The 72,089-nt window shown below is 35.7% G+C and overlaps 5 protein-coding genes and 1 pseudogene across 6 annotated transcripts; 3 read left to right on the forward strand and 3 right to left on the reverse strand.

The window, feature by feature from the left end:
• The first annotated feature begins 5,117 nt into the window (after positions 1-5,117).
• On the forward strand, positions 5,118-10,170 carry LOC110691810 (putative pentatricopeptide repeat-containing protein At5g09950). Its single transcript, XM_021868766.1, has one exon. It carries the CDS (start codon positions 5,511-5,513, stop codon positions 8,676-8,678), a length of 3,168 nt encoding a protein of 1,055 aa, XP_021724458.1. The 5' UTR covers positions 5,118-5,510; the 3' UTR covers positions 8,679-10,170.
• A 6,456-nt stretch (positions 10,171-16,626) lies between these two features.
• Positions 16,627-28,037, reverse strand: LOC110691812 (bifunctional purine biosynthesis protein PurH-like). Of its 2 annotated transcripts, none has more exons than XM_021868767.1 (14): positions 27,906-28,037; positions 27,102-27,160; positions 24,755-24,925; positions 24,546-24,678; positions 24,282-24,363; positions 22,998-23,094; positions 21,547-21,649; positions 21,329-21,462; positions 20,543-20,720; positions 19,714-19,868; positions 18,777-18,986; positions 17,750-18,097; positions 17,306-17,432; positions 16,627-17,074 (listed from the first exon to the last, which is right to left on the reverse strand). In XM_021868767.1, the coding sequence occupies exons 3-14, from the start codon at positions 24,860-24,862 to the stop codon at positions 16,923-16,925; spliced, it is 1,827 nt and encodes a 608-aa protein (XP_021724459.1). In that variant the 5' UTR covers positions 24,863-24,925; positions 27,102-27,160; positions 27,906-28,037; the 3' UTR covers positions 16,627-16,922. The 2 variants fall into 2 exon arrangements, with proteins under 2 accessions (XP_021724459.1, XP_021724460.1); XM_021868768.1 differs by having other exon boundaries at positions 16,791-17,074; positions 24,755-24,839.
• Positions 28,038-29,959: 1,922 nt separating this feature from the next.
• On the forward strand, positions 29,960-31,117 carry LOC110691814. The gene is made up of 2 exons (XM_021868770.1): positions 29,960-30,300; positions 30,564-31,117. Exon 2 carries the CDS (start codon positions 30,567-30,569, stop codon positions 31,044-31,046), a length of 480 nt encoding a protein of 159 aa, XP_021724462.1. The 5' UTR covers positions 29,960-30,300; positions 30,564-30,566; the 3' UTR covers positions 31,047-31,117.
• A 132-nt stretch (positions 31,118-31,249) lies between these two features.
• Positions 31,250-33,629, reverse strand: LOC110691813. Its single transcript, XM_021868769.1, has 4 exons — positions 33,044-33,629; positions 32,797-32,940; positions 31,806-32,681; positions 31,250-31,716 (listed from the first exon to the last, which is right to left on the reverse strand). Exons 1-4 carry the CDS (start codon positions 33,605-33,607, stop codon positions 31,432-31,434), a joined length of 1,869 nt encoding a protein of 622 aa, XP_021724461.1. The 5' UTR covers positions 33,608-33,629; the 3' UTR covers positions 31,250-31,431.
• A 1,732-nt stretch (positions 33,630-35,361) lies between these two features.
• Positions 35,362-48,747, forward strand: LOC110691705 (annotated as a pseudogene).
• Positions 48,748-62,699: 13,952 nt separating this feature from the next.
• Positions 62,700-65,727, reverse strand: LOC110691706. Its single transcript, XM_021868641.1, has 2 exons — positions 65,704-65,727; positions 62,700-63,272 (listed from the first exon to the last, which is right to left on the reverse strand). The coding sequence occupies exons 1-2, from the start codon at positions 65,725-65,727 to the stop codon at positions 62,700-62,702; spliced, it is 597 nt and encodes a 198-aa protein (XP_021724333.1).
• Between the last annotated feature and the right edge of the window lie 6,362 nt (positions 65,728-72,089).

Below are 72,089 nucleotides of genomic sequence, written 5' to 3' on the forward strand. Positions count from 1 at the left end.
AATTCGTCAAAGAGAGCATCTCCCATTTGGGTGGTACATTGCTCTATAAACGAAAATGCAAGCGGCCCAACAGAGTGTCTAGATTAAGATAACTCCACCGTTTGAAAGATTAATTGAAGCCTTGACAAATTGTCTCCCGCCTGTTCTAATGCAGTCAGAGACCGTTGTTTTGGTTGGGTAAAACCGTCTGTTGCTCAAAGGCACCACAAACGGCTAATTTGAAGACTTGAGCCTAACCTTAGTGGCTAAGTCGTTTCTGTTCAAAGTACCTACACACGATCTATGCTCGTCTGCTTATCGTTGAACTATTTGCTAAGGCATGGGCAATATGCGGATAATAATCGCTTGCTAGTTATGATGACTATCATAACCAACTAGCCAAAGCTGATTTAGAAGTTAAATCACAGCCGGTGTTTACCAGTCTCTCCATCTTAGAAGAGCATTATCCCGGATGTCTGGTAGACGGATGTCTGCTCAGTTAAAGAGCATACATCCATCTAGGGGCAAATGTTGTTAAAATTAGCAAAATGCAACATGCAAAAATTCAACGAAATTGTAAAACATCGAAATCAAATTTACAAAACCGACACAGTCGGCAAATGATCATTAATCAACCCGACCAGAAGGCCAAGAGCAATTGTCAACCGAATGAACACCCAGGAAATAGGAATATTGTTAAAATTACAAGATACACGGCACGCAGGTCGGAGATGTGAATAAAAATAAAAATAAGCTTAAGCCTGAGAAGCCGGGGGAGGCGCATCTTTGGCGGCTGATTCTGGGGTAGGAGTCTCCTGATTTTCTGCTTGGTCCTCCTCCTCCTCCCCATCAAAGCCCGCCTCAGCCTGCATGGCCTCAATCTCCTTCTTTGCCCAGTCCTCATACGGCTCGGGCTCTGGCTTGTTCTCCTCTTTGGCCAGAATGGCAAGATCTGCATATTTATAGGCCAGTTCCCACACAGAATATTCCGTATCCGGATGCACTAGGGACCAATCCATTCTCATGCGGCTCTCGCAGTCTTGCTCATTCTCCTCGATGAGCCGGCTCTGCTCAGCATGAAGGGTAGTTTCAAAGTTCTTGCTAGTAGCAGCCATCTCCTTTTTCAGGCGTTTGTTTTCTGTTTTTAAGGAGGAGTTCTCTTTCTTGGTGTCTGCCAAGGATTTGAGATTTTTCTCGGTCTTCTTAAGCTCTTCTTCAGAGTTATTGTAAGCCTCCTGAAGATTGAAGAGTTTGGTATTGGCTTCATCGAGGGATTTTTGAAGCCGTTTGATAGAGTCCGCCTGTTGCATGATTTGACTTTTAGTTTCTAATTCATGCACTATCATGGAATATTGAGCAACGTTATGGGTCTCAGACGCCTCTCTTTTAACCCGTCTTACCTCTTCCTGCTTCCTGGCATAGGCTTTCTTCAGCCCCTCCACGCACAGCATTGTCTACATGATCATAGCCAGGGTTAGAAGATCAAAATCTATATATATATATATATATATATATATATATATATATATATATATATATATATATATATATATATATATATATATATATATATATACCAAGTCTAGTGGTCATACCTCAGCCAGATTAGCCAGGACCCGGTCGGCATTGAAGGCGTTGATCCCTGAGATTGCCTCCTTCTCCTCTTTGGGGATGGACTTCAGCATGGCCCTAAAGTACTATTGTACATCCGGCCACCGGGGGGAGAGCTGCACCAGAAAGAGACGGTGAGAAAGCTACATACGCTCCTCCTATAGATTGCCGGCTGCCAGAAGAATCTTCTGGTTAGGGGTGAGAGTGTGACTTGACCCGCATGGGTTTGCCAAGCACAAGAGGGTTGAAGGGATCGGTTGTACCTTGGGATACAATAACTATAGGGCCACCTGTAGTTTTGGGTGGCTCTCCACCTTTCGATGCCTCAGAGGCATCCGGCTGTGAGATCGAATCCCAAACCAGTGTTTTTAACGCTTTTGCCCCCAATAGTCACACGGCCTGGAACCATCTGGGCAGAAGACTTTTGAGACTTGTTGGGGATAGCAACCTCACCCCCCGGTCGTGGCCTGATCAAATTTGTAAGAGACCGAGGCGCCTTGCTCCCATCCTGAATAAAAATTGGGGGTCATTATGGTCAGCCGGCATAAATTAAGACTAATGAATGCAAGAAAGGGAGTGACAGGCATTTATACCTGGCTTTTAGCCGCCAGTGCAGCCTTCTTCTTTTCCGCATTCTCCTTGCGGATGTCTGTGGCGGATCGTGCAGAGAGTCTTGCTCTCAGGCAGCATCCTTAAAGCGTTTACTGCAAAAAAGAAATCGTCTGATTAGACAATTACGCAAAAAAATCACAAGTAAAAAGTAGCGAAGGCGGCATAATAAGTGCCGGATATATCCACAACATACGTTTAGTAAACTGGGTGCTCAACCCGCAGGCGGATAAGAAAGCCTCATCTCTCATAAACTCGTGTTTGGGTATCCAATTCTTGGGTACGCTTATTAGCTCACCGGTTGAGAGGGTGGTGGTAGCAAGTTCAAAGAACCTCGCCTCTATGATTCTCTCATACTCCTCATCCGAGACCTCGGGCAATTTACACTTTTGTCCTAACAGACTTGGCTTCCGGTTGTAGGTCCTAAATTCGAAGTTCTCTTGTTTTGTGGGGCAGAGACCAGGTAGAAGCGGTTCTTCCAATCTGACCACTACACGGTTTGTCTAAGGTCATCAGGTATTTGGGGTAAGTGGTCAGAGTATACCATGCCCTCCACCCGTTTGGACTTCGACTTAAGTAGTGCATGTGGGCAAAGGCCTCCCAGCCGAGATGGAGACCCTGTATTTTGCAAGCGGCAATGTAGATTAAGATGTTAACCCAAGAGTTTAGGGTTAACTGCCACACGCCTAGGCCATATCCTCTTAAATGGCCTTTATTGTGTTGTGCAAAGGGAAGCGGAGACCGGCTAAAAAGGCTGCCTCATAGCAGCCGAAATACGTGTTTGCATTGCGTTGATCATCTTCCCAAGCTATTGTACCCAACTCAGGCGGTACCCGAATGGTATACCCCGGTCCTAGAGGCCGTTTGAGGATAAAGGTTTCCAGATGTCTTTCCATGTTAGCCCTGTCTCTGGCTGAGACCTGGATCTGGAGGGGATCACCCTTATTGTTCCAAGTGGGCCTTTCCTCTTCCTCGCTATCTATAACCAGTGTGAGATAGCTACTGCTGCTACTCTGTTCAGACCTCGACCTAGAGGCGGCCTCACTGTTGTTTCCCTCATTGGAGGGTTCTCCCTTTTTAGCATCAGAGATAGAGGCGGCATCTTTACCGCCTCCACAATCAGACCCCAAAATTCCATCGCTAGAGGTGCTTGGGGTACCTCCAGGAGATTCCCTTGCCATCTCAGCCTGACCCATCTCAGGCGGCCTTTCTTCGGAGCTTTCTCCTTTATACTCCGGATCTACAGGCGTCTTTCTAGTTCGAGCCATAGTGTCCTGCACAGACACGGAGATGGTCGAATAGGGAGATGGACAAGGGGAATCCCAGTACCCAGAGGCTGCTCCCCCATTCCTAAACTCAGCCGTACTAGGGGACCGGTTGCCCTCTAAATCGTGGTGTGTCGTGTGTGTAGTTGTTGAGTCCATTTATTTTTATAAGAGAAAAAGACACAAACTAAAATACATGAAAGAGTTGAGGGAGGTAGACACGGTACCTCAAAAATAAGCTGAAAAAACAAAGTGTCGACCGGCTGAATTAGCAGACTAAAGTCAGATGATGGCTTGCAAGGGGCACAGGCGCTTGACCAGATATACCCTCTGTGAAAGCAGGTGTATTTGCTAGGGTGTACCCGAGCGGTTTTTGGAAGTTTGAACTAGTTGAAGCACATACGATATACACGTATGTGCCTCTGGAAATTAAAGAGATTGCTTGCAAACCCCTCAGACGGTTTTCAAGGAGTTGTGCCGTCTGACAATCCAGGATGTGTTTACAGGCAGGAGCAGGCGGGTTTTTCAATACAATTCTCTCTGGACGCCGGTTGACTCTCTCTCTTTCTAAACTTTGGAAAGTGCCAAAATGAAGGGGTTGAACGGCTATATAAAGGAGGGTAATGCGAAGGGGCATCTCAGTAAACTCCCCAGGAAGGCGAACGGTTATTACCATCAGCCAATGATCTAGTGACAAGTGTCATAGATGTCACGTGGCATGCCACGTCACATTTGTGAAGGGCAAATGTTTAGGGTAAAAATACCCTATGCCACGTGGACCAATCAGTGTGTGACACGTGTCACCTTTAGAGTGGTTCATAAGAACCAATCCCTTTTGGACACGTGGCACATACTTCAAGACCCTATAAATAGGGAGATGTTTCCCAATTGGAAAACATTCACATTCAATACAACTAACCGAGCATATTAATTGCAGATCATTTACTCCTGATCTCGTAATTCGAGAATATTCTTAACTTCCGCATTTATTACAGACTCCACTCCGGTTCTAACTTGATCGTTGGAGGCAAAACTCCCCCAACCTAAGTCTCCGTTGTTTTGCAGGTACAAACGTCCGGATTCCAATCTTGGTGTTGTAACTCTCCCGAAGGACACAGAAAACCGCGAAACAATAGGGAGATTGAGTATTTATACAAAACGTAGGATAATTTAAGATTGGAAACAATCTTTCTAAAATTTATACTACTATAACTATAAATGTTAAACCTATATTCACTAAATAATATGATAATATAAATAATTTTAAATATATTATTCTCTTAATAATATAGTATGGAGAATATATCAGACATATATTTTCCGATATTGATTATATCTCATATTCTTTTGTTTTTTTTTGAAACATATTATATCTCATATTCTAATCGTGACACTTTCTATATTTTTAATATTCTAACCTTGGAAGACTCTTTCTATATTTTTATTCACAAAATATGCTTTATTAAAAAAATAAAAATAAAAAAAGTTTTCAACACAGTATATAGTAAGATTTTACAACGTGTTTGTCAAAAATGGATGGAGTATGGAGTAGTAATGTCCTTGAAAACTTCAACTTTCGGAAGATAAAAGTATATAATATTCTGTAAGATTTTACGATGTATTTGTCAAAAACAGACTAAAATAAAAATGCATAAAAAAGAAATGTTATGATATGAAATGTGTGATATTTTTTTATTTATTTTTTTTATTGATACATGGGTTGGAGCTTTGATTGGGTTGTAGTTTATGGAGATTTGAAAATTCAAAACTTGAAAACCAAACTAATTGAAAATGAGTCAAATCTAACCATAAACCAAATTTTCAACCAAGCTTAGATCATACTTTAACTAGCATTACAAAAATTCGACACGACACATAGTTAGTAGAACCTTTTGTAGATCAAGAACTAGGCAACATGAAGCAACCCGGCTTGGCAAAGTCACAAGTCACAACCATCTTTCAATCTTTGTGACCACGGGTATTAAACTTTGGCGCCAATTAAAAAGTATGAACCAATTGAACATCAAGTAGGCAAGTAAACTGTAAATGTCTCTCCGAGTACTCCAACGGAATTTCATCACTTGGTGCTCCTATCGCTTCTCTACGCTTGCGGCCACCACTTCTTCGTATCCTAGAAGCCGTTGCGCCGCCGTTGTCGACCACTATGATGTTTTTCTTCCTCTCTCCTCCTCTTATCTTCCTCCAGAACACACTTATAGCTCTGAAATTCGAGACTTTTTCGTGTATCGGTACCAGCATTCTTGTTCTTCAACTGAAGCTAACCAGCTTCATCTTGGAATTTACAAACATGGGTTTGAAGCAGATTTGTTTCTTGTTAATACCCTTATCAATGTTTATGTTAGATTTGGTGATCTTGTTTCTGCACGCAAGGTGTTCGATGAAATGTCTGAGAGAAATTTGGTTAGTTGGGCTTGCTTGATTTCGGGTTACGATCAAAATGGTATGCTGGTTGCAGCATGTGCTACGTTCAGGGACATGGTTTCTGCGGGTTATGCCCCTAATAGCTATGCATTTGGTAGTGTCTTGCGCGCTTGCCAAGATTTGGGGCCTGATTATCTGAAATTTGGTTTGCAAATTCATGGTTTGATATCGAAGACGAGCTATGCTCATGATGTTCTTGTTGGTAATGTGTTGATTTCGATGTATGGAAGTTGTTGCTTGGGGTCGGGGGATAATGCTAGGAGAGTGTTTGATGAAATAGATGGGAAGATTTCAGTATCATGGAACTCTATTATTTCAGTGAATTCTAAAAGAGGAGACACAATTGGTGCTTTTGAGATGTTTGCTAGGATGCTACATGAAGGTTCAGGGTTCAATTTTAAGCCTAATGCTTATACATTGAGTAGCTTAATTGCTGTTGCATCTTCCTCTTCACTATTTGGCTCAAGCTTACTACAGCAAATAGCCTCGCGAGTGCAAAAATCTGGATTTCTGGATGATTTGTATGTAGGAAGTGCTTTAGTTAGTGGATTGGCCAAGTTTGGTTTAATTGATGATTCATGGAAGATTTTTGAGTGTATGAGTACTAGAAATGCAGTCACTATGAATGGCTTAATGGTTGGGTTAGTAAATCAAAAGAATGGAGAACAAGCTGTTGATGTTTTCAAACGGATGAAATATTTGGTTGAAGTCAATCCGGACTCTTATGTGGTCCTATTAAGCGCTTTTGCTGAATTTGATGAACTGGAAGAAGGGAGAAGAAAGGGTAAAGAACTCCATGCTTATGCAATCAGAAGTGGCCTAAGGGATGCTAAAGTTGCAGTTGCCAATGCCCTTATTAATATGTATGCAAGATGTGGGGCTGTAGATAGTGCTTGTGCAGTTTTTGAACAAATGGACGAGAGAGACTTGATTTCATGGAACTCATTGATAGCTGGTCTTGATCAAAATGAACTGTTTGAAGATGCTGTTACTACTTTCTGCCGTATGAGGAGATCTGGAATTAGGCCCACAAATTTTGCATTGATAAGTTGTTTGAGTTCATGTGCTAGCTTGGGTTGGCTGAGGCAAGGGGCGCAAGTACATACAGAAGCACTTAGATTAGGACTTGACTCTGATGTCTCAGTTTCCAATGCACTACTTTCTATGTATGCAGATACTAGAAGTTTCAAAGAATGCCAGAAACTGTTTACTTTGATGCCAGAGCATGATCAAGTTTCTTGGAATTCTATTATTGGTGCATTGGCTGACTCAGAAACATATGGATCGGAATCTGTTAAGTATATCCTGAAGATGATGCGATCGGGCTGGAGGCTTAATGGGGTGACCATAGTGAATATACTTTCGGCAGTTTCTTCGGATTCTCTTTCTCTTTCTGAATTAGGCCCACAGGTTCATGCATTGGCATTCAATTATGGCTTTGCAAATAACATTACAGTTGAAAATGCGCTCATCTCTTGTTATGGGAAATGTGGCAGAATTGAAGACTGTGAATCAATCTTTTCAAGAATGGCTCAGAAGGATGAGGTTAGTTGGAACACCATGATATCTGGTTGCGTGCATAATGAGTATTTATCCAAGGCTGTTGACCTCGTTTGGCTCATGATGCAGAGTGGTCAGAAGTTAGACCACTTCACCTTTGCAACTGTTCTTAGTGCATGTGCCTCAGTTGCTACTTTGGAGCGTGGGATGGAAGTCCATGCTTGTCAAATCAGGGCTCATCTGGAATCTGATGTTGTGGTGGGAAGTGCAATTGTTGACATGTATGCAAAATGTGGAAGGATAGACTATGCTACAAGATTTTTTGATCTGATGCCAGTGAAGAATATATTTACTTGGAATACCATGATATCGGGGTATGCACGGCATGGGTTTGCCAACAAAGCTTTAGAGATTTTTGAACAAATGAAAGAAGAAGGTCAACCTCCAAATCATGTCACATTTGTTGGAGTCCTATCAGCTTGTAGTCATGGTGGATTAGTTGAAAAGGGTTTCAAGTATTTTGAGTCTATGAGCAGCGAATATGGATTGGAACCTCAAATGGAGCACTTTTCATGTATGGTTGACCTGCTTGGGCGATCAGGTAAATTGGATAAAGTTGAAGATTTCATCGACGGAATGCCTATGAAGCCAAACAATCTTATTTGGAGAACAGTTCTGGGGTCTTGCAGTCGGACCAGTGGTCACAACAGTGAATTAGGTAAGCGAGCTGCAGAGATGCTTTTGCAGCTGGAGCCCAAAAATGGCGCAAATTATGTACTTCTTGGTAACATGTACGCTGCAGGATCAAATTGGGAAAACTTGGCCATTACCCGGTCTGCAATGAGTTTAGCAGCAGCAAAGAAGCAAGCTGGATGCAGTTGGGTCACTATGAAGGATGGCGTCCATGTGTTTGTTGCAGGAGACAAATCACACCCAGAGAAAGATGCAATATATGAAAAACTTGGAGAACTGCTGAGAAAGATGAGGGAGGCTGGTTACGTACCACAGACAAGCTTTGCTTTATATGATCTTGAACCAGAGAGCAAGGAAGAACTCCTGAGCTATCACAGTGAGAAACTGGCCATTGCCTTTGTCCTTACTCGCACATCAAATTCCACCATCAGGATAATGAAAAATCTGCGAGTTTGTGGTGACTGTCACTCAGCTTTTCGATACATATCAAAAATTGTTGGTCGCCAAATTGTGCTGCGAGACTCTAACAGATTCCATCATTTTATTGATGGTGAGTGTTCATGTGGGGATTATTGGTGATATTTATGTCCACACAATATGAGATCTTTCAGGCCTTTCAAGTTTACAAACATGGGATGGAACCATGGAAGTGGAAATGATACTGCTGTCACTGGACTTTTATTACTTCATGTGTTTTGAGCTCAGAACACTAGTATGATGAGTTGTGGGTGAAGCAGAATAATCTTGCAATCTTGTTTTGGGGACTGCAGTTGAATTATGCTGGTAAATCAGAAGTCTACACAAACAGTGGCAAAATCAGCTCTATTCAAAAGATATAACCCTTTTCAAACCTCTAAGGTAGGCAACCACCCTCTTCTCCTCTTCATGTACGCAGCTGCCTGCCCCGTCCTGAATAAACAAACAGGAGCGAGAGATTGCTTTATTGAGTAATGGGAAGCGGCCTTGAACGGCAAGCCCTTATGGTTGCGAGCCTGAGAAGTGCTTTTTTTCGGGTCTTTGAAAAAGCTTTGTTGAATTAAACATGCCCTATCAATACAGGGTCTAGCAGAACAGGCCGAGCTCCAGCTTTGCTTGCGCTCTTCACTGGTGCTTACCGGAAACCTTAGACTGGCGACTATGCTTAAGAAATGGATATGCTGCTTTGCCATGGTTTGATTTTGGGTGAATTTTTAAATAATTTTTGTAGTGTACTGTTAATGAAGCATGGAAATGATTTGGCAACCAAAAGCAACTTGCCAAATATAAAGCAATGATCAACTTCTCAACTGCGAATCAGGTTTTCAGCAGCAGGAATAACTTACTTGCAAATGGATTGCATTACTCCTTGAGCTCAACAGGAGAGGGACCCGTTATGTCCATTGCAAGGTTATGGGACTAGCTAGAGTCTCACATCGGTCATATGGGGGACTGATATAGGGCTTATATAAGATTATGGGCTCTCCTCCTACCTTGGGGCTTTTGGGGATGGTTTCCCTGTGGCATTATGTGAGGAAAAAAAAAAAAGGGAATACTTTGCAAGGGTTAGGAGCAAGAGCTTTCTAAAACCATCTCTGGATTTGCAAGTGTCAGGAACACTCTTTTTTGTCAATCAAGCTCAAATTGAAGAATTTGTTTCTACTTAATCTAGCAGGTAAGCTGTAAGAATTTTAGTTTAACTGTTCTTTCTTCATCTTTGGTAAAACCAACAGGCAACAGGAAAAAAATATTTCCATAGAAATTGCTTCTGATTTATAAATTTACTATTTATTGCCATTTACTTATCATGCATCTTTTACATGGACAGATTGACCTTAGGAAGCTCAGTTGTCTCTTCCTCACCGTAAAGTTTTATATAGCTGTTCAAGCTTTATTAGCTTCATTTGTTATCCATTTAGGGTTAGTGGCCTTAGGTACTGTTCTCCTCAGCTTATAGAAATCTACTTGTATATTAATAAGCAGTTTTATCGTCATTCTAAAATTCCTGGTATATACTTCAACTTTTTTATTTTTTTAGGCACTGTGAGTTCATACTATATTTTGGTTGAAGCAAGTGGCTGTAAATGGATTGTTTTTCCAATTAGTTTGCAAGACAGACACACACACGCACACACGCACACACACACTTACACACATTGATATGTCATTTTAGATAGCCATTGCTTGTCTGAACATAAACATTACGTCTTGTCGTAATCAAATAGATTTTGCAGCAATAATTTACCCTGTCAAAATATTGCCTTCCAAATATAGTGCAATATCCTGGATCTCAGTTTTGTTATGTACAAGCCATTGAGCTCACATAGGACATCACTTAGGAATTGAGAGTAGGTTTCATAAAGTTAGGATACAACGCAGAACACAAAACTGAGTGACTGGTATCACTATCTATAAAGCTGTTCACCTGAATTTTTAAATAATTAGCAGGGTTATTTAGCTTCTGACCTTAAATCATAGCATTATCTATTCTGTACAAGGTGTCTGACAACTTGGATCATGGCTGTTTAAATTAGAATATAGAGCATGAAAATATGATTAAATGTTATTGTTTGGACACACTTCTAAATTACATGTATTTTAGATGTTGATTATTAATAATATCTTACAAATCAATAACTGATTTCTTTCCGGCATTGTTTATACTATTACTAGTAAAACTAACATATACAAACATAAATTGAACTACGAGTTAAACATATGCAAACATAAAATTTCATATATGTTAGTTTTACTAGTATAATATGTAATATCATTGCTCTTGGGCACGATTGTCTTTTGCCTTTAAGTCTTCTTCATGTAGAGAGTTCATGAACCACGAGTTAAAACATAAAATGAAATAATATCAGGGCTCTCTGGAAAGAAAGCTACTACGAAAAACAAACACTTACTGTATGTAGAAATAATGTGATATGTCTAGCAAAAATTATAGTTTTTCCTAGTAAAATTAAATGATAAGCTAAGATGAGAACATGTGTAACTCCTGGAAGTCTATTCTCTCTTCTCTGTTTATTAGTTTTCATTACTATATGAAGAAGAATAATGTGTTGCTTTTTTGTGAATTTAACAGCTAAAAGGGTTTTAACAGATTATCTTGTTACACTTGTAAATGTGGTCACTTTTATTCAACTCTTGAAATGCAGTTTCTGTCATTCATTTGCAAAGACTACAAAACGAATGTTGGCTACTATGTCTTCAGACTAACAAATTTCTGTGAAACTGATGAATGTTCTCTTATTTTCTCTTTCCTTTTTTTTTGGTGGGGGAGGGGGGTGGTAAAAGATCAAATAATTTGATTTTACTTTGTTAAAATTAGGGTCACTATATTCAACATAATGTCATATTTTAGGTTCGCAATAATATTAAAGGTCACACAGGTTTTAATAAAGGTTAGGAAAATTTGTCAGAAAGGTCCTTTTAAGTAGGTCTTTTTGTTGTAAAGGTCCTTCTATAAAAAAAAGCGGCATAAAAGGTCTTTTTATCGCATTTAGGTTGTGGCGAGGGTTCCTTGACCAGATTTCGACAATTGACTTTTTTTCCCAACCAAAAAAAATTACGTGGCTTGCACGAAAATCCATTTTTCCCCCTTCCTCCTTTTTCCCTTTATTAAATCCTAATTTCTTCATCATCCACCTCAAAGCAAACCCTATTTTGTGAAAAATAATCATCAAACTCCGATTCTACTCCCTCACATTAATATTGAAGGCAATTCAAGACAAATTAATCGAACCATGTCAGGGGAAAAAGTGGGGAAAAGGGGAAAAAAGGATTTTGAGTGGTGATGTGCAACACACGTGATTTTTTTTGGCCGGAAAAAAGAAAAGTCAATGGTCGGAATTCGGTCAAAGGACCCTCGCCACAACCTAAGTGCGATAAAAGGACCTTTTGTGTCACCTTTTTTATAAAAGGTCCTTTACAACAAAAAGACCTACTTAAAAGACCTTTCTGACAAATTTTCCTAAAGTTTAATATTTTAAAAGTAAGGTTACTGTATTTAGTATTAGGATCACTATGTTCAATGTAAGGCCAGTTGCGGGCCTATAGACCTTAGGTCCACAATAATATTATTGTAAATCAGGTCAACACAAGTTTTTTCCGAATCGTCATTAAGATTCTGTGTCAAGACCAATCCGAAAATAACCGATTTAGATTTTAACATGCCTGATGGACGCATAGCATATATAACTCAACTTTTAACCCAACCTCACCGAACCCAACCCAATTATTGGAATTGACACCTCTCTAACCACCTGTAATAATAAAGTTTCATTTTTAGCTTTTAGATTTAAAGAACTAATTATTGCTATAAATATTGATGTTAATAGTTGTGTATTATCATAATAGTTTTTCTTTTAATTGGAGGTTGAAGGTCCAAACCTTGGCCCTCTACTTTGTAATCCAAGATTCGCCACTTATACATGTACTTGGTCTACTGTGTGGTGTTTCACACATTCAAATGATATATGGTGTGTAATTACTAATTAGTATCCTCATCACATCAATACTAATAATAAGATTAATAACCCACATATGTAAATCTCAAGGATGATGATAAATGCAATTCTTATATATAGCTACATAATAAGAAGCTTAAAAGAAAAGATTAATAACCATTCTCATATATATGTATATATTTTTCTTTAGGGGTTTACCATTCTCATCCATACTTAGTTACTTTAATTACAAAACCGACAATTTTTATTTTTTTTTAACTTAAAATGATGCACACATTAGACAAACCGAATTAATTATATATATACCCAAGTAGTACACAAATAATAACCATGTATCAATAAAGCATAACCACATCAAATATCCCAAACTAAAATATACGTAGGTGGTAAGAAAATGTAGTTGTCATTATATTCAACAAATTCAGAATGTTCCCTGTGTAAAATAGACGCAACAAATTTTGTGAGGCAGTAAACTTTTCTAATTCAAGTGCATGTTGTAGGTCGGTTGGTTTGCAACCTAGTTAACAAACAATTAGTTATGAAAGCAAAATAACATGCTAAACTAATTATATATTCTCTTTTAGCATAGTCTAGTGTTAAGCAAGTAATTACACCGACAAATACCTTTTTGACACTCTATTATGTTATACTAACTAAAGAATTCGAATGTTTAACATCGGATTTAGTGGCCTAATATTAATTAATTTAACATAGCCTTAGGCTTCTTAGCTTAACCTATGCTTTTATAGGGATATGGTGGACAGTACTTAAAATCATACCTAATTAATTAGTGTATGTACGTTTTCTTAATTTTACTGTCTACTGTTTGCCTCTTAATGATCGACCTCTATACTACAGTCTAATTAGTTGATTTTCCATTCCAAAGCGAACTTTGATTGCCTTATGTTACGGAGCTTGTTCATTAAAATGCTTCTAATGCATATTAGGTTAAAGAGTGGTTTGGGTGACCAGTGACGGATCCATATTTAACATAGGATGTCGGCATGCTAACAGTTAAAGGACCAACTTAATCAAAATCTGAAGTTGATTGTTGAAGCTCGTAATCGTTTTATATACTTTATTATGCCCCCTCACATGAGAGTCCGTCAGACTTGAAATGTGAATGTGGCTTGATCCTCCCCATACCTGACGCGAAATAAATTCCACTAGAAAGAAAGGGTGGATGAGATTTGAACCAATGACCTTTGTGTCACGCTATCTCTTGTACCATGTTTAATTATCAACTTAACCAAAAGTTTAAATTGATGGTTGAATCATTATATATATACTCTATCACTAACTTTGTACAAAATTTTCATACATGCATGTATATAGAGTAAAACACTTTAAGTATTTTGAAATTGCTAATAACTTTGCATTGTAAGAATAATGCAACAAACAAATAAATGTTATTTCAATTAAATCACAATGATCCTTTATAAATTATAAATTTTAGGCATTTGTCTTGAATAGGGGTTGAATTCGATTGGTGTCTTTTTAAAAAAAAAAAAAAAATTTAAAAAAAAGGAAAATTATTTTAACTAAATTGATATCCTAAATGGGTCAACCTCCAAACTCATGTTAGTAGGCTAGATACTTAGAGAGTTTGGAAGGAAGGAGGGCAAAGGTTAAAAAAAACTCTCAAAATGCATGGATTTTTTTATGCTGATCAAATTGAACTATCAACCTCAAGGTTAGAAGATACAATCTTTATCATGAGACGACAAAATTTATCTTGATAATAAGATGACCTTTCACCGGGGCCATTCGAGACCCAGCCCCTAGCAAATTAATTTAATAACTTAAATAATCTTATTTTAATTTTGAGCGTGAGGTAAAAGACTCAAGTCTCAACTCCTTCAATATTTTTGACCAAGCTCTGCAAATATTAGTAAGAGTCAATTTATATGGATTACGTATTGAAGGTATGATTTCTACTATTCAAAAAAGAGAATCATGTATGGATATGGGTCAATCTTTGCCCATTTAACATAACTGTAAAGGGATTAATTAAGTTGTAATGTCCACCGACTAACGTAAGATTACATAGCTTCAATGTGGATGTTTTTTCAACTGTAAAGCTAGCTAAGTTTGGTCATGCATGCTTTCTTGTTCCCTAATGTCATAACCTCGATACTCTTAATCAAGTTGACTAATCCAACACTTAATGGATTTGACTATTTGAGGAATAACAAACTAACAACTATTTGTTCTAGAATTAGGTAAATTAGACAATGTATATTATTTGACAGTTTTACTTGTCGTTGTGAATCTTGTAATATTGATTGCTTAATTGTTAGTCAATTCTTAATTATTATTTTTTTTTTTTTTTCAAACCATTCTTAATTAACTTATCACTATCGTTTTCAATTTTCAAGGCCAATTTTGACTAATAGCTTCTCCTAAATCACAAGTTATTAAATGTGGATGGCCACACAGTGTAGCCAGTTATCACGGGGGTTTACTCATTCAGTGTTATAGGGGTTACTCGGTCATTGTTACAGGGGTTACTTCGTCAGTATTACAAGAGTTACTCATTCAGTGTTATAACAGTTATTTGGTCAATAGGGTTACTCGGTTAGTGTTATAAGTGTTAATTTGCTCTTTTACAAGTGGACTCATGGTGTGGTCAGCGGCACACAAGACGCGCTGCTCCTAAAAGCTTCCTCTGTTCTTTTTACTTGACCTGTTTCTTTTATCACGCTTGCCAGTACAAAACTTTAACGATCAATAATTTTAATTCTCCATAAGTAAAAATTATAAAAGTTATATATTATGATATACTTATTAAGACGAATTTAAAAAGATCTCACATGAATATGTTTTTCCTTATATATTATTCACAAGAGACGGTTAAATGAGGGGTGGTGAATAGTGTAAAAGTCAAAGCGGATCAAGTTAAAAAGAACGGATGAAGTATATCAATGTAACATATTGGTAGAATTTTTATTATATAGTATATAATATAATATCAACTAGATAATCCGTGAGTAAATTAAATGCTCAGATTTTTAAGTTATTTGCAAATAAACTAATCTTTTTAAAATATAATTATAAAAAAATTCTAATTAATTTGAAAGTACAAATTAATGAAAAAAAAAATCACAATTTTTAATTAACTTTGACATGAACAAAAAAAAATGATAAATCAGTTATAATTATTGTAATTCTTTTTTTTTAGTTTTAAAAATTGTTGTTTATTGGAAAAAAAATACTTGTAGAATATAATACACTTAAGAGTGTCTTGAAAAAAATATATCAATAACTTTACAATTTCATACAAATGAGTGTAAACGAATGAGGTAAATGTTATTTTTATAAAATAAAGAAACAAGTAACAAATAAAATAAACAGTTAAGAAGTACCTTCCTAAAATTTAAGAAGTAAAAAAAAAAAAAATGGAAATTGAAGGGGTTTTAGGAGGGAAAAAACAATAGTGATCTTTTTTTTTTTTTTTTTTGAAGGAACAATAGTGATTTTTGCTTGGAGTAGATATTACTAATAATTTTTATAGCCTTTTCAAAATTTATCAATAGAAATTATTGATTAAAGTAGAATTAAGAGAGAGAGAGAGATCAAGGAACTAGAATTTTATTATTATTTTTTCGAGTCAAAGAAAAAAAATATATTAACCCTAATATCAACAAAGGTTATTATATATACACGGTACACCCAATGTAATTTTACTTATCTTAATGACTAAACGAGGATGCTTATTGCTCATTTAATCATCAAATGAACAAAAAATAATCATAGGGCATCTTGAAGTGTATTAGCAAGTGAAATCTATTAATAACATTTAAATTGTATAAATAATCTATTTTGGACCATATTTCACACGCACACATTACGTGTATTTCTTAGATTGTACAAGTAATTGAAAAAATGGATATTTGTAAATCTTTGTCAACTATATAATGGGCATGCTCCCTCATTAATTCAATCTGGAAGTATATGATACATTATGTGCTCTCAAAATGGATTAGATCAATCTGGTAATTAGCAATTGCAATGATTCATGGGCTTCCATTAGCAAGTGTACTATATAAAGTGTTGCAATACTAATGAAAATGACTAAATGAGCAAATTGTCTAACAATAGGCTAAATTAATGGGTGTGCAGCAACAAGATACAACAGCAAATTATACATGACTTTGCCTTCCCTGCAAGTCTGATTTCATGAGGGAAGTACTACCTAAACCTGAGTGATATGGCCGAGAACCAGAACAGGCACGTCATTTTATATTTTGTTTCAACAATTAATGCAGACTCGAATAGATCAAACATTATTTTCCACGAAAATTTGGGCATCTTGCCCTCTAATTAAACTATAATGGCAAGGAGAAGGTAACAGTGTCTACAACTGGCATCAGGGTTAGTGACGGAAGTGCCTCACTTCGGTTAAAACTAATGAGACGCCATATTTATTGCAACAGTCTACAGCATCCTTGTCTCTTATACTGCCACCAGGCTCTGCTATGACACTTACACCACTCTGACAAGCTTCTTCCACTGCATCATTCCAAGCTGTTCACAAAACAACGTATTAAAATTCCATTATTTGACCTTCCACTAAGTTAAAAACATGTACGAAATACATTCCTATGAACTAATGATACATCAAGATATATGATACTGAACTACTTAGCAACAACTTAACATAGCAGCTATGGATAGCAATTAACAGTTGAGACTCACGAGCAAGCAGGCTAACTTTGCAAGAATATTGAAAATACAGACTACATGAAAGATAATTACCAAATGGGAAGAAAGCATCGCTTGCCAAAGACGCTCCTTTGATCTCATCTCCAGCTTTTCTCATAGCAATCCTCATACTTTCAAGGCGGTTTGGCTGCCCACTCCCCATTCCTAGCATGCAATTGTTCTGGAAAAAAATATTTGTACATAGATAAAATACAAACCAAAGAAAGAAAGAAAATACCACATGTATAAACAACCATTTCAGTTCACTTAAGGCTATAGCATAAACCAAGCAACGAAGCAAGCCTAGCCAACCTTTAAAACCCACTTCAAAGAAGTATTTGGAAATTGAGAAAGAATCGTGCAAGTTTTGAATGTGAAACTCTTCTGACTATTAGTATAATCCATCGGTGCAATTAATGCGTAGTAGTTGAAAAATAAAATTAAAAGGAAAGTCACCTAAGACATGCATGAGTTACAAGAATAAATAATGGTTTTCACCTTTGCTATCACTATAGCATTGCTCTTTACATGCTTCACACAAAGCCAGGCAAACTGTGCATCACTTAGCTCCTTCTCTGTTGGAGTGTTTTCAGAGACAACTTTAAATTGGATATCCTCAGGTGTCAAATCATCTGACTCCTGAGCTAACCAACCACCTCCAACTTGTCGCAAAGAAAGTTTCCCTTTGTCATTCTTCTTTGCCTCAAGGATTCTTAAGGTCTTTGATTTTCCACGTAGTATCTCAAGTCCTTTTTCTGAATATTTGGGTGCAACCACAATTTCATAAAACATCCGAGTCTCACCATCAGTAGGGCTTCTAAATTCTCGAATATCCTTTGCAAGAGCCTTCAAAGTGTTTAAATCAAGAATGGCATTTAGAATCAGTCCTTTATTGCTACAAAATGAGTTTTAAGGAAATCTTACTGATATAAGAAGTTCAAAACCAATAAATAAGCAGTTACACTCCTGATATTAGTTTAAGACAAGTACAATTGTTTCCAGAGGAACACCAGCACAAACATTTTTAAATTAGCAGTAGTGAAAAGTTCAAAACCAATAAACAAGGAACGATTACATAAATTGCTGGAAGTATCACCAAGAGAATCCTTTCATGAGATGGATTAAGCTTCAAAGTTCCCAATACCATGTAGAGATGAAGTACGGCTAGAGACAAATTAATGACATAAAAATGTTTGCAAATTGAGACAGTTAAAACTAAAAAGATTTATACATTTCATGAAAGTAAGTTTTGATAGGCCTATTATTTTTTCGGACGGCCTAATCATGAGACGTTTATTATTTAGGACAATGAAACTATAATGATAAGAAGAAAGATGCTCTTTCTCAGTCAAAACGAATTTAGTAGAATAATTGCTTTGCCTCATGATGAATAGCCTAAGTTCGATTGTAGAGCCAAATCCTTAATGATATGATACTATTCACATGATCATTAACCCTTATGCCTACCACAATATAAATGTATTATCCAAGAACCATAACTGATTCAACTGGAACAGGTGATTACCTCATCAACTTCTACATTGAAAGCTACAATGCCGCCAAATGCACTAACTGGATCTGCTTTGACTGCTAGCCTGTATGCTTCGATAATGTCACTGCGTGAAGCTACTCCACAAGGATTTGTATGCTTCACCACCACACATGTTGGATCATTGAATTCAGAGACACAATTCCAAGCTGCATCAGCATCCAAGTAGTTATTATACGACATTTCCTGCGGAAAGAAAAAAATTGATGATTCTCTTAGGTTGCATAAAATCCTCAATTAGATGGAGAAACCCAAAATTTATGAGACGTCATGTGATGCAAAAATCCCAAGGACTAAAACCAAGCGCTATCAAACAGATAGATGAAAGAACATCTAGACAAAAGCTTTGGAGTTTGAACTACCCAAGACACTTGGACAGTAACTCAGTGATGCGATATGATTCTCCCTCCAATTACGATTTTGAAAAAACCTTTCTCAATTCCTATCAAACAAAGGTCAAAACTCTAATATTACTTCTTTCTGTCTGCAATGTACTCAAGCTTCATGTGAGTAAGGGTTACACAATGGTACTAGCCCCACACCTGACACCACTACCAATGAGTGAATTTACAATGCAAAGTCATATATATCAGCTTTAAAGCATTAGAAATTTCTACAGCATAGACAATCCTTCATCAAAAGTGTTGTCAAACTTAGGTCAAGTTTAAACGAGCTATGTTCCAAACAAAAGGTCATACACTAAAAGGCAGCAAGGGTAAACAGGACAACCCAGGTATAAAGACAGGTAAAATTACTTTTACCCAGAATAAAAAAATCTCTCAGAATACTTGATGCTGAGTGGAATTTAATTCTTTAGAGACAGTCATTCCTTGTAAACGATTCAGTGCTAGGGCAAGAAATAACTTCTCAAGGCATTAATTCAGAGCACATAAGCATTCTACACTTGTCTCACCTTTCCATGGTATTGAACAGCTGTAGCAATACCACCAGAATTAACCTCAGCAAGACTCTTGTCAACATAAAATGCAGCTTTCTGATGAGGATTCTCCCCATACCGAAGAGAGCTTTTAAGGGATAATGGCACTGTAAAGCTGGGTGGGAATTTGTCTTCAACAAAAAAAAAAAATATTAGTCTCATCCCTAATGATGATTATAATAATGGCTAAAAATTCTTTATGATGAACATTATAGACATATGGTCGTTTGTAGAGGATACACATTCTGGTTATGACATGTGAATAAGGGTTCATGATAAACAAAATTACCATTATTGATGAAAGAGGAACAATTAACTGGAAGAACTAGCAATTCAGCATGATCACAATGTTCTCTCAGAACATTTGTAAATGTGATACCCTTTCCAGTATAGTAAATCAAAGAGGTTAACAAATGACAGTGAACAGTGCACAATGAAGAAAATTTTGAAAAACTAGGTGCCTAAACAAAATATTAGGTAATGAACTGAAAGCCTTCTCAGTCTATAGACAACCACAACAATACCCATAATGCATTTGATGAGGCTCCTGCCTAGGCAGCAATGTAGCATTTAACTACAAAGAGGCCTCTACAGACTAAGATTTGCAAATGCAAAGGGATTGTTTCCTTTCAAGTTTTTATTGGAAAAGTCAGCTGATTGCCCCTACAACTTACACAGCAATACTAAGTAAATTTGATTTTAGCCCACCAGAATCCTAATTTTAAAATGTATCCATGAAGAGTTTTTTCAATAAATAGTATTGTCCATAGTCCATACATCAAGATTTATAGCTTCATAGACATACCTCCTCCAGTTTGCTTCCACAGCCACTCTGAAACTGCAGAATCATAAGCAGCTACATGCTGAAAAGCCTTCCAGGCAAGCTTCCTCCGGAACTGCTCATCTTCCTGATCTCCCTTAAGGTAATCTAACAGAGAAGCATAATCTTGTGGATCAACCACCACCAATACATCCTTGTGATTCTGTTTATTGTATCAGCAGTTAAAACACTGATGTAATTAAACTTTGAATAAAAATAAAACGAAAACAAAAAAAAGAATTAAGAGAAGAACATCACATAATCCCAGGAAAGATATGATTGAACCCATAAAGGCATAATATCAACTAGGGGTTCAGAAGTCAGTAGATAGCATGGATAAGAAAAGTCAACTAAAGATTTGTACGTGAACAACATATTCTAGGTTTTAAAACTTGGTCTGCAACTAAAATGTAATTAGGATCAAGTCAAATGAAGTTTGACCATCAGAGTTTGATCATCAATATTAGAGAAACTGTTGAATAGAAAATAGCTTATCTATAAAACGCATGCAAATCAAGGTGACAGAGTTTTTGCTTCAGAAAAGTCAGGCGAGGAGATCCAAGAAACGCAATCTAGCCGCTAATGATGAAGCTTGCCTCCAGCCGTTTTTCACAAAATGCATCTCAAGCTGCCTAGACTGCTATTTGGGGTGAATGCAAGTTCTTCAAATAATAACTTAGATAGCATTTTCTATTTTGGTTTCACTAATTATTTTAAGCAACAAATGACTAAATTTCTAGCATACTACACTATTCCAAGCAGTTGAATTACCTTTGCGGCAGCTCTGATCATCGCAGGTCCACCGATGTCAATATTTTCAATTCCCTCATCAAAATGAACTCCTCCAGAAGAAGTCACTTTATCATAAAAGGGATATAAATTTACAACAACAACATCAAAGGTTCCTGCAAGTACATTGTATCAAACTTATTAACCATATAAACATCACATGAAATTAAAGTCAGTAATCAACCTAGAGTGTAACTGACCAATTCCATGTTCTTGTAAAGCATCCATGTGATGCTTAAGGTCTCTTCTAGCAAGGATGCCTCCATGTATGTAAGGATGCAAAGTTTTTACACGCCCATCCAGCTGTAAAAGGCAATGCAATAATTTTTTATTATTATCAGTCTGTTCAGGGCATGAGCGTTATACCCCTTTATGTCCCTATAGTGTGCGCACGTATGTGTGAGGACATATCTTTCAAGCAAACAAACAACTGAGAGATCTATCACTCCCAGAATGAGGATGCACTGATACATAGTAAGCTTTGAATGAATATGAAAAACAAAATTCATTATTAGGTGGTAAAGACCAGGGAGTTTGACTGACCATTTCATATTTGATTCAACTCAGAACATAATGCAGATCAAACTTCGACTTTCAAGAAACGTGTGGAAACATGTAGAACAACAAAAGGCAATTTATGAGTTACCACTAGGGCAGCAGTTTACAATGGTCAGAAAGATAACTTGTACAAGGCTAGATGGCTGTTTTATGGGATTGCATGGTATGTTGCTTATATGGTCACATGTCCCATCAATCCCTTTGCATTAGTTATCCTACTTTAAATCTCTCTAGATGTAGCTAAAAAAAAAAGAAATTACTAGAGATTCCTTATATTTTTATTTTTATTTTTGCGCAAATTTAAAAAAGGAAGTAGATATCATCCACTAATTTGGACCTTTAGCAGGAAGCTAGGGATGAAAGGCATCAAAACATTGGAATATAAGAAAATTGAAACGGAAAATGGAAACATAGCAATGCGGAAACATGGAAATACAAAATGTCTAAACAAATGAGAAACATGTGGGAATACAAAATCACAGAAAATAATCAATTCTTTTGACCTGAAATCGAGAATCTTGATTTTATCATCCATATATATAGATAAAAAGTTACGATTCTATGTTGGCTTTGAAGTTACAAGTGAGATTATGAGCATCACCAAGTTTCCAGTTTTCAAAACAGAAAATGTTGCTTTCATAAGCATTTTCATGCATCTAAGTGATTGAAAACAAGTATGGTATAGGCTCAAAAATAATAAGACATACATTCGCAGGTACACAAACTCCCTACAGCAGTCCTTTAAAGTGTATTTCATGGAATTAGACCAATTTAGTGATTTACTCTATTTCTTTTTTCAGATACAATGTGGGCATAAGAACACAGATCTACTTTTTTAGTAGATAGCTTGGGCAGGGAAGATACTGGACACTGGATAAAATGTTATTTTCTCCCACTTGTGCCTATAACTTTACAAGTAGGAAGAGAGATCATATCAAATAGGCACTTAAACAGCACATGTACCTTACTTAAAGACCAAGTACTATACCGCTTATACATCAAAGTATTAAGTAAAATCATGCAGTTGGGAGAAAAGGCGAATATGGTGAAGATCAAGATCAGGAGTTTTGTGCAAAACATACAGAAGGCTCACCATTTCGGGAAAGCAAGTTAGCTGCTCCACTTTAGTAACAGCCACACCAGCCTTTTCCAGAGAAGTTGCAGTTCCTCCAGTCGAAACAATTGTGTATCTAGAGGGGAAAAAAACACATCAAATTTTTGGAAAGAAATTTTTTTTTTATTTTGCAATATCATCTATCAAGTGTATAGACAGAAAAGCAAATAAACACTAAAAATGAAATAAAAAAAAAACACACACACACAGATTATGAGACTAATTCAACTGCAAATCTCCAAAGACTTTTCTGAAGCATAAATAGCCATTATACAGCTATTAAAAGTAATACTTCATGACACATTATAGTAACAGAATCATGTATAGAGCTCTTGCTTTCAAAACAATTTTGGTTACCCATGAAGACCGTGATATCTGAAAATTTATAACTTGCATCACAAGCCATGGATGGCATTACAGTAACAAATTAAGATTGCAGATATTAATAATTGCACCCAACGAATCCAACCAGGTTTCACCTCTACATTAAAAGACAAGGCAACAAACATTAACTATTCATACATTGTTCATTATTCTAATCCAAATTTAACTTGTTAGATATCCTTCTGTACTGAAACTATTCCAGATTTTGGAAGCTTCGGAATAAACAAAGGTGGATTTCATCTTCAATTTCTGATAGTAAACTTATTTCAAGCATCAAGTAGGAAATATTAGCCTAGAAGCCAACATAAATTATTCAATCATCACTACAGCTTGGAAATAGTCAATTTAAAGTTTAAGTTTTAGTTTCTAAAAATGACCACATCTTAGAGAAGAATGACAATAAATTTCTACCTCTTTTATTTTTGTATACAAAGAGTGAGCTGATCACAGTTACATATATATGTGTACAAGAGGATAAGATATATCTACTGATATATGCCAGCATCTTGGAGAAGGATGAGAATAAGATATACACTAAATAAATATTAGAACATTGACAGTAAACTGATTACACAGGCGGATAGGACGTTCAATCAGGCTAGAATTGAATATAACATTATATTAAATTCAGTAACTAATTGACAATAACAATTAATACAGAAGCAACATACGTTACTTGGCTCTTTCGCCTATCTAGCCATACTTGTCAGACATGGGTATGACCCTTCAAAATAATGCAGATTACCTAGATAAAACAAGATTTACACTATGGGCAAGAACATGTAACATATGGAACATGTATGAAACATAATTAAACATGACATGTGTACAATTGAAGAGCGCAATGTTCTAAAAAGAGGTGGTGACTGCAAAACTGACCCTAAGCTTTGTAACCCACTTCCAAGCTGAGATAAGTCACTTTTATCGGATAGTGAAATCAACACCTGCTTTGTCCCCGAGCCTATAAAAAACAAAAAATCAAATAAAAAATTATGCAGAATTTTCATAAATTTAGAAGAAAAAATCAAACTCAATCATGTATTCATTAATCCTGTATGCCCTCTTTGAAAAGTAAATACCCAAAGGCATAGAAGAGTACAGTAACATTTGCGCAATAAAAGAACAAAGGAAGGGTGAAAGTACCTGAACCTGTAGAGGCAGACTCCAACTGTGATGTAGAGATTGATTCGGACACAGCCATAGCTTTAACTTTCTTCGAGCTTGATTTCAGCGACAACAACTCAATGTCAGTTGAAATTGCTGAAACTTTTGCAACCTGGGACCATATCAAAGTTAGAAAATCATAATTCTACAACACAAAAGGTAATTTAAAAAAGAGGTTTATGAGTTACCGATTGAGTGTGTAATTTTTGGGAGCTTAAAGACTGAAGAAGTCTGGAACGATTGAAAATCGAGGTCGATGGTGCTTTACATGCACTAGCCACAGAAAATGCAGGCATCTCCAGTAAGATTTGAGGCACTCAGAATATATGAGTGTCCTTTATTTTTTATTTTTATGCACCCTAAAATGAATTTTTTTTTTTTTTTTAAAAAAAAAAAGTTAATAAATCGAATGTCCAAATTCAAACAGTGACTTCAAAATTTGAGAATTTTTTAACTTCTCAAAATTTTAACACTATGTTTGGATAACACTAGTGAGGGGAAAAGCAGGGGAAGGAAAAAGAGGGAGGGGAAAGGGAGGTGAGGGAGAGGGAGGAAGTGACCTTCCACTTTCCCTCCAAATCTCTCCAATAATGGAAGGATTTGGTTTATTAAAAGGGGAAGGAAAATGGATCCTTCAAATTCCCTTCCCTTCTCTCCTTACATTAGGTATCCAAACAAAAGATGATGCATCCTTTTTTTTTCTCTTCTCCTCCTTTTCCTACATTTCTCTCTATCCAAACATAGTGTTAATATCTCAAAGCTTGACTTTTTATACAATGCTCAAAGTTAATTAATGGTGTGTTTGGATAGAGAAAGAGGAAGGAAAAGACGTGGAGGGAGGGGAAGGGGTGGGAAGGGAAGGGGAGGGAAGAATGATTTTTCCTTCCAAATCTCTCCATTGTTGGAGAGATCAATTTCTTCAATTTATTCCCTCCATTTTTCTCCCCCTCCAATTCTCTTCTTCCCTCATTTGTTATCCAAATGAAAGATAGTTCATCCTTCCATTTCCCTTCCCTTTCTTTCCATCCATTTCCTTCGATCCAAACAAAGTATAAATGTCTTTCGGCACAATCCAAATTTATAACACCCCAATAATTCTCTCTTAAAAACCTATAAATACCTTTAATAATTTGTAAGGGAATTACTAACGAGTTACCGCCACGTGTTCAAACGTTAAGGCTAGTTCAGAAATTAGCAGCGGAAAAAACTAACTCAATTATCAATAAGTTTCAAAACCAAAAATCAAAACTAAATTTAGTTTTACAAGTTGAAACCATTAAGGCTCTTATTCAAAACTCAACAAAAGTAGTAAATAAATCAAACCAGAGTTTAAATAAATCCAAACTTATGAAATGAAATAAACTGTGGAAATATCCAACACTCTACAATATCCAACACTCTACTCAAGATCCCACCACCTTGATGCAAATTCTGATTATGTAAAAACCTGTGATTAATCTACTCCCCAATATTACAAGTCTAGAAATTCCCCAATATTACAAGTCTAAAAATTTGACTATTACAGGGTCATTGAAAAGGCGAAGGCCATGACCAGGAAAGAGACACACAAAAGCACGCAATCAGCAACGCTTAGTACATACAAGCTACGAAATATAACAAATAATCCCTAGCATGTTACTAAAAATCAATCAGCACACACAATTTAATTATTGACTCAAACACATGCCTCAACTGATAAAATTACTAAGACTTCACTAATTACTCTTTATTCATTGATTGGATTAAGCAATAGACAAGGTTGTCTCCCCATGCTCCATTTTGGAACATCAATAAAAGAAAAACCCCATGCCTCCTTTCAGAAACATCAGACGGGCGCGACTCCGTGGCCATAGCTAGTATGAGATCTCATCTAACTCCTTATAGTTTTAAAAAGTATTTGAAAACAAGAGACTCGTAGATTAGGCGGCCTCTAAAAAGTACACGGCTAATACCCCGTGAACCCCAATACTCTAGATGTGCACAAATCCAGAGTTTTATTGCTCATCCATCTTGCACTTTACGTGATTTACCGGTTTAAACTTGGTGATGACTCAAATGCAAAACAATACAACCAATCATACATCAATCATTCAAACAATTCAAATTTCCAATTCAATTCTTGATTTATTAGTGACAAACAATATTTATTATTAAATCCTTTAACTACCTCGGTGTATAAACACCTTAAGTGCATAAGGCACCTCAAATCATCAACCTCGTCTTATAAGACTTTAATTCTTCCTTTACTCATTCCATTTCAATAAAAGTGAACGAGTAATAAAATAATTCATTCCATATATTCATGTACCTTTGCCTCTGAGCTCATCTTGCAAGTTATTGCATCAATAATACTTATAAGAAAAATCAATACGCATTTTTCATACATGACTCAAAACCAATCATCACATTAATCACCAATCAAACTCACTACCATACAATTTCAACTAATCCACAAGTTTCCTAACATGGTTCTAAATTTTCGCAAGTCCTTAAACATGCTCCTTAAGTCAAGGTTTTTCGTATCCTTGGACGTACCTTAAACGAGTTGGTTAGCCACTTTAGGAACTAGAAATCGCCCTCTACGAAGTTCTCTCCTAAACCAAACAACAATAATTCAATCAATACCCAAGCAATATAATTTACAGCAATACCAAACTACTTTAAAACCCCTTAAACCATTGAAATAATGCCTTTAAATTATTCACAATAGTCAAAATTAATAATTTAGTAGTTCAACTATAAGTTTATATGTTAAAATCATGAAAATATAGCTTATAACATGAAATTCCATTAACTTTAAAGTAAGGAAAATAATCTGAAATTTTAGTTTAAGATTATAAAACAGCCTCATAGACATCACTACTTGGAATAATCATTAAGTAGTAGGTTAGTATGTTAAAAACCTAAAAATCCATCATAAAACCATGAGCTAAAACCTTTAAAACTAAAACTAAAGCTAAAAATCTGGAAATTTAATTTAATAATAGAATGTATGAATACAACAATATATACTTGAAATATATAATTAGAATTCAATTAGTTTCATAAGAACTCAATTAAACCTTCAAATTTCACAACTTAAACCCTAAAATAAACATAATTCAAATCTGAAAATTAATTTTAATACTAACAATAAAAATTATATGCTAATATAATCAGGCCCGTCCTTGAGGAAGGGCAGGACGGGCGGCAGCCCTGGGCCCAGGGAAAAGAGCTCTGATTTCATAGCTGAATCCTAACATTAAAGTGTTGTGCAATACATTAGCAACCAAATTTGATTCAATTATCTCATAATTTTAGGGATATTTGATATGATGATAACAAATACAGACAACTTACCTCAGAAGCTGCTTCAATGGGGGATACAAGAACTAGCTTCAATAGAGAACGGCAACTGCGCTTCAATGGAAACGTTGAATGCGCTTCAATAGAGCAGTTCAATGGGTTGGACGCCTTGAATCCTATTAAAAGCCATGACCCATGACCCGCCACTTTTATTAATGGGTTAGATCCGTATAATAAATAAATGGGCTGAGTCTTCGTACGATCGTCCAATTAAGGGCAGGACAGACCTTTTAAGGGTTTAGAGTAAACCTGTTTTAAAAATTACAGAGTACTAGTTTATCTGTACACTTCCATTTTTCAAGTACTATTTTCACACACTAAAACTTGTATAATTTGTTTGTAAGTTTTTTTTTAAAAAACGGCTGAAATTACATTAATTAAACTGAGTTTACCACAATCGAAAGGAAAGTATGGTAACGTAAGTTAATTCAAGTTATCATGTCGTAAATGTGGTTTGGATGATTTTTCCTCAAAAAAAAATGTGGTTTGGATGACTCTTTTGTCGTAGCCATTATGACAAATTAATTGTGTTATGTAAAATGTGAACTATGCAATTGTATAGATAGTGTTACCTTTGCGATTTTAACATCAGCTGACGGTCACCTACATTTTTATTATAAATACGGTTGCATACTAGAAAGTGTAGAATTGTATGAGTTAGTTAATTATATGAGTTGGTTAGTGGTCTGTGTAAAACTAAAATTATTTGTGAATAACTTTGGAAGTGAAAACTTTAATACTTTGTGTTTTTTGAAAAAAAAAAAAAACCCATCTAGATCAACCGAAGAAATTTCCAAAATGCGAGGAGGGATTACATCACTCCACACCCAATGGCCAAACTCCCATGGTTGAAAGTAAGTCAATTTGTGTGCTACGTTATTACCCCTTCGCTTTACAAAAGACCATGAATCACTAGTAAAATTAGAAGAAGAAAAAATCTAGAATATCCTTTATAATCAGATGAAAGGAACAGGAGCCATACAAACATTTCCTCATTGCCTCAATCACCACCGGATTATCACTCTCGATCCCGATGCAGCTCATACCCTTGTGTCTCCCAATCTTCATGCCCCAAAATACCGCTTTCACCTTTGCAATCTTAGTCTCTCATTTTTCACTCCACTACACCGTAGCTCCCCAAAGCACCACCCCCTCATTATTCCTGCAGACTGCACCCAGCCCCGTCCCCACCTCCCCCAACACCAACATCAACAATAATTTTAACCACAGCAAATGTCGGAGGAGACCTGCCCACAGAGACACTCTTTCTACCCCTCCATTCCCCATGTTATTTAATTTTCCCACCTTCAATCTTCAAAGCATAGGCAACAATTTGCTCAACATTCGGATTTTCACCCTCAATCATCCATTTGTTCCTTGCGCCCCACATAGCCCAACACATGGTAATTAAACTCACCATATCCTCTTCAAAATTACCAAAACAGTGCTCCCACCAGTCACCCATACTACAAAGAGAGTGAGACAAAACCATAGAATAATTGCACTTACTCCAAATTGCTCGGGCTAAATCGCATTCTTTTAACGCATGCATGACATATTCTTCTTCTCTCTTGCAAACACCACAAGCTAGTAAGCCAGGGCACAAACTAGCTACAAAAAAAATTAGCTTTAAAATCTTATGTGGCTAGAAAAGCTAATTTGCTAATTAGCTTACCATTGGAGTTGCTCTAATACTCCATCTATTCCTTTTATTAGATACATTTTGACTTTACACCCTAGTGTCCCAACCAGTCCAGCGAACACCCACCCAAACCCTAATTCTAACTCTCGAACCCCACTTATTTGGCGAACTCCCACCCAAACCCCAACCCTTACTCTCAAACCACAATTATGTACCGAACTCTCACCTAGCCCTAACCTAGCCGATCGATCGAACCACACAACTCCCACTCACCCTAGTCAGCATGAACCTATGACCACCCAACCCTCCACACCAAACTCAACACCCCAATTTTTTAAAAAAAATTATTTACTATAGTTAAAACTAAGGATATTTTGGATTTTAACACCTTACAAAAGGCTGAAAATGTTTTTTAACACCCCCCAAAAAAAAACTTTTATTTTAACACCTCCCAAAAATATAAAAGTTGGAAGTTAACACCAAAATCCATCTTCCGTTAACAGAACTGTTAGTGGGGCCCACCCCAACGGATATATTTTTAAAAGATCTGTATATAAGAACCATTCTTCCACGATTCTTGCACGATATATAAGAACCATTCTTGCACGATTCTCCCCCAATGAACGAAATCGTTGTTCTTATTGAATAGCAGCAGCGCATTGCATTGTTGCACGATACTTGAAACAATTCTTTCACGATTCTTCCACGATTTTTGAGAAGAGGAACAGATTGAAGCTGCTGAAACAGGTGAGTGCGGTCAATTGTTCGGTTGTTTGGTAATTATGGTTTAAATTCTCTTCAATTATTATTTGCAATTGTTTCGTACTCAGATTAATGGTTGGATTATGTTATGTACGCATCTAAATGCCCAATTGCGAAATTAGGGTTCGTCAGAAATTGAATTTGGGGCTTTTCGTATTATGAAATTAAAAATGAATTTTGTTGCTGTCAATGTTAATTCGTCAGTGTACAAATCTGTAAATGTGACTGTCGATCTAAAATTGATGCAGATTATGTCGTTTGTTAGCTCTTCCCCTCCTGAGGCCAGAAAATGTAAGTGTGGTGTGCCAATGGCCAAGCTCACTAGCTGGACAAGGGAGAATCCAGGCAGGAAGTTCATATCATGTAAGTTTTATGACCCAATAACAGAAACAAGGGGTTGCAAAGCTTTCGAATGGGTTGATCAACCTGATGGAACAGATTGGCAAACAGGGGTTATCAACAACCTGTTGTTGGATAAGAAGCTGCTAAAGGGTGAAGTTAATGAATTGAAAAGGGAAGTTGATGAAATCAGTGGCCAAAGGAGGTGCCTACTTAATGAAGTTGATAATTTGAAGATGAGATGCAAGGCCTTGAACGCTGACAGGAAGAGAATGAACAGGGAGTGCAATGAAGGGAAGGTGTCTTCAATCAGCTGTTTTGGTTGGGTGGGCATGGCCATTTGTATAGGTTTGTCAATGGGTGTAATTTTCCTAATGGCTAGGGGTGTGTAATAGTAAGCTGTATTAAGTAGTTATAATTTCTTGTAATGACTTGAAGTGTTATAAATATGTCTTTTAATCAACCTATTTATGCCTTGTCTAAGTTCCTATTTATGCCTTGTCTTTTAATCAACCTATTTAAACATGTGAAACATTAAAACATGGGAAATATGTGAAACACTAAGATAGTTCAAGTACAGGTTGACAAAAGAACCTTACTTCAACATGTTTCAATGGCAATCAAAGCCATGCAACCATTACAATTCAATATCTAATTGTTCAAATTTGTTAAGGGAAGCCACTAAAAAACTAGCAAGTTACATAACCAGTCATGAGTACATAATAAAAGTTTGAAATTGTTCAACAGACATAATGTTTGATATCCAGCATGAGTACATCACTGAGTAAGGTTGTTGAGGGATTGCAGCCTGGCCCTTGTTACAACACCTGTGGCTGTTGTAGGCTGACTTGAGGAAGACCTTGTCTTTCTTTTTGGTTGGCTTGAGGCAGGCTGACTTGAGGAAGGCTGAGCTGAGGATGGCTGACTAGAGGATGGCTGAGCTGAGGAATGCTTAGCTGAGGAAGACTGTGGCTGTGGGCGCTTGCTGAATGGCAGACAACCTTCTTGCTCTTGAGGAAACTTTTTGTTTCCTATGCTGTTTGGTCCAGCCCCAATTGCACTCTATGACATGCATATAAAAATAAAAAGTCAATGGAAAAGACACATACATATATAAAACAAAGGGGGAGTTGGTGTAATGCTTGTGTTACCTTTTTAGCAGCCCTAATCTCTTTCTTCTTCCTCTCCTCCACCATCCAAGGAGTGTTCAGTGGGGGTCTGCCTGCTGACTTTATCAGCTCTGTAGCTGGTGCAGCAGGTACTTTGCAAGTCTTGGCATAATGCCTATATCCCCCACAGTTGCTGCATTGCTTCTTCCTCTTGGTACTTGCCTGACCACCTGAAGAAGAACATTCTCCTGGCTCAAGCTTCCTTTTTTTGCTCTTTGGTCTCCCAGGTTGCACCTTAACAGAAGGGGGTAGTGGTTCCCTCATTCTGACTCTCTCCCAGTGCTTTGGGCCAGGCATTGGTTGGACAGCTGGTTCATAAGCAGACCTGTATGTGTCCATGGTATAGTATGGGTCAACAACAGCCTCTATGTCACCCCTCATATCCAATATGCAGGCATAAGCATGAACACATGGAATGCCAGTGAGTTCCCAATGGTAACATGTGCAGGTCTCCTTGTCCAAATCAACCAACACCTGGTCATCCTTCAGCTGCACCTCAAATGTATTCCCTCTGGATGGCTGCACCACACAGGACCTAGCCACAAAGTCTATCCTCCCCAGAACATGCCTCACATATGGCACTAAGTTGTGTGTAATTGTTTTTGAATCCTCCCACTTTTCATTATTCCTGTTCATAATATACCTCCTCATCCATTCCATTTGGGTGAGGATAGGTTTATCTCTGGCAGGCCTAATGACTGCATTGAAAGTCTCACACATGTTGTTCAACAACATGTTGGACTTGCAGTTTGGTGTGAATGCATGTCTAGACCAATGGTGGGGAGGAATGTTGATTAAATACTCATATGCCTCTTCATCGAGGAATTTGATAGACTCCATGGCAATTTCATGCTCAAACTGACATATAAAAGCATACCAGAAATCACACCAAGCATATACAAGCTAACCAATATAAAAACACACCAACAGTCATATAAAAGCATAGGCTAGCTTCAACAATCAATAAACTTACAATGGTGGTGGCCCTAGCTGCTCTCCAAAACAGCTCCTTAAAGGTTGATCCAGTGAAGTTGAGCTTGAAGTTAGCCCAAATATGCCTCACACAAAACCTTTGCTCAGCTTTGGGAATAACATCAGCCATTGCTTTAATCAAACCCTACCAAATGCAGACAAAAGTATAATCATCAGTCAATCACATACATACACATGAAAACTTAGAAATTGAACCTAAATAGTTAAGAGGGAAACAGAAGCATTACCTTTTGCCTGTCAGACATGATGGTCAGCCCAGCTCCTTGATCATGTGTGAACATTGACATAAGGGATTCCAAGAACCAACCCCAAGTTTCCTGGTTTTCAATCTCCACTGTGGCCCAAGCTAGAGGAAACAAGTTGTTATTCCCATCCTTAGCAACTGCCACCAGAATTTGCCCAGGAAAGGCACCCTTGAGGTGACAACCATCCAACCCTATTAAAGGCCTACAACCCTTTGCAAATCCATCTCTCAATGGCCTTAAACAGATGAACATCCTCATGAACAATGGTGGCTCTGGCCTGTCAATACCATCAACAACAACATTGCACCCTGAACCAGGGTTGTACTTCATCACAGCTTTCCCATAATCCCACACCCTAGCATACTGCTCCCTAGCTGAACCAAATATCAGTAGTTTTGCCCTACACCTAGCTAGCCATGCCTTATAGTAACTCACATCAACTCCTAAATCATTCAAAATCCTAGCCCTAATCTCCTTAATTCTCCAACCAGGGTTACTCCTAAACTCTTCTAAATACCTCTCTGCTATGTATTCAGCAGTAAGCATCTTGTTCTTCTTTACTCTGAAGCAGGAATGGTCTAAATTCAAGGTTTTGATTTGCCAAGTTTGCTGCTTAACAAGTTTTGATGCAAACACCTTGAACTGACACTTTACCCCCCCCCACACATGTACAAGCAGGCATTCTACAAGTGTAGCTATTGAACTCACAGCCACATCTATATCTACACTGAACTGTAATCCTTTTACTGTCATTATGCAAGTAGTAGAACTCATACCTGTTTTGAATGGCATGAAGTCTTAAGGCCCTCCTCAAGACTGAAGCATTACTGAATTTCTGATTTAACTTCAACTTGATTGGGTTGTCAAAGTCCACATCAGCATTAAACCAAGGAGCATAGTCCTGTTCCTCATCAGATCCACACAAACTCCTTGAATCATCTGAATCAGCATCACTTTCTGGATTCACCTTCGGTTTTCCAACATCCAAATCATTTCTCAACTCTACTCTCTTATCTTTGCCAACCCTGTCATCTACTGCACTCTCCAAACCTTTCCTAAGGCTCTTGTTCACTTTGGCCAAGATCTCCTTTGACCCTTCAATATACCATTCCTCATCCCCTTCATCAAATTCTTCTTCACCAGGTTCCCAATCTTGTCCCTCATCACTCAAATCTGAACTTGAATAACCAGATCCTTCACATCCATCATCCTTTTCTTCATCAAACCTCAACACTTTAGCATTAGCTGAGGCTTTCCTAGGTGGACTCTCCTCCCTTTGTTCAGTTTCTGTCTTCTTAAACCTAGGGCTCCTCCTAATAGTCGATGTATTTGAACTTTCTACCTTCTTATCCTTTTTTTTTGTCTTTGCAGGATTGGGTTGGGCCTCTTGTATGGGCTGACTAGGAGCTTCTGTTGTTACAAAAACCTCAACATACCCCTCTTCATTTACTGTCTCCAAAAGGCCCTTAACCTCTTCACTGTTAACTAGTTCCCTTTTCCCAGTGTTAAAGGTTTTCCCCTTCTGCCTATACCAACAGCTGTAATGCATAGGCACATCCATATCACCATTAACAAAACCATGAATTGCAGCTGTTCTAATCAAATGCACATCCAACTTAGATACTTGAACCTTCCTCTTCCAGTAACACCAACCACCACACCAACACAGCAGCTGCCTGTTTTTGGTTACTCTTTTAGGGACAAAAGCACCTCCCACTCTAAGGCAGATGTCAACCAAACTATCCTTGTCACCCATTATCTACCCACCAGTGAAAAACATATAAAACATATTAAAAGCCATGTAACTATACATGCACAATACGAATAAACAAATCCATCACAGCCACACAAACAAACACATAAAAAAATTGAAAATAAACATATACAAGCCAATGTAGGTGCTCAGTAACATAAATTAATCAACAAACCACACTTGCTAGTTTAATTAACAATAAACCACCTTAATTAATCTCTACTTTCAATTACGAAATCCAATTAACCTAAGTCGCATAGTCAGTTACAGAAATTGATTTATCAAGGCTTTCCTACTGTGGTCCCAAAATTTACCCTAATTACCCAATTATTGCAAGGTTTACAGCAATGAAGCACCAGTAATTGACGAAATTGCTATCAAAGGAGAGCAATTTTACCTTATTTTCTGTGAATTTCAAGCGGCTTTCGCACTTTTGTAGTTGAAGAAGATGATGAAGAAACCCTCCTGAGCTTATCTTCTCCAACGTTGACACCACCCTACACTCCACTTCTCAGCCAAGATCTCCTTTGGTTCAAAAGCGAAATCAATGAAGGTTCAGAAAGAATTCAATGCAGAAGGTTGCTGCGAATTCAATGAAGAAAGAAGTTTCGTGTTTTGCTGGGTGAAAATTGAAGTTCAAGCCAATTTGTGGGACCCACGTTAAATTTCCGTGACGGAAATCGTTAACTGGTGTTAACTTCCAACTTTTATATTTTTGGGAGGTGTTAAAATAAAAGTTTTTTTTTGGGGGGTGTTAAAAAACATTTTCAGCCTTTTGTAAGGTGTTAAAATCCAAAATATCCTAAAACTAAAAATAATTTTTTATATTTAAAATTAATATTAAGCTATATTTTGTTTTTAATTAAGTCAATTCTTATTTAATTGAGAGTTAATTATAGTATAAGTCAATTGATGACTTGTTTGACCGGTCACAAGTCAAATCTAGTACTTAGATTATTTATGAAATATAGACATCAATGTTAGACTTATTTTTTAATTCATTAAAGTTGACTTAATATTGGAAGATCACCTAAAGTTCGACTTATTGTGGTTATTTTTTCATTGTTTTATTATATTAGACTTTCCTTTTACTAATTATCAGTATATGCATTTCTATTTTACACAAATATTTTCCATACGAGAATGACAAAAAAAGCAAAAAAAGAATGGTGCATTATCTCACCAAGAATCAACACGAATTTTTTTAGTGTGTCATTAAGTATATAGTTATTGAAATATATACTTATGGATTATAGACTGGTTATTATTTATTGATGATTACTAGTTATTTATTTAAGTAAATATAAAAGTATGATATTTCATTATATTTTTTTTCTAATGGATAAATCACAAAAGAAGATCAAAAAAGAAGTGTGAATGAAAATGTCCAAATGGTGCAATTAAAGAAAGGAAAAAAGCATTTAACAAATTATATAAAATTATTTACGTATTAACAAATTACATAACTATTTAACAATTATATAAATAAATGATTTTTTTTTAATTATCATTTTGCCATGGGCCTCCAAAATGTCAAAAACGGCTCTGAATATAATCAACATAGGGTTAGTCCAATCCCCTAATACGAATTTATCCCTAAAATCCCCAAATAATCTAGTTTAAAGCCCTGATTTTACAAATTATGTAATCTGTAAATTTAAACTACATATCATAATTTATAAACTTGATAATTTCTCGTGCTTTTAAGAAATTTAAACATGATTAAAGTAATTAAAACTAACAATATAAATTAAAATAACAATCTTTAATAATATTAAGGACGAAGGAGAAACAAGGGAGGAAGGAGGAAGGGAGAAGAGAGGCAAGACCGACAGCGGCACGACTGGTGGTGGTCTGGACGGCTCAGCAGTGGGCGACGGCTGAGCAGCGGCGACAGGTAAGACAACTTCTTTTTTTTTCTCTTGCTTGATCGTGAAAAGCAAGGAGGGGGAAGTAGTGAGATGAAATTGACGTGAATGAGGGGAAGGAAATTTAAGGATTTTTGGGGTTTTTAAATGTGCATGTGGGCTTGGTTTTCAAATTTAAGTGGGAGTAGAAATTTGTAGATTGGGCTTAGATGGGAGTTTAATCTCTCTTTATTTATATTTGGGCTACTAACACTATTGAAAAAATATGTTGGTGTATAAAAAAAGAGAGTTTAAATTAGATTAGTGCTTATTAATCTAATAAAGTTTGAATAAATTTTGCATAAAATAATTTATTTAATGAAAACGAAATAAAATATTTATTTAAATAATAAAGAAATATATAATAATTTATTCTAAAAATATGGGGGATTACAGATGACAAGCTGGAAATCACCACAGGTGAAGGGCAAATGTTTGAAGAGTCGGACCATGATCCCGGATCTGACGATGAGTCTAATTTAGATTTTAAGGAAGCTGGGAATTTAGGCCTTGTGGCCATTACTGAGTCTTTATTTTCTAGTTCTAAGGACGAGGATCCTAAAAAGGATTCCTCTCTTGATGTACTTACTTTTGATTTTAATAAGATGAGCTCTATTTCCGAGTACATGCCTTCTCTCGAATCTTTTAAATGCTATGATAATCAATCTAATGAAGATGATGATATTAATAAATTGATTGAGTTAATGAATGAACGAGAACAAAAGAATCATGTGATCGAAGAAATCGAAATGATCAATATAGGAACAAACGAAAATTAAAAAGAAGTCAAAATTGGCTTAACCTTAAATCCGGAAGAGCGATCAACCCTCATATCGACGCTCAAAGAATTTGAAGACATGTTCGCTTGGTCATACAAGGACATGCCTAGAATAGATAGGGAAATCACAGAAAATACCATTCCCTTGAACCCTATGTCTAAACCAGTAAACAAAAACTTCGACGAATGAAACCTGACGTCGCTTTAAAAATAAAAGAAGATGTACAAAAACAATTGGACGCGGGTTTCATTCGCGTATGTAATTATCCAGAATGGGTAGCAAACATCGTCCCAGTCCCTAAAAAGGATGGACGAGTTCGCATGTGTGTCGATTTTAGGGATCTTAACAAAGCTAGTCCCAAAGACGATTTCCCTCTACCACATATTGATATATTGGTAGATAATACGGCTGGACATGCGATGTTATCTTTTATGGATGGATACGCAGGTTACAACCAAATTCTAATGGCAAAAGAAGATGAAGAAAAGACATGCTTTACTACCCCTTAGGGTACTTATTGCTACACAGTAATGACATTTAGTCTAAAAAATGCAGGAGCTACGTACCAAAGAACGGCTATTCTCTTGTATGATATGATGCACTAAGAAATAGAGGTATATGTGGATGATATAATCGTAAAATCCAAAGATAAAATGGGTCATGCAAAAGCTTTACACCAATTTTTTACTCGAATTAAAGAGTATAAGATGAGATTAAACTCACAAAAATGCGCTTTTGGAGTAACTTCCGGCAAGTTACGTACTCGGATACGTAATAAGCACACGTGGCATTGAGATCAATCCCTCGAAAATAAAGGTAATTGTTGACATGCCTCCCACACAAACAGAAAAACAAATCAGGGGGTTTCTTGGCAAACTACAGTACATTAGTCAATTTATTAATAAGTTGACAATGACCTGTGAGCCAATCTTCAAAAAATTAAAAAAAGAGGAAAAACACCAATGGGACGATCAATGCTAGGAGGCCTTTGGCAAAGTGAAAAGCAATCTAAAAAATCCTCCTATTTTAGCACCACCAGTACCCAAACTACCTCTTAATTAGACTCTATATCACCGTCACTGGCACAACTACAGGAGCCATGCTCGCACAAGAGGTAGATAAAATAGAACGTGCAATATATTACATAAGTAAAAAGTTTGTGCAATATGAAACACGGCACAATACTTTGGAAAAAACATATTTAGCACTAGTGTGGGCAACTAAAAAACTACGACATTATATGCTTCCCCACACCACTCATGTGATTTCTCAACACAATCCGATAAAGTATTTGTTTGAACAACCACCCAAGGGAAGAATATCCAAATGGTTGGTAATGTTGGCCGAATTTTATCTCAAATATATTCCCGAAAAATCAATAAAGGAAAAAGCAATCTCCGATTTTCCGGCTTAACATCCTATTCAAACAAGTCATGAAGAAACCACTCACCTTCTAGATGAGGAAATTCTCATGACACAAGATGACAAATGGGTAATGTATTTCGATGGTGCATCTAATAAAAAAGGATGTGGCGTAGGAGTGTTACTCATAAGTCCAGAGGGAGCACATACTGCAATATCTGCCAAACTAGAATTTGAGGCTACTAATAATGCCGCAGAATGTGAGGCGTGCATTATTGGATTAGAAGCAGCAGCTAGCGTAGGTGTGCAGAAATCAGAGGTATATGGAAATTTCAGTCTAATAATAAATCATATACTCAAAAAATGGAAAATCAAAAACTCCACAATGATATTATACCAAGCACATCTAGAGCAACTCATCGAGTAATTCGATTATATCGATTTTAAATATCTCCCAAGGGATGAAAATCAATTTGCCGATGCGCTAGCAAAATTAGCCTCAATGATCAATATTCTTGATTAATTAAATATGATGCCACTATGCGCTGAAAGAAGAGATGAACCAGCCTATTGCAACGCAATAGAGGAATTAAATGACATTGAAGGGGAGAATCCTTGCTATGATCATATACTCCAATACATTACTCATGGCACATATCCTGCAAATACTTCACCTAAAGACCAACGTGCCTTGAGAACGCTCACAACCTATTATGATAATTAATGGTCGATTATGTAAAAAGGGCCCTAATGGTCAAAGCTTACTTTGCATAGACCAACCCGAATCCACACGCCTTAAGGAGGACACTCACAAAGGTGTTTGTGGACCTCACATGAATGGAAAAATGCTCGCCAAAATAATATAACGTCTAGGATACTTTTGGTCAACAATGAAACATGATTGCATTCAATATGTCAAGAAATGTCCAGAGTGCCAAATGTTTGCTAACTTACAACACCTCCCACCATCCGAATTATATAATCTTACTTCCCCTTGGCCATTCTTAACTTGGGGAATTGACATTATTGGTAAGATTTCTCCAACATGAACGGGAGGACACGAGTACATATTAGTAGCCATCGACTACTTTACTTAGTGGGTTGAGGCCACTTCTTACGTTAATATCACTTCTAAACATGTCACAAATTTTCTCGAATGAAATATATTTTGTAGATATGGAGTTCCACACGAACTAATTAGTGACCAGGGATCTCAATTCAAAGCAGAAGTTGAATCTCTCTTGGCTCATTATAAAGTAAAACATCATCATTCTTCCCCATATCGACCTCAAATGAATGGAGCAGTAGAATCGGCAAATAAAAACATAACAGTCATCATTAAAAAAAGGCAGAACATTATAAAGATTGGCTGAATAAACTACACTTTGCTCTTTGGGGTTATAGAACGTCCATACGAACTTCAACAGGAGTAACTCCATACTCCTTAGTTTTCGGCATGGACGTCTTTCAACCAATTGAACTAGAAATACCATCCCTACGCATCGTACTCGAAAGTAAGCTACCGGAAGCCGAATGAGTACGAGCAAGATATGAAGCACTTTCATTCCTCGATGAACGAAGACTAACTTTGTATCATGTACAAGTCTACCTACAACGCATTGCGCGAAATTTTAACAAAAGAGGACGACCCCGTAATATTAAAGAGGGTGACTTTGTACTAAAAGAGGTTAGAGGTCCTCCAACCAATCTACAAGGGAAATTTATACCCAACTGGATAGGACCATACTGAGTAATCGAAATTCTATCAAGAGGGGCAGTTAGACTAATGGATATTGGTGGCGACGAAATCCGCCAACTAATAAACATTGATCGTCTTAAAAAATATTACATATGAATTCCGAATAACCTCGTTCATTCAAACATTCTAATCACATTTCATAGCATTCGCATAAAAGATTCTAAGTGTTATAAATTTTATCGAAGTCCATGGTAAAATTCATAACACTTGAGGGGGTAGACCAAAAATTAAAAATAAATATAAAAATCTCGCTTAAGTGTTCTAAATTTTACCGAACATCACACGGTAAATTTCACAACACTTGGGAGGGGGGTAGACCAGAAACGAGCCACTCAAGTGTTCGGATTTTTTCCGAACTCCACGAAAAAAAATTTCACACTTGGGGGTAGACGGGATATCAAAAAAAAATTTCACTCGTTTTAAAACTTTGGTTGAAGAATAAATACTCGCAGCACAGGTGACGAGCGCAACTCATAAAGTTGCGCTCACAGCCACGCGCAACCTAAAAAGTTGCGCGCAATTGGCGCACGCGTCTTCCTCTGTTGCGCGCGCTACCTGATGTGTGATAGGATCTAGTCGTACACCTAATCAAAAGTAATTCCTAAAACCACTAACTAAAATAGATAAGGAAGTAGGATCGAATCCACAGGGAAATAATGTTCTTTTATTCCTAATTAATTATTACAATCCAAATTATCAAGTAACAAATATGATTTTATGTGAATTAATCTAAGGGAACTAATTAAACTAAGCAAATAAGATTAAGAAAATACCAATAAAATAAAAGCATAGGGCATAGGTTCACCAATAAATAATATTCCGGGATGAAAGACAACAATCAATTATCAATGCATAAATTAACCAGATTATAAAGGGCTTTCGCTACGTATTACAATCACAGAATTAACTTAGCGGTATTAAATCGCATATCTCGAATCTTGACTTAATTATTTATAAATTAACCTGCCTATTGAAACTAAGCCTTAATATCAACTCTCATCTGTCGAATCTCGAATCAATATTGTGTAACTCATACAATTAAACCAGCGCTAATCTAATTGCATAGTATTATATCAATCAGTAGGAAATTAATCTAAAACATTAACAATCAACAATAATAAATCATCCCTTCATATTATTCATGGATCCCCACAACCCTAGAATAAAACTACTCACACATAATTAAAATTAAATTAATTAAAGCAATTAAATTAAACATAAACAATAATATTAAAGCTAAAATAAAACAATGATAATAATAAACTGCAGTTAAAACAAAGAAATAATAATCATAAAACTTAATGTCATAATACTACTACCTGATGACGAAAACAGAAAGAAAACAGAACTCGTCTAAACAACTAAAGACTAATTAATGAAAGGTTAATAGGCCTAAAAGAAAACTTAAAGTCAACCTTCAAAAACCATCAGCTAAAAAAAAAACGTAAGGAAAAAGAATAAACAAAAACAAATTAAAAAGCTGATCCTAAGAACAGAATCTAAAAGCAAAACAACTAATCACGAAAGCTCACTAAAATTAATGAAAAGCACACCCCCAAAGCTGCGTGAATCTTGCGTATTTATAAACCCAAGAATTTCCTTTTCTTGAAAACAACTTAAGCAGGATAACAAAGCTTGCGTGCCCGATCAACAGAGCAGCGAGCTGGGCCTTGTGCCTTCTTTTGCTTTGGGCCATTTCTTCTTTCTTTCCTACTTGGTCCGTGACACTTGTTTGGTCCATGAAAATAATTAAACATTAAAACTTTGGACCTCTTCACTTAATCGAGTCCTTAATCACTGAACCAAATTCCTTTAACTCGGTTTTGGGCTTAAAATATTTTATCATAAAATACAATCAAACTCCAATATCATTGTAGTGGCTCAATATGTTCGGGAATTATCATAATTTTGCAAATTCCTACAAAATAATACCAACTCTACAAAAACACTAGAATACGTACATTAGTAATAAAAATAGCTCCGTAGAGCTCAAATAAGCACAAATGTGACCGTGTAGGACGAGGAATAAAATGTATAATAAAATAGACTCATCAATGTGCGAACCTGAAATTTACGCTTGAAAGAAATTAGCTATGACTTCTACTAGCGATAAAACGAAGGTGTATTTCGTTTTTATATATATTCGGAAAACAAAAACTTAAACTTTGATTTAAAATTAAACAAAGTTTAATTAATTTTTCATTTACTCCTACAATTGAGATTAAAGAAAAATAAAAAAGTAAAAAAAAAAATAACAAAAACAATTGTTGTTGAACAAGAACTACGCGAAACCTGATTTCGTAATACGAATACGTAGGCAATCTTTGATTCGGTCAAATTAAACAACAATATATTAAAAGAGCTCTTTTATTTCAAAATATAAATGCATTCAAAAGTACATCATAGACTTAGAAAATTAAAAAATTAAAAATAAAACTTCTAGTAGTGATTACACTTTATTCAAAACAAAAGAAATCATTAGCGTGTAACACACTTAGGTTTTACTATCTCCTCAATCATTACAATCGAAGGAGGAGTAGTGTCCATAGCGGTATTCTCAGCGGCGTTGGACATTCCGCCTTCTCCTTTTTTCTTCAAGACCCATACATTGTTCTTTAACTTGGGAATAGGAGCCTTTTCCACCCTTTTTCCCTTTTCTTTTGGATTTGACGGAGCCTTTTTTCAAGGATTCGAGGATGGTTCTTTGGTTTTTATGCCTTGTTGCGCGGGTTTGGGAGAAACCTTCCTCTTAGGTTCTCTTGGACGAGCCTTAGGAGATGGGAAAAATTCCAACTTTCTCCTCACTCCTTTGTTTTGACCACTACTAGGAGGATTAGTGGTCGATTGCACTAGAGGCTTGGGAGGATTACGAGTCAAGGCGGCTTGATTTTGTTGACGAGCCTTGTTCAACTCTCTCTTGTCGGCTGCATTCATCCAAGCTTTGTAATATGAAGATAAGACCGTACTTGTGGTGGGATTTTGCACTACCCACTTGGGAAGATTAGTCCAATACTCGATATTCGACCTTAAAGTTCACATCCGCTGGAGCATCACAATTTTGTGGAGGGATAAGTTGTTTCATCCCATATTGTCTCATAACCCTGCAAGGAAATATAAAAATAGTACTAGAAAGACCCAAGAGACGAAAGTAGGGACAATTTGAACTATTCCCAATCATACTACTTATGTTCCACCAAGGAATCACAAAGCATATGTTAGGAACCCCGTGATAGAAAAAAGTCGTCCATTCCTCTTCATTCTTATGTTTGTATTGGATGCGACGACTAGGGAACGATCACACTCCATTGGCCTCAAGATTTTGTGGCTGATCAACAATTCGTAAGCGCTCCATAAGCCAAATCTGAAGAAAAAACGAATGTTAGATTACGAATTTTACAACAGCAGGTACCGCACGCAATTCTTGAAGTCGCGCACGCCTCTCGAGCGCAACTTTGAATCTTGCACTAGGCATACCAGCGCAACCATCAAAGTTGCGCGCGTTGACGAGTACATGAAAAAAAAACGTACGTGTAATAGGAGTGGACTTTCGGTGAAACCATTTTCGTTTGGATTTCCTCTAAGGCGATTCAAGCAAAGTAAAGTTTTCGCCAATGCTAGTGGGGCTTCAAACTTGCCGGGTAATGACACTATTTCATCCCCTTTAAAAAGGAAAAGATGGTGGTTGGAAATGGTTGACAACAGCATGAAGAAAATCAAGATTAATGTTGAGTTGCATATAACTTAGTAGGGAATCTAGACGGTATATTTTTAACGCTAACTTGTCCTCGCTAGAAAGGGAGGTTACCCATTGTTTCAATCGTTGTTCAAAAGTCTTAGCCATTAAAAAGATATATAATAATAATCTTCTTTTTAAGTAATACTAAATGTTTTAGAATCGAATGAATGTGAGATGATTAAAAGCCTAGACGTAACCATGTTTTAAATAGACCAAAATGGTCCGAAGTTTGGCAAAAAACGCTCATGGGAAAGTTTCCCCGCAATGTAACTCAAGAAGTTGCGCTCGGTAGCTGCGCGCAACGTCCACGCGCAACCTTCAAAGTTGTGCGCGCCCAGTCTGTGCAGCGAAAAGTTTTTTACTTCCTTATTTCGCTTCGCGATTAATGGAAGCTAATATTACGGTCCTTATGATTAATCCACACGCTTGACTTATTTTTAAATCTTACCTTTTTCTTTTCTCCTTTTCCTTTATTTCCTTTTACTTTTTTTTTAATTTTTTTTATTTTGATTTTTCTTTTTTCCTATCTTATTTTCTTTCCTTTTCCTTTTTTCCTTTATCGGTCGTTCTTTTTCGAGGGGGGTAAGTCGGGAACCTTTTACCTCCCTCGGACTTTTTTTCACAAATATTTTATGGAAAATAGTTAACACGATAAAATGCAAATGGTGATATACGTCGTATGTACAAATGTCATCTGTATAAAAACAAAAATATAGACATTTTACATAAAACAAAAAAACATATAATAAAAAAATGAAATTACAGTGTTCGACGACTCTCGGAAGGTTGTTGCACATCCTGAAAAATCCAAATCAAAGATTAATACGCTATCGTGTGATAACTTTGATATAATAATAATAATAAATAAAAAAAAGAGAAAAATTACCGTAACCATCCGATGATCACAACATGACAAAGCCAAGAGGGCTCTCCGATAAGCAGCTCAGAAAGCTCGTAGAGTCCTCACCATGCCATTCACGATTTCCCGCGGAACCTGTTCCAAACACAAAAAAAGGAAAGTTATAAACACGTATAAATATTTATATACATATACAAAACAAAACATACCGACTTGACCGTCTTTAGGACGTACGGTATGTCCTCAGCCGCCGGAAGAGTCTTGTAGCTCATTGATCCGAAAGCGTTGGTACACGAGATCTCCGCCGCAGAAGGCACCCAACCACCTAGCACGACCCTCTACGAGAAACAAAATAAAACACAACGAGGTCAATATCCGAACGTAAAAAAAAAAGAAAATTTATAAAATCAAAAGAGAAAAAGAGACGAACCACACAAAAGCTGAAAAAGGAGTTAGCCTGGATGCAAAAAAAGCTTGGTAAGAAGCCCCAGGTAGCACCAGCTGCTGTGCAAGATAACCAAGGACTGCCCGAGCACGATCCTCGGTAGAAAGCAGGTCCAGACACAACATCCAGATCGGGGGGTCCGCAAGAACCAAAGGTTCCCCGGACGAAAACTAGACAACGCGCTCGCCTAAGAACCAAAGCAAATTTTCTCATTGGGAAGTTTTGGTGGGGTAGATTTGTTTTTCTTGCTTCTTTACAGTGGTGTTCTATGCTTGTATTTCCAGGTTAAATTTTAATAGATATTTTAATGTGATAGGTATGCATTGTCATTTTGTTGGGCTTTATGTTAACTCTTGATCCTTTTTAGATGTACGTTCTTTGTTGTGAAAAAGTATTCCTTTTTATCTAAATAATATGTTATAGATCTTGTTTAATCCCTTAATCAAGGAAGGAAAGTAAATGATTTGAATTTGAGAAAGAAATGATGAAGTCTGTACAGTTAAAAAATCTGATTGTTTTAAGTCTCTAAAGTGTCCCATTTTATCTCACCCTGCGTTGAAATTCTTCTGTTTGTCAACCTACTAAGACAACCAAATAAGCTTGATCTACTAGGTCTTCAGGATATATCCAACATGTTTTGCACCAAGTAAATCAGCTTTGTTTTTAATACATGTAATCTCTCAACATGTCAATTATGAGTGGATTTCTTATGCTGGTGGGAATGGAAATTTGGATATATTTGTTATTGTACCTGTAGATTAGCAATAACCAGCAAATAATATTTGGATTCAAAAGGAGCAATGCCCCTGTGGAGACTAAAAGTGTTTTATCAAATATGAAGGAGAGGAACAAGGTCAAGCTTGTCAACCAACCAAAAATGGGACATCATTATCATCTTCTTTTGAAGTTGTCTTTGCACCTTATGCGGGTCAGATTTTTAGAAGTGATGATGAAGCTTTCGAGTACTACAGTAACTTTGCTCGAAGGAATGGGTTTTCAATCAGGAAAGCACGATCTACTGAAAGCCATAATCTTGGTGTTTACAGAAGGGATTTTGTTTGTTATCGTTCAACCTAGGAAAAAAGTTAATGTAGAGCATCCCAGAGACCGCAAATCAGTACGCTGTGGATGTGATGCAAAATTATACTTGACTAAGGAAATCGTGAATTGTGTTACTCAGTGGTATGGGTTTCCCAATTCAGTAATGTACATAACCATGAATTGCTAGAAGATGATCAAGTGCGTTTGCTTCCTGCATACCGGAAAATACAAGAAGCTGATCAAGAACGGATTATTTTACTCTCCAAAGCTGGGTTTCCTGTTAATAGGATAATCAAGATCTTGGAACTGTAAAAGGGTGTTCAACCTGGGCAACTGCCTTTCATAGAGAAAGACATCAGAAACTTTCTCTGTACTTGCAAGGAAACAGTTCAAGAAAATGATGCTCTTCTTACTGAGAAAAGGATAACTGATATGATGGAGCTGCTTGAAGCTTGCAAGGCCATGGCAGAAAGGGATGAGGATTTTATCTTTGATTTTTTAACAGATGCAAATGGCAAGGTTGAAAACATATCATGGTCATATGGCGACTCTGTTCGCGCCTTTAACCTTTTTGGTGATGCTGTTCAATTCGACATTACTTATCAATCCATCACTTACGGGATGCTTCTGGGTTTATTGTCTGGTATAGATAATCATGGCAAGCCAATTGTCTTTGCCTGTGCTCTTGTCCAGGAAGAAAATCCCCATGCAATTGTGTGGGCCTTACAGGTTAACTTTATCTCTCTTTCTTTATACTTAAACTTCTTTTTTTTTTTTCCTGTCATTAAAGCTTTATTTCTTCAGACAGATGGTTGTGCGATTCATGCGAGGAAGACCGCAGACGATAGTGACTGATCTAGAGCCAGGGTTAAGAGACTCCATAGTAAGCGAAATGCCTAATACTAAACATGTTATATCTTTGTGGTACATTATGTCTAAGCTGAGTAGTTGGTTCTCTTTGCCTCTTGGACTGAAATATTCGGAATTTAACTCCGAGTTTGAAATGGTGTGCTATGTGGAAAGTACAGAGGATTTTGGACATCTCTGGAGTTATTTGATCACAAAATTTGGACTTGGGTCGGATAAACACATCTCTCTTTTATGGTCATGTCGAGCATGCTGGGCTTTTTCATTTATTAAGGACTGCTTTGTCGCCCGAATCACAACAGCTGAATACATGAGATCCGTTGATAGTTTCCTGAAAGGCGTCTTGAATGAGCAAACATGCTTGCAAGTCTTCTTTGAGCAGGTATTCTTGTTATGATGCATGATTACATCTAATTGTCTGTTGCTTAGATCTGTAAGCTTTAGCATTCTTGTTTTGCCGGTTGGACTTGCTGCAAAGTTGGGTTATGGAGCCAAGGAGGATTTACCTTTTGTACATCTCAAGACGTGCATGCCTGTTGAGGAACATGCACAAGGCATCCTTACTCCATATGCCTTTAGTGTGTATCAGCATGAACTCGGGTTGTCTGTGCAATATGCAATCATAGAAATGGCCAAAGGATCTTATGTCGCGCGCCATTATAAGAAAGTTGAAGAAGAGTATCTTCTATTATGGATTCATGAAGGTGAGGAAATCCACTGCTCGTGTAAGGGATTTGAACAGTCAGGAGTCCTGTGCAGGCATGCGCTTCGACTATTTGTTACTAAGAATTATTTTCAACTTCCATACCATTATTTTCCAATTAGGTGGAGATGGGAAAATTCTTTTTTACCTATGGATCAGGAAAGTTCTCGACTGGTCAAAGAAGAGTACTATCGTGCCTTACATTCTCTTACAGATACTCTTCTGACCGAGTCATTGGTTTCTAAGGAGCGGTTTAACTATGCCCATAAGGAACTCACAGCACTCCTTGATCAAATTAAAAATATGCCTGTTGATGAAGTTCCAGAATAACTAACAATTTTAGTGAATCTTAAATTTTCTCAATATGCCTAATTGTTGTGGATCAGCTGTCTACAATAGCAATTGCTGTGTCTAGCCATGGTTTACAAGACATTAGAAGATTACAAAAATAAGTCAATGTAGACTACTTTGCAAATTAAATTGTGGTTGGAATACGAGTTCAAGTAAATAGAATTGTCAGATATGGAGCTATGGTGTTCCGTTGTCTTCCATGACTTTTGTGATGGTGTAATGTGAATTCTTATAAAGGAACGTACAGGAGAAAAAAACTGCTGTTTCTGTACAATGCATGTTATGTTACTGATTCTTAATCTTTGAAAAATGATTATATGTAGTTCTAGATCTTGTATTAGTTAGTTACTCTCATTGTAATTGAAATTGGTGGATAGTAATGTACTTGTACATCGTGGAATCTCTTTGCTACAAGGAGCTAATGAATCAGTCTTTGTCAAAAATGATTCAGAATAAAGTCTTCTGTTTGTCTATTTTCTTTCTATTTCAGAACCTTTCTGACATTGTTGCAGAATATGTATCAAATAGGCTGGTTCGGGTCCATCAATTCAGTTTTTGGGGTTTGAACTTTGAAGTGTATATTTGTTTTCAACCAGTTTTTAGTGGGAAATCCATATCTGCAAATAACAAGGGGACTTGGGTTGGGTGGGGATTTTGGGTTATGTGCAATTCTATGTTTTTAGGGGGCTGGGATTAGTATGTGTTAGTCAAATTTCAAATATCTATTTGTAAAAAAAATTGTTCATGGGCTCTCAAGAATTCAAGTTAGTTATTGTCAGGTTTAAGTCTGGTCAGGTTTCAGATTGGTCAATTTTTGACAGGACTGGCAGAAGTCTTTGTTCTTCACTCCTTGCAGACTGATCAGAATTCAAGATTGCAGGTGAGTTTAACTGCTCTTGTTGCATGTTCTTTTTACATCTTAAACTCGTAATAGAAAATGAAATTGATAAAGTTTTTTGCTGGGAAACTGGCAACCTTTGAAGCTATAGCCCTTAATTTAAGTGATCAAATCACTATAATTCTGTATTGCAGAATTCCGATTGCTGAAATTTTCTCTCTTGCAGTAAGGCAAGTAACACCACGATCACGAGTAAGGGACTTTGTTTCTGATGCTCTACACCTTTACCTCTATGTTGTGTGGGCCAGTGAAAGTTTATTTTAAACTGATGGATAAAGACATGGCAGTAACACTAATGATGTGCTGCATCTCTGCAGAGATTGTGAAACAGTGGAGATTAATCACATTCAATTCTGTTAACATCAACCTCAAAATAACAGTGCAGGCAGTTAACCTCTATATTGTAGATATTGTATTTTGGCTCCCAAAATTTTTCATATCATGAGTCTCTTATCGTCATTGTTTGTGTGCATTTTCAGGTTTGACATTCATCTAGTTGATGTAAACACATTGATTTACTGTCCAACAAATGTCCATCTTTTGACAAGTACTTCAGTGTTTACATAATCGGGATACATGAGATTTCGTTAGGACTAACCCAACTGGTATATGATGTTCGTTTGCTTCTATCAGGTGGTTTGGATGTAGCTTTGCACTTTTGCAGCATCTATATATGTTACTACGTAAACCTTAAAGAGATTTGTCAAGTTTATATTAGTCGCATGACTGGCTGAGGATCCCGAACGTCAAGAATTGAGCTCGGAGTTTCTACTTGTCAAATGAAACTTTTAAGGTAATTGTTAGGTTTTGATGAATTTGTTTTCTACCTCGTGTTAGACTCAGCTGTGTTAATATCATTGCGCTGCTTGTGCCCTTATAATTTATTAATTTTTTAGTTTTGCTATAATCAATTGAGTGTTAATTGTTGTTACTCGAAATATGGGATGAGAGGTCGAGAGTAAGCAAGAAGATTAAATATAGTATCAGATTTAATTAATTAAATTATTCACACAGTATCAGATCAGCAGTACTGATGATTTCTTTCTCTTAGAAGAAACATGACAACTCTGCTTCAACTCTTTTGGCTGCTGCCTTCCGCATCTGTTGGTGTTACGTTTGGTACCTTCTTTGGGACATCGGATGCGTACGAATTGCTTTGATGTAGCAGCTGACGTACATCCTGACAGAATCTGAACTACTCAGCTACTAACACTTAAAAGAAAGGGAAAAAAAAATTACAACCAGGTAAGCCAACCCGATCTGTTCAGAATATAATTGGGTCGACGTGTTAATTCAATGGATTAGGCTAATGTTACATTTTCAGCTACTGCTTGTGAAAGAAAGAACACTCTGTCCATTATCAACGGACTTAACTTATTTTATTAATCTTAACTTATTTGCTGAAACACAATTATTGAAATCATATAAATTGATGTGAATGTAATTTTAGTACATCTTACAACCATTAGATAAAGTAAATAATCTGATACTATTATCGTAAATATTTTCTCAAATTCGGCCCGAAGCAACTTAATAGTAGGATTAATTTAATAGAAAGCTGAATTTCATAAATTTAAAGTATCATCCTTTTCTCAAAATTGTCTGTTATGATGTCAATCTTGATTTCATTGCACTGTGTTAACTTCAATCACCCGATGTTATGCTCCACGTTTGCGAGTCGGTCTGGGTACGTACCCGTGCTTACAGCACAGGGTATTTTTGGTTATTTCTTATTTGCTGTGAATTTTTAAATTTCAATGATATATTTTGTGTATCATTAGTATCACTGAAATTTACAGTCTATAAAATTCCATTTGTACTACTAGAAAAATATCATGACATATTTATACTATTAAAATATATTATAATACTACGGAGTATTACACTATCTAATGAAATTATTTATTCACTTAATAATATCTTTACTATCTAAGAAAAAAGTTCATATTATATAGTATGATTTATATAGCATGGGTATGTACCTATACTTAGCGGTATATAGCATACTTGGGGTTCTCTGTCAATCTGTCATGATCGACAATTTTAAATGAACAACTGATCATGTATGGTAATTTAGAGTTTTTGTATAAAATAAAATTAAGGGTGTGTTGTTAAAGTGTTCAACTAAATACGAATTACAAGTATATACAAAATAAAATTAAGGGTGTGTTGTTCGCTTGAATTTCACTTACCTAAACTTATGTGATCTTATCCGAATTACTAAAAAGTCATAACATTTTTAATTTTTAATAATTTTTTTGGTTGAAATTCATAATAAAAAAGATAATTTATACTCCGTATAATTTGACCTAAAAAATAAGAAAAAGAAAGCTTAGACCACTCTCAATGGTGAGCAAAAAAAATGCTCACCCACTCTCTCTCTACCCACTTTCTCTCTCAACAAATCAATTTTGCTCATGGGCAAATTTTTTTCATATTTCCTCTCCCAATGGTGAGCAAAAAAAATGCTCACCCACCACTATCTCTCTCTTACTTTTTCAATACCCCACCATAACTTTCTCTCTCCTACACAACACTTCTTTATTTATTTATTTCATTTATATTTTAACATTACTCCAAATAAATAAAAACTAGTTTAATTATGTGTAACTTATTTTTTTTATTTTTTTATTTTTTATCGTTAAAATTTATCGTAAAATTATTTATGTTATTATAAATAATTGTAAAAAAAAGCTCATAATTTTTTATTTATTTTAAAAGCGGTACAATATTAGAGAACAATTAATTTGCAACGTCATGCGCAATTAAACTTAGGAAATAAAAAAAACACAACAACTACACTTCTAATTTCTCCCTAATTACGGGGCCCGTATCGTTGCCAAATATGTTCGACTAAATCACGTTTCAGAGATAGATGAATTTCTCTGTCACGGAGGGAAGCTTTTCGCTGTAGAAATGCGTTGAAGTCAAAGTTGGTAGGTCGGCCTACGTTGAATTCAAACGGTGGCGTTGTAGATGTTGATGCTGGTGTTGATTCTTGTTGATCTTCTTCGTAGAAGGCTCTTAGAACTTCGGCTCGAGTGTAGTTGTGGCGCTCATCTTCAACAATCATGTTGTGCATAATGATACATGCTTTCATTATGTCTCGCAGTATGTCCTCATCGTACGCCAGTGACGGTTTTCGTATTATTGCAAATCGAGCTTGCAAAACACCGAATGCTCTTTCAACGTCTTTTCGAGCAGCAGCCTGGTGGTCAGCGAACAATTTATCTTTTTGAAGTTGAGGGGTTGTGATACCCTGAACAAAAGTTGCCAACCTTCTCCAGTGCGACGTGAGACTCTTAATAGGCCTTGGCGGAATTATATGCGGCTTCTGCGTATGCAAAGTTTGGTATGCTGCGTGTACATTGCGCCATAGGGTAGTTGCTTTTTGGCTTGTACTTTTAATAGCATCCTCGCTAATCTGCAAGTACAACCCAATCAGAGCTTCATCTTCCGCCACAGACCAAATACGGGTAGCTCGTGTTCCTGGTTGGGTTCCAACAAGCGCACTGGTGGAGGAGGATACTGCGGCGTCTCTGGTACGCTTTCCTCTTCGCTCTCATCGAATAGTGTGTTACTACCAAGATCAGTTTCAGGTGTACGATCTTCATTAGCAGGGTTTTGTTGGGGAACCTCAGTGGGTGTCTGATGCAGTGGAGGTGGTTGCGTCGACATATTGCCCATTCTTTGCAAGAACAACTGAAACTCGGGATTAGTTAGGAAATCATCACTAAAACCCGAAAGTTGTTGACGGAAATTTGGGTTGTTTGGATCCATTAAAATATTCTGCACCAAAAAACAAAAGATCAATATCGTTACAAACATTTACTCAAAAAACAAATTAAAATGATAACAAATCCAAAAAAATATCAACAACTTTCTTCAATTGCATAATGCAATAACATTACATGCCATACAAAATAACATATATACTAATTTTAACACATAACTACAGGTACATGTTAAAGAAAATAATTAACCAATACTTGCAACACTTTAAGAACATGTACATAATGCAATATAATTTCGTGGCCTATAATTTTTTTTTTCAATAAAATCACATATATACTAATTTTATTAAGTTAATACATTTATATATAGCAACAAAAATTTACCATTAATTAATTGCAACAACAAATTCAGAAATTTATGGACAAAATATAAACAACTTTCTTAATAATTACATATTGCAAATATAATTACATGGCCTAAAATATTTTTTTTTTTTTTTAAAAAATCACATATAATATACTACTTATATTTAACTGATTTTAAAAATTAAATAATTTTTTTTTTACCTCAATATGGATGAATTGCAATAGCAATATTCTTCTACAAAATTAAAATACTTTTAAGAAAATTAAAATTTGGAGGATTTTAAGGTGTTTTTGAAATTGTATCAAAATATATCAAAATGCATGTCTATTTATAGAGAATTTAATTTTATGACCGTTGGTAATTTTTTTTTTTTTTTACAAAATATATTTTTCTGAAAATGGGAAATACATAAATAACCGTTGTAAAACGGCTAGTATTTTCTGATTGGTTGTCTTGCTGCCAGCTGCCACGTGTCGCGTCCTCATTCGCCAGCGAACTGCACGCGTCAGCTTCCCTTTTATTTTTTTTATTTTTTTTTCTGATACTCAAAACGGCGCGTTTTGAGGCGCGCCTTTGAGGCAGCTTCATCAAAACGCATCGTTTTGATGTTAGAGTCAGCTTTTTTTTTTATTTTTCTGACGCGTGTGGGGCCCACTTGCAACACTGTTCATGGCAAAAAATGCTCAACTTTTGAGCTTTTTAATAAATGCTCATGAGCATTTTTACCTATTTTTCATTTTACTCACCATTGTGAGTTGTGAGCATTTTTTTTCCTCACAAAAAATGTTCATGAGCTAAAAAAACTCTCACCATTGAGAGTGCTCTTATATGAGCACGAATGGAGCATAAATTAGTACGGAGTAGACCTTAGCAAGCAAGATTTTCATATAGGTTCGTTATCGTACCAAAGTTAAGAACATTAAATGCCTAATTAATGAAGTTCCGACCGCTAGATTAAACAATATTATGGCTAAATCATACATTAATTTCAGTCTTAAGAATACTATTAATAATAATCTTGCACGGTTGGATTATTAAGTTTATGTTACTGGGACAAAACTCCAGAAATATTCTTTATGTCTTGTTATTGTTTACAATGTTGGGGGACCATACTATCATCTTGGCTTTAAAATTTAAATAAAATTACAAGGAATAATTAGTAGGGCTTGTGTTGTGTCTTCCTGCGTGTGTATAGCTACCCACTTAATCTTGTTTGGGTACTAGGAAACTTATTTCAATCTACAATAGTTTTTGTATGTTTTGCCTGTTCTTGTTTAGATCTTAATTTTCTCTTTCCAGCATCTACATAGTAAAGAAACAAATAGATTTGTACTTTGAGGATTGAAGCTTTTAAGCTTGATCGGATCGTGTGTGAGGCGTGGTTAGAGGTGGCTATGATTTACGCTAGGCTGGCCCTCATCGGTCTAGACATTTGATTGGACTTGAGCCGAAGGAGATCCTAACCTAGATACGGAGTAGATAGGTTGGGGTTTGATACGTTATAAGTCTAAACTGTATAATAGGAGTAAGAGATTTTACAGCGGCTAGATCTTTATAATTTATTTATACTCCATTTCGAAATAATCTTCTCACTTGAAATCTTTTGTGTAAATTAAGGTAAGGAAAGAATATTGAAATAAATTACATCTGGACCATTCAAATATAATGGGACTATTTTTTTATTTTTTTTGAAAAAAAGTACATTGAGAATTTGAAACTACTTATTATGTTGAAATAAAGTACATTGGAACCATTTTTTTTGAATCGGGACCATAAAATGATGGTAATATAGGAAAATATTGAGAATAAGTGAGGAATTAAAATGGAAAGTGGGAAGATTATTTTGAAACACACAAAATAAAAAGTGAGAAGATTATTTTGAAACGGAAGGAGTAATAGATTAGTTGTTAATTGAGTTGGTTTGATGATGACCTAATTACTTCTTTTTATCGTAAATGAATAACGTTGTCAATAATACTACTAGTAGCCTAGTAGGAGCTAGATAAGGGTGATTAGTAAGGCTAGCTAGCACTTATTGAAGCTGTCATTATTGCTTTCCACCAAGTTCGAAATCCACTTCATTTGTTTATATATCTTGCATAAGATAGTTCCAAATTATTTTGGAATTATTAACTAAAGCATATCTCAAATTGTTATATGAAAGCTCAATCCATAAGCACAAAATATTCCATAACTTTAATGATCATTTCATCTCATTGTGTATTTCATATTATGTCACATTTTATCCACAACCTAACATATATATCAACCCAATAACACTATGTTGTGTAATTATTATTGTATTAAAGTTAATGATACGTCCAAATCGTTTCAAAGAGAAGAAAGATACAAGATGTCAATAGACGAGTATGAACAAATATCTCAACCCTTATACACACCCAAAGTGTAAAATAGATCATTATTAATAACTAAGACGGGGATATTCATTAAACCTCAAAGGGATATGGTATACAATAATTTTTTTGTTTTTGTAGCTATTAGATAAATAGAATTGATCATCTTAAATGTAGATATAAATTCTAGTTTCATAATGGTTAAATATTTATAATTTTTAAGTAGTTAGAGGTTAAAGGTTTAAAGGTAATTTAAACATAGCGCCTAGTACATTTTAGATCAAGATCCGCCACTATAAAGATATGAACCATACGGTAAATCATAGCATAAAATATCCCTTACCTAGAATCATGGCCTTTCCTCTCATTAGAAGTCAGAACAAATGTTAAGGAGCACGCATTATTTAGAAGAGCACGAGCATATTGCATATAATTTTGAGTAGTAAGAGTACATGCATTATAATTTTGTCCCAAGTTAATAATGTATGTTGTGGGTTCGCTTTGTCAATGTAGGTCCCTATATCAAGCACTCAAAGCCCAAGCGAGAGTGAGTAAATGGGGCAAGAGATGATGCGGTCTTTGCACGCTATTGAGATTTGCTATTTGTTACACTATTACTTTTCAAAGTGGTGGATTTTACGTACTATTCCCTTCATCGCACGATATCTTACTCATTTTCCTCTCCTTCCATCTTTAAAATTTGTTAGTGGGATATTTCGGTCTTATTGGACTCGTCTCAATGTATAATTTCATAACAAGTTTGAATATCATAAGTTTATGTATATTTATAAAATAATGTATGTACGGTTTAAGATGCATTTTAAAAATTAAGAATAGTTGGTCATATGGAGCAATAACTAAGGGACAAAAGAGGTTTTATTTTTTAAAGGAGACACCAAAGAATTTCACGTTTGCTAATATACATACAAATTTGACCTTAATATGTTTAATTATCCATATAAGCATAAATTATTTTTTTAAAATCAATATTTTGAAAGCATATATATTGAGACTAATCTCATAACATAATTATCTATAAATACTAAGTAAAAATTTAGTCAAAGTAAATATATGAATAATGTAAAGAATCAAAACGGGTGAGATTGATATTACTAATACAACTTTAGTCAAAATAAATACACCATGAAATTTAGAAGATAAATTAAGTAAAAGCAAATGAAATATTTTGTCCCTCTTTTTTTCTCATGTCATGTGCCTTGTGGACCAACTTATGATAAAGAAATTACTAGTACTAATGTTAAAATTTGAAGATGGGAAAAGAAATGTAAGTGGTGTGCACTAAAAGATGCACTTTTCTTTAATACTTTCAATTCTCCGTTCTTTTTCATCTTTTAGGCCCCATTCCAGCGGCTTATTGTCTGGATACCTTGTTATATCAAGTGTCGCATACATATCCATTTTAATCCAATTCATATATTGACTGTTATATTTGATTTTGGATTATAGAAATTGATTTGCATTATCCCTTTAAACTGTTTTATTTGATTTTGGATTACAGAGATGAATTTACATTATCCCTTTAATTAGGTTATTACCAAATTAATAGTCACATGCATGTACAGCTTTAGGATGTGTTTTGACTAAATTTGTTTATGATCGATCAATCCATTGAAACAAATTTTTGTACTCCTACTAAAATTGAGTAGCGGAGAGTGTATGAAATGAACAAGATCATTAAGGAGCAATATTGTGTCATATTATGGTCCAAGTGACTATGTGATTCCTATGTTGAAGAAGTAGAAGAATTCTACGGGGGTTTCTATGTGATTCCGGCATGCCCTATAGAGTATAAAAAAAGTAGATTTGTCTTTTTATATACTATGATAGCTAGAAATTGTATTGTCACCGTTCATAAGATGAATATGGCGGAGATGTATATGCTACAATGATGTGTGGGACAACTTATATATGATACTAGCTTAGAAACATTAGAGATAGATGCATACTAGCTTAATTAGAAATGATCAATTGAAATAATAGGTTAAGTAGGAAGGTGGCAATTAGCCAATAATACATATTGAGTATAAGACAAGGTAGAATCGCTTAAAGTTATTTGATCATGTTAGACAATTTGGATGAAAAGTGTTAAGAGCGATACGAGTTTAAACATGTGTGTGAAGTTCAAATGTGTCAATTATTTTGAAATGGATGGAGTTTACGTCATTTTCTTTCTACTTACTTCACTTAAATTTTATTCTTTTCTCATTATTTTTTTCCACCTTTTTCATTTATTCTCTTTTCATTTAATTACTTCTTCAAATGAATTTTCTTAGCACTACTTTTTCCACTCCTTATCTATATGTTTTCTCCCATCTTTTTGTCGTATTTTTTACATTTGCACTCTATTTTGTTTACTTTCTTTATCGACTTTGCATTGCTTGCTCCAATGCTTACGGCCGGTTTCGAATGATGGTTCATGATAGCCCATCCAAGGTTTTTGTTGTTGTCGTTGTCGTCGTCGTCATTGTCGTTGTCTTTGTTGTAGAAGAAGAAGAATACTAAAAATGATATATTATGGACTTAGCATACACTTACCAATCACAAGTGATGCCTTGAGGTTGAGGCTACAGTTCGTTCGTTATATCTCTGGAAGACTGGAAGTCAAGCTAAATACTCACGTCAACGCTCAATAATTTTCAAATTTCTACTTTCTTAACTGTATCTTTGCATCATTGACTTAGGATCATCCCAACCTCCAAGTCTTATTGTTTTCTTTTGACAATTTGTTTGAAATATATAATTCATGTTCACACATCTAGACTCTAGAGTAATCAAAAATTGACTCAATCCCATTGCAACCTAATAATAGTTCATTAGTAGTTTATTTTGATTCTTAGTTACTCAAACCTCCAAATGATCTTAAGGTAATATAATGTATAATTGGGTCTTAATCCTGATCATGCGCTTTTGATTATACAAGTAATTGCTCTTTGTTCAGGAAATTCAAGTATAGCTTGAATAGTAGATTAAATTTAAATCAAGCATAGGATTAGAGTGGCCAAATTTCCTTGAGAATTATATTTCTTGGTTGCACTATAATTACAAAAACTACAACCATAGTCTACAAGATGCTACTATTAATAGGTGATCCAAAAATGAAAGATGAAATATTTAGCAGATATAATTTCTAGATAATCCTAGATCGTTTCTGTGTTCAAAAATAATCCCCTGCTTCATCTTTCTAATAAAGTCCTCACACCTTTTGTTCAATTCCTCTGCACCCTCGTCGTCTTCATCCTCATCATCGACTATATCGTTGTGATCATCATAAACATCATCATTTTGCTGATGTACACGAGCAACTTCACATTCTGAAACCACCACTTTCTGATGCTGAACTTGAAGTACTTCAGTTATAACAGTCTCTTCAACTGTCAAGAATCGCGCTGTTTTTACATCAGTGCTAATATTCTGTTCTGAACTTACAGCAGAAAACTCTTCTTGCTGTTTTCTCTGATCACCTAGTACAACTGGTCTTGGCAAACTCTGAGCTGCATTACTAGTACTACTGCTGTAATCAGAGTTGCTGTCCTGAGACGATGACATCGAAAGCGAAGACGAGCTTTTAACAAGGATTACTAAAATCCCATTACAGATAAGGAACACATGGTTCCTGTCAATGTTGAATTTCAGAATAGAAGTAAGATGTACACTACTGTAGGATTTCATCAAGTGTAAGATTAGTAAGACTGATGAAGATGAGAACAAGAAAAGAGAGTAAAAATATGCAGATTGCATTTTCTTCATTGATTTAACTATGTTGAATCGTACTGATTGCTCCATTTTTGAGTAAATTTCTGGGTTTTGAATGATTGATCAAAATCTTAATATACCAAAGTTTTTAAAAAATGGAAACTTTGGTATAAGAGAGAAAATATGTGAATAGATAATATGAGAAGAGATGAGATGGTTTGAATGTTCTGATATTGAAGTGGTATTTATATAGTGATATAATATAAAGTTTTTGAGATAGCAATTATGAAATTAAAGGTGGGGTTAAATTAAAATTGATGTTTTTGGCAGAATTTGTGTGAAATTTTGAGAACAGGAGAAGAAAGGTGGAAGTTTCAAAGGAGACCAAAAAATTGAAGTCGGCTAATTTTTTATAAAAATGTTTTTGGTTTTTGGTGGGACAAAAAAAGATTTCCAAACCAATTTATTACCTATCTTTTGCCCCGTGGCATACTTCTTCAATGATGAATTACTTAATATTTTCTTTCTTTCTTCTTTTGTTGCTAATTGAAGACATAATGTGATTTAATAAGCAATACTATTTAATCATTAACACCCCCGCCGTATACAAATTAATTGTTATCCGTCAATTGTGAAATTTTGTTCTAAAGTCCTAATTAAGGATCTTATGATGTGGCAGTCATCGACAATTGCTCTGTCAATTCAAGTTGATGATTTGGATTTAGGTCAGGCTGAAACGGGTTCATTTAGTTGTCAGATCCGTTCAAATTATTAATTATTTTTTGTACAATTTTAATTTCTATTTATGGTCATAATCTAGTCGGCTTATGATAGGTTGTCGTAAACCTGTTAAAAATAAATTCCTAACAAAACTAACTAATAATATAGAAAAAATTGCATCAAAGGATCTTTTAAATGCACTTGTTTGCAAGGAAGGACCTTTTAAATCTAAAGTGGCATAGAAGGACCTTTTAAACGTTTTGGGTGGTGGCTGGAGACCTTAATGTCGGAAAATGGGAACTGACCACAAAAATCCAACGTTGACCACCACGTGAGTGGCACATGACTACTTAAACCTTTTTTTTCTTTTTTCCCACGTTTCCTTCCCTTTTCCCCTAACCCTTTTATTTCGGGTGTTGTTAAACGTCGCTCCCAAACTACAACCCGTCGCTCACATTTATTTCATAAAATTCTGTATTTGCCCCTCGTATATAAATACTCACGACACTCATTCACGACACTTACAACACATTTGACGCTCGTACTTTTCTCTCTAAAATTTTCTCTCTCTAAAAATTAAAATTCTCTTCAAAAATTAAAAAAACAGAAAATTTGGGAAAAAAAAATCTGAAAATCCAAAAAAAAAAAAAAACAGAAAATAAAAAAGAAAAAGAACAACAACCACCAATCCAAGGAGGCTAATCCAATGGCGGATCGGAGGCGAATAAGGGTGACTTAGAGCGGTCGTGGCGACGGTGTGGGAGGCGGCGAGCAGGTATGTGGTTGCGGTTGTACGTTAATTTGTAAAAAAAAAAAGTTTCGGAAAATCAGGGACATCCGCCTGAAATTTCCGGATGAAGCCGGAAATTTCAGGCAGATGTCCCTGAATTCCGAAATTTATTTATTTATTTATTTTTTTTTTTTATTTTTTGCTTTTCGTGCTTTATATATATATATTTTTTTTTTGTTTCTCATGATTAATGTTATGTTTTTTTTTTGTTGTGATTAATATTTTTTAAATAACCGATTAAAATTAATCTGAATTTTTTGTTTTTTTTTCTCATGATTAATGTTATGTTTTTTTTTTGTGGTTAACATTTTTTTTTCGTGATTATTCCGAAATTTTTTTTCTCATGATAAATGTTTTTTTTTCATGCTTAAAATATTTTTTTTTCGTGATTAATATTCTTTAAATAACCGGTTAAAATTATTCCGAATATTTTTTTTCCTCATGATTAATGTTATGTTTTTTTTTCGTGCTTAACATATTTTTTTTCGTGATTAATATTCTTTAAATAACCCATTAAAATTATTATTATTAGTAATGTTATTAGTTTTAGGATTGTTATTATTAGTAGCAATATTACTATTATAATTATTGTTGTTATTTTATTATCATTGTTGGGAATATATTATTATTGTTGTTAATAGTATTAGTACCATTATTATTTTTGTTGTTGTTGTTGTTTTGTAATGTTGTTAGTAGTATGTTGCGAAATTTACGGTTTATAATTATTATTATTATTGTTATTGTTATTAATATTGTTACGGTTGACATATTTTTTTTGCGTGATTAATAATTTTTTAATTACCGATTAAAATTATTATTATTAGTAGTGTTATTAGTATTAGGGTTGTTATTATTAGTAGCAATAGTACTATTTTTATAAGTATTGTTGTTATTATTATTATCGTTGTCGGGAATATTCTTATTATTGTTGTTGTTATTAGTATTATTACCATTATTATTGTTATTGTTATTATTGTAATATTGTTTTTTCCACATGAATTTGAATATTAGTAGTTCAACTTTAATATCATAGTTATATTTGTAATTATTATTGATATTTGATTTTGTACTTATTTAATGTAGATTGAGGGTTCGGGTGCTCATCATGCAATATCAAGACGTTTGAATGCGTCTGTTAGAAGGGAGTCGGGTCGTTTGGTAAAAACGGGGGCACCGTATCATCATGAGCAGCAATATGGGTCTCCTGGTACTTGGTCGGGGGAGCATCAGTCGCAAGGGAGCCTCCCAATGTACTCGTTGCCCATGAAAACATAACCGACGAGGAAATTCTGATTTGTCGGTGTCACACCAACTATCTCAAAGAACGGCATCCCGTATCGGTTGGTCTTGTAAGTGGAATCCATACCGATCACATGTGGGTACGTCCGTAGTATGTCTATCGTGACTGGGTGCACCATAAAGGCATGTTGTAGAACGCCGAGATCATCAGACATGACCCAGTAAAGATACTGACTCTGTCTCGCCAAATGAAGAAATTGCTAAACAACTCCTCTCCCATCAGACATCTCCATTCTCAAGTCATTCCGGCAGTTGTAAATGTGTCTGATGTTTGGATGATCATTAGGAAATTGCTCTGCAACAGTCGCCATGATGTTACGTGGTGCAACCTTGGACTTCGTCATGTCACGCACAACCTTCTTCGCATCCGGGCTCAATCCACTAATTTTACGATGACCCTCCTGATACACAATCATTTGATGGTTATGGGTCCCAGTTGCATCATTTTTTGCCCCGATCTTCCAACTATCGGTGATAAACTCGTAGTATATCTTGATGTAGAAAGGACAACCATTAGCTTTGGTCTTTGTGTCCTTTCGAATAGCGCCCTCCAAATCTCTCGGCTTGCTCTTTCGTCCCCGATCACATCTCAAATACCGATAAGGCCTCCCATCTCTAGTTTTGTTGTACGACGACTTAACCAAAATAAATCTAAGATTTATGGAAACAGCATCCGCCCATTTCACTGCATCTTCAAACGTTGGAAAATACGTGTCCGTCACAAAATGCGCACTATAATTCACACCGTCACATCCGTCTTCAAATTCCGCATCCTATAAACATAAAAGAAAACAAACAAAATTCCACAATATTACAAATCACAATACTAATATATTTAAAACTATAAAACAACAACATCATCAACAATAATCATAGCCATTAACTAATATTATCACATTAATTAATATCATAACATTAACTTACATCACAACAATAAAATAATATTAACTATCATTAACATTAACTAATATCGCAAAAAGAACAAATATTAACTAATAATACTAATTACTCAACTTATCACCAAAATAATAATAATACTAATTACTCAAATATTAATTAACTAATAACACTAATTAACTAACTAATAACACTAATTACCTAACTAATAAAACATATTAACTAACTAATAATACTAATTACCTAACTAATTATACTAATTAACTAACTAATAATGCTAATTAACTAACTAATAACACATATTAACTAACACATATTAACTAATAACACATATTAACTAATAAAATATTAACTAACACATATTAACTAATAACACATCAACTAATAATACTAATTAACTAACTAATACATATTAACTAACACATATTACTAATAACACATATTAACTAACTAATACTACTAATTAACTAATAAAACTAATTACTCAAATTATCACCATAAAATTAAAAATCAGAATAACACAAATACATAGTGAACTGCTATCATGCGATTACATTAATTACAAAAAAAAAAAAAAAAAAAAATCAAGACAAAAGGGACATCCGCCTTAAATAATTGGATCTTCCATGGTAGATCCGCCTGAAATTTCCGGATCCACCATGGAAGATTTGGAAGTTCTAGGCGGATGTATAGTTGTATACTAGATTACTAGCTAGATTACTAGATTACTAGCTATATGCTGACATTCTAAGATTTTTGTGCTGATGTACGCATTCTAAGATTTGTTTATATGCAATTGTTACGCCTCTGCTTATGTATACTTGCTCAATTAAACTGTTTAAAAAGTTGAAATATCAACCACAATGTCTCTATACAGAACTCCAATAAAGGGTTCATCTCCTTAATAAAATGTAAAAACCATGTAATTGCACTTTTTAATTATGCCTATTTAAATAATTAATAAATTAAACTAAAAATTACGGCAACAAAATTACGCTAGACTATCACGCGCAACGCGCGCGATAGGACTACTAGTAGTGAAATAAAATTTAAAATGAGTTCTCTGATAATGGCGTGGCATGATAATAGATCACTTCCCTAAAATTGACTTTGTCCCCCTCCTCCCTACGAGTACACGCAGAGGAGAAGGAGGTTATTATATAGTTAATGTAATCAATACCAATATAGTTTACAATCAAGCAAAAAACGACTAGGCTATTTTAGGACATAATAATGTAGTCAAAACATACTACAAAAGTGGGATATATAGAGTAGGCAAAAGACTTGTATTATTTTAAGGCTTGTTCACTTTACCTTATTTTTACTGAATTGAAATTATTTTTAATAAATTGAAATTATTTTAAGTTACTAGATATTACTGAACTAAAATTATTATTACTGAACTAATATTATTTTTATTGAACTAAATTTATTTATACGGAATATTTTTTTTAAGATGAAGTTAACAAGGCCTTATTAGTTTGTTTAACGTGTGTCTACATTAAATTAGAAAAATAAATATTTCTCGACAACTTATTGTCAAAATAAAATTAAAAAATAAAAATAAAGGAGTAAATTTGAGATTGGTGAAGCTATAACGAAAACAATTTAAATTTCTAATTTCATCAATTTATATCAACTAGGGATTTCGACGCGCGCGATGCGCGTTATAGTCAGTCTTTGAAAATAGTTTTTACAATTGGCTCTAATGCATGTATTTTTGCATGGTAATTTATCATAACTATTTACATATAGACAATAAATGTGTTATATGTTGTATAATTATAACTTGTTATTTGGCATGATTTTAGGGTACTTTTGAACCTTGTTTTCGTTATTAATCGACATCAAAGTTCATTTTTTATCCTATTTTTATGCAAATTTTGTACCATCCATGCTTCACCGGTTGTTTGTGTTTTTGATGTAATGTAGCTATTTTTAGCACTATGGACATGATCAAGCATGAGTGAGCAAGGATAAGGGCAAGCTTGGTTGATAGAGCCATGGAGGAAGAAGGAGGAATGCCTTAAAGGGAAATGAAAAGCTTTTGGAGAACCTTGAAAGGTCGTTTGCGTAAGCGTCAACTTCAACCAACCATAACTTTTGATCTTATAAGCCTTTTGAAGCGATTCAAATTGGAGATTAAACTTCGTCTCAAGAGCTTTCCAACGACTGGTCACAAGTCCATTTCCGACAAGAAACGTAGAAGTTACAGCTTCCCAAAGTTAAGCAGTCTAGGCAGGGCATCCTGCACGGACGTGCAAGATGATAGCACGTCCGTGCCAAAAGCTGCACGTCCGTGCAGACCTTGGCAGAAGCTTCTGCCTCCATTTTGGCCCTCCTGCACGTCCGTGCCAAACTTGGCACGGCCGTGCTTAGCCTTGCACGTCCGTGCCAAATCTAGCACGTCCGTGCAGACCTGCAGTCGAACTTCTTCCTTGTTTTCTCCGTCCTTTTTATTTGGGGGTCATATAAATACCCCTTTAGAGCTCATTTGTACGGGGGATGCAGTTTTTTTAAAGCTTTCCTCTTAGTTTGTAGTCTTAGAACATTAAATTCTCAAATCATTAGTTAGTTCTTAATTTTTAGCTTGGAAGCATTCAAATTCAATCATTGTAGAAGACAAAATCCACCATTGTTGCTCACTTTGAAGCTTCATAGTAACCATTTCTTACTCATCTTTTCTACTTCTCTTTACTTTGTTGTTGATTACTTGCTTAATTCTTGCATGCTTAGATTGTTAATTAGCTTAATCCTTAGTTTGAACTTGTTCATGAATTGCTTGAAACCTCTAATTGCTTTAACCTCCATGGATTGTGAGTAGTCTAAATTCTAGGGTTTGGGTAAAACCCTCAATGTAGTCACTAATTACTTGTTGCATGTGCTAATTTGGTTGTTGTGGGATGATGATGATTAGTTGAGCTTAAGTGGTTTAATTGCTTAGTTCTTGTATATGGCCATTGCTAGAACTATTTATCCAAGCTTTCTCAACGAAGGATCGAGAGATGAACTTGAGTTAGCTCCCTTATGCTTAATTGACCCGAAATGCCATGAGAATAGGGATTACCGGTCAAGGGAATGTTTATGTCATCGTGATTATGCTTTAACACTTGTTTTATGCTATGTAACCACGAGAGTAGGTTGTATTCACGATTCAAGTAATCCCTCTAGCTTGAGAGAGTAGTTGGGTGCTTTAGATGACTTCCCCTAATTTGTCCCATTAATTTACCTTGATTGTAGCATGCTAATTGTGATTTGTGATGAAGTTGAGTGGTATAACCCGAGCCTTAGATTCCTCTTAATATTGTTAATCTCCTCTTAGCTTTAGTTGAGTTGAATTAGAAGAAGTTACTTAAAACCAACCCAATTTAGAATTCATTTAGCTTATTTAAACGGTAGTACTCGGTGGTTGATTCAACGCCTCTCTTGGGTTCGACCCTTTCTTACCCTTACTATTGTTAGTGAGACCAAGATAGGAATCATTATCTTTGGTAGGCTCGACGACGGCCTATCATATAACCATTAAATATTCTTCGAAACTTTAGTAGAGTTAATATAGCTTTAGTGAGGAAGTGACAAAAGTTATCAAGTTCTAGATAGGTAAATGTTTGATATACTACTATCTTTTTTTTTTTTTTTTTTCTTTTTTTTTTGAAGACTAATATAGTACTACATAGGAGTACTTATTAGGGAAATGTATTAATTATAAGGGAAAAAAAGAGATTAAACTTATAAATGGGGGCAAATATTTTAAAGTAAGAAAAAAAGAGCTTAAACTTATAAATGAGGGAAATTAAAATATACAAGGGAAACTTTGGAGTTAACACCGTTAACTCACCGTTTGCTACTATTCATCTTCTTCTTCCTCCCACCTTCTTCTTCATGTTCATCTTCATCCTCTTGTTGATTTTTTTTCTTCCCACCCACCTTAATCTTCTTACTCCAATCTCTGCTTACTTTCACCTCCTCTTCCAAGTCTGTTTGACACCATTTTCACCGGCTTTGCTGGCGAAATTTAAAAAAAAATCTAATCAACAAAAGGAGAAATCAATGGCATGGTTAACCCGGCCTAAATGGTAGCTGAGTTTTCCTCCCTCCATTAAATTCGATTTCGTACCACATAAACAAAGTGAAAATAACGGACATGGTTAACCCTAGAGGGTAGGTAAGCTTTTCTTCCTCCACATATGTCACTTGTTCGAGTCATAGTGAGAAGGGGTATTTTCCACCATTGAAATTGAAGGTTGAAGGAGGAGAGAGAAAACAACAAAAGGTTAAAGTAGGAGAGAGAAAATTAGAATATACCAAAAGGTTGAAGGAGGAGAGAGAAAACAACAGTTAACCAAAAGTTAGATGTAATTTACATATGCACCCTTTGATAAACAATTTTTGTTTATCAAGGTTATAAACTTGGATTTTCTCGTTTTAAAAGGGAGAGAAAAGAGAAATGCCTAAAATACCTCTATTTTTTAAAAAAAACCCACCACCCACTTCTTCCCCCTCCCCCAACCCAGCCCAACCCCCGCCTACCCACCACCCCGGAGCCGACCCCATCGGTCATTTCCTCTCTCTCTCTTTCACGGCGCCAGCGTCTCTATCACCACCTTGACCACCACCCTTCCAACCCAGCCAAAACCACAACCCAATTCCCCTGCTCCCAGTCGAAACCCTAACAAACTCATCAGACGAAACCGACGTAAAAACCTAACAATACTCAGAATTTTTATATCCATTAAAAAGAAATTTGAGCTCAATAGAGTTGGAATCTGATTTTATGTGCCAGATTCGAAGGTAGTCGGAGGAAGTAGCGAGATAATCAGGTTTGGAGCAATCGAGTTCAACGACGATGCGGTTTTGGGAGTGTTCGAGGAGGGAGGCGATTGCGAGATGGTTTCGGGTTGTGGGTTTTAGGTTAGCCGGTTTTAGTCGGCGGGGGGTTGGTCGAAAAATGGAGTGGAAAGGGAGGGGAATGGGAAGGAGAAGGTGGCCAGGGGGAAGGGGATTGGGTGGTTGGGTCACGCGAGAGGGGGAGGGGGATTGGGATCGGCGGACGGCACCGACGAGGGATGTTTTAAGGGGTTTTGTGGGAAAGGGAGGGAGATCGGTGGTTCATGGGGAGGGGGAGACATGATAGGGGGGCAGGAAAGTCGGCGCCGGCGTCGGAGGAGGGTGGTTTGGGCACGGCCGGCATAGCGCCGGGGGGCAGGGTGGTTGGGGCTGGCAGAGTGCTGGGGCTGTAGGGATGATCTTTTTTTTTGAAAAAAAATTATTTTAAAATAATTTAATAATTAAAAAAAATACAAAAAAACTAACCATGGTTAATAAATGATTAAATTGATTAATTAATGTCACCATTGAATTGATAACGATAATACATGAGTACCAAAGATGATTGAAATTTTTCCTGTTTACCAAAGAGAAAATTAAAAAACTTGTGAGCACCATTGAGAATTTTTCAATATAAACATTTTTAAGGACATAAGCGTCCACACTATTTATAAAAATTCTCTCATTCTTTTTAAAAGGTAGAGATGAGAATTAAATGTATAAAGATTGTCATCATATTGTTAGAATAATTTGATTAATATGAATTTTTTGTCTCATGGAGTTTTATAGTATGCCTGTGGAATAATGAATCAGATGAATGACAACCAAGTCTCTGAAAATATTTGGTACTCTGTAAATGTGGTAATCATGTCTCTAACCTCATCAAGGGTCCAAGAATGTAATATTATAAGGATCACATTTATAATTTTTTCCACTAATTATGGAGTAGTAAGCTAAACTTTTCGAAGTTTGATTTTCTTAGTAATAAATTTTTATTAACGAACTTTATGCTGTCTATAAAGTGATATTGTCTAGTGCACGTACATAAATCTTTATTGGGCAAACAATTGTATTTGTATATTTCATATATGTATTGTACGTTTACCTAAATGACTCGGTCAATACGCAATTGGCCAGCGGAGTAAATACCAAGTCAATGTTAAATCTAGTCCATAGGTTCAATTAACATTTCCCAGTACAATTTGAGGTGTCATAAACTAACATGGTTAATCCGATTAGAAATCGATCGGTAAAATCACAAATTTAGATTTCGACTTATATAGAAATAATGATTTAGCATAATTCAAATGTAAAATACACTTAATCCAACCTGTTCTCATTGAACCCGACCAAACACCCGAATTAACACCAGTGTACAATGCACAATATTTGAAATTTTGTGTTGTTCACATTTCATTCAATTAATGTATACTTCATCCATCTTTAAAAGAGTGCCTTATTTATTCAAAATGGATGTACCTAGATTTATTTACACTATGTTATAATACTCCGTACATTTTTCCACTTTGCACCCTAGGATATACTCTATACGGACACTTTACTTAACAGGCTTGTCCGTGTCAGACACAGTATCAAAAACCGACAAACATTGGACACGTGACAATACATCTCGGACATACAGAAAAACGTGTCCGATTTTATATATTTTTAGACACTTGGACACGAATTGTATCCTACATACTCTAATACAGCTTATTTTGCTTTTTAACACAGACATCTCATCTTTTCAAACTTTTTTTTTGGAAGACTAAAGTGGAGGAGAAAGAATGTGAGCATTAATAATAACTTGGATGTTTTGAGTGATGATTTTAGAAATTAAAAATGAAGGTGAACGAATGCATGGTAAACATAGCGTTGTTGAGTTTGCAAAGTGAGGGGAGCGGAGGAGAAGTAGTGTTGGAACATTTATACTTCCTCCGTTAACGATTATGTGCAATATTTGCCATTTTGGGAAGCTACCTATTATGTGCAATAATTTTTTTTCTTTCCACTTTTAGTAACTTTTTGTCAACAAAATGACCATATTACCCTTACTTAAACAACTTAGACATCTAATTAAATCACTAACCTGATTTCACTCTTTACCTAATGAATCTGATTATTGTAATCATTTTCACCAAAAATCATTCACCTTCATCAAAATCATTCATCTCCCTAACCCTTCTTCAATTGAAATCTCCAGAATTTAAACCCTAACCCTACATTTTGGTTCATCTTCCCCCTTCTCTCTCCTCTTGCGATTTGGGTTTGGGGGTTCGTCTACTTCGTGGGTTTGGGTTGATCTTGTTCATGGGTTTGGGTTTGTGGATTTGGGTTCGTCTGGTTCGTGGGGTGGTTTTAGGGGTTTCAGATGTGATTCGTGGGGGTGGCGTGAGTTTCGTGGGGATGGGTCTTCGTGGTGGGTGGGTCTAGTTTCATGGGTAGTCGTGGGTTTGGTTTCGTGGGGGTGGCATGGGTGGTTTCCGGTGGTGGCTTTATTGATATTTATTCAATTTGTTGTAGTTTCGGTTTAATTGGGTTTCGTGGTGGTTCAATTTGTGGTGGTTTAATTGGATTTATTCAATTCGTGGTGGTTTATTTGGGTTTCGTGGGGGTTATGGGTGGTCTGGTTCTGGGTTTCGTGGTTATTGGTGGTGATGGTTCTGGGTTTCGTGGTTCTTCTGGGTGGTGGTGATTTTCGGTGGTTCTGTGTATCGTGGTGGTTTTTGGTGGCTGTTCTGGGTTTAAGTGGTTTAAGGCTTTGATATTTTTTTTTGTTAGATTAATACTTAAGTACATGCCATTATATTTCAATAATCATGTTTTAAAACTTTTACCTAGGAGTCCGTGCTACCCCTTTGTTGCAATTAACTGTTAACGGAGGTAATATATAAATGTGCTTTTAGATTTCACATTTATATCATTGGGAGTTGAGAAAATTAATGATATGATTTTATTATGAGAGGAATATAAGTAAAGAATAAATAGAATGAACGTAATTTAATATTTAATTGCATTGATGTCTTTTGAGTGAAAAGACATGTCTTTTGCTAAGTTTTCATTTATTTAGTAACGTAAATAGTTAATTATGATTTTTATTATAACTAATTGGGTGAAAAGATATGTCTCTTGAGGGACACTCTTTTATGTACCTCCCTCTTTCTCTATAAATAGAAATGGTTTCCTAATGTGAATGTACTATGGAACATGATCAAATAAAAACATCATTTAACTTACTTCTTTTGATAAAAAAAAAATCTAGGCTATTTTCTCTTATTTTTTACAAACACTTGTTCACAAATTTCTTGTATATTGATTTAGTTAAACAACCTAAATCAATTGGTCTCTTCTTTGTATCTCAATAATTTTATCGTGTTAACCCTATTGTTTCGTAGAGGGGTTGTTACACCCAAAAATTAAAATTTTGACTTTTCTTGATTTTGACCCAATTGGCCAAGTTAAATGAACTTTAGATTCAGTAAAAGGCTTTGGGTCAGTCGATGGTAACAATTAAAGATGGGCTGGAATTAGTCAAAGGCCCAATATGAAGGAAGGACCCCAAAGAAGACAATTTGATTTTTCAAAGAGGGTTGGCGCCAAGAAGAATAATTGCAAAACAGTTATAGAAGTCAGCCACAACCGCTCTAATTTGTCTATAACAGAGGCAAGAGGGTATGAAGGACACTAGCAAATCAACCAACAACAAGCATTTCATTTTCTTTAAGCTTTCTTTTTAGCTTTCTTAGTTTTCCCTTGGCTTAGTAGCCAAGCGATAGCGTAGTTTTTCATAGCATGTATTGAATATCGATCGTTGTTTTCCAATTGTATGAACATGGAGGTAACTTCTCCTTCAAACCTAATTTTAT

The sequence above is a fragment of the Chenopodium quinoa genome, unplaced genomic scaffold (assembly GCF_001683475.1).
Source record: "Chenopodium quinoa cultivar QQ74 unplaced genomic scaffold, ASM168347v1, whole genome shotgun sequence".
Classification (NCBI taxonomy): domain Eukaryota; kingdom Viridiplantae; phylum Streptophyta; class Magnoliopsida; order Caryophyllales; family Amaranthaceae; genus Chenopodium; species Chenopodium quinoa.

What these genes read in the sequence shown, in the direction of transcription:
- LOC110691810 (XM_021868766.1), top strand. Translation starts at nt 5,511, where the DNA reads ATGTCTCTCCGAGTACTCCAACGGAATTTCATCACTTGGTGCTCCTAT.
- LOC110691812 (XM_021868767.1), bottom strand. Translation starts at nt 24,862, where the DNA reads ATGCCTGCATTTTCTGTGGCTAGTGCATGTAAAGCACCATCGACCTCG. An exon ending in TTTACAAGAACATGGAATTG is followed by an intron (nt 21,463 to 21,546) that starts GTCAGTTACACT and finishes ATGTACTTGCAG; the next exon opens with GAACCTTTGATGTTGTTGTT. An exon ending in TCAATGTAGAAGTTGATGAG is followed by an intron (nt 18,098 to 18,776) that starts GTAATCACCTGT and finishes AACACTTTGAAG; the next exon opens with GCTCTTGCAAAGGATATTCG.
- LOC110691814 (XM_021868770.1), top strand. Translation starts at nt 30,567, where the DNA reads ATGTCGTTTGTTAGCTCTTCCCCTCCTGAGGCCAGAAAATGTAAGTGT.
- LOC110691813 (XM_021868769.1), bottom strand. Translation starts at nt 33,607, where the DNA reads ATGCTTACTGCTGAATACATAGCAGAGAGGTATTTAGAAGAGTTTAGG. An exon ending in TCATGTCTGACAGGCAAAAG is followed by an intron (nt 32,941 to 33,043) that starts GTAATGCTTCTG and finishes TGCATTTGGTAG; the next exon opens with GGTTTGATTAAAGCAATGGC. An exon ending in AGATTAGGGCTGCTAAAAAG is followed by an intron (nt 31,717 to 31,805) that starts GTAACACAAGCA and finishes TGCATGTCATAG; the next exon opens with AGTGCAATTGGGGCTGGACC.
- LOC110691706 (XM_021868641.1), bottom strand. Translation starts at nt 65,727, where the DNA reads ATGGAGGCAGAAGCTTCTGCCAAG. An exon ending in AGGCAGAAGCTTCTGCCAAG is followed by an intron (nt 63,273 to 65,703) that starts GTCTGCACGGAC and finishes TTATGTTTATAG; the next exon opens with GATGCGGAATTTGAAGACGG.